This window comes from Miniopterus natalensis, chromosome 2 (assembly GCF_054644295.1).
Source record: "Miniopterus natalensis isolate mMinNat1 chromosome 2, mMinNat1.hap1, whole genome shotgun sequence".
NCBI lineage: Eukaryota > Metazoa > Chordata > Mammalia > Chiroptera > Miniopteridae > Miniopterus > Miniopterus natalensis.
The window spans coordinates 159858625-159930713 of record NC_142082.1 but is presented as its reverse complement, the minus strand read 5'-3'; the positions used below and the strand labels follow the sequence as shown (position 1 = coordinate 159930713).

General features: G+C 36.9%; 1 protein-coding gene and 1 non-coding gene across 4 annotated transcripts; both read left to right on the top strand.

The window, feature by feature from the left end:
• Positions 1-1474: 1474 nt before the first annotated feature.
• On the top strand, positions 1475-1614 carry LOC148093898 (small nucleolar RNA SNORA42/SNORA80 family). Its single transcript, XR_015714136.1, has one exon. It is a non-coding gene; the product is annotated as a small nucleolar RNA SNORA42/SNORA80 family (small nucleolar RNA).
• Positions 1615-14581: 12967 nt separating this feature from the next.
• AEBP2 (AE binding protein 2) lies at positions 14582-69601 on the top strand. Of its 3 annotated transcripts, none has more exons than XM_016197414.2 (9): positions 14587-15302; positions 32899-33106; positions 42432-42539; positions 55909-56095; positions 58459-58583; positions 63388-63455; positions 64946-65059; positions 67489-67515; positions 68031-69601. In XM_016197414.2, the coding sequence occupies exons 1-9, from the start codon at positions 14632-14634 to the stop codon at positions 68074-68076; spliced, it is 1554 nt and encodes a 517-aa protein (XP_016052900.2). In that variant the 5' UTR covers positions 14587-14631; the 3' UTR covers positions 68077-69601. The 3 variants fall into 3 exon arrangements, with proteins under 3 accessions (XP_016052902.2, XP_016052900.2, XP_016052901.1); XM_016197415.2 differs by lacking the exon at positions 14587-15302 and adding an exon at positions 15340-15643; XM_016197416.2 differs by lacking the exon at positions 67489-67515 and having other exon boundaries at positions 14582-15302.
• Positions 69602-72089: the final 2488 nt, after the last annotated feature.

The following is a 72089-nucleotide window of genomic DNA, read 5'->3' as shown; positions in this document are numbered from 1 at the left end:
GAACCAGGAGATCAAGGTTTAATTCCTGGTCAGGGCACATGACCTGGTTCCAGGCTCAGTCCCCAGTAGGGGGCGTGCAGGAGGCAGCTGGTTGATGTTTCCCTCTCATGGTGGTTTCTATCTCTATCCCTCTCCCTTCCTTTCTCTGAAATCAATTTTAAAAAAATACTAAAAAAATAACTACTGTATATAGCTGCCTGGCCTGGTGTTAGAGCGTCATCCCAATACACCAAGGTTGTGGGTTCAATCCTAGGTGAGGGCACATACAAGAATCAACCAATGAATGCATAAATAAATGGAACAACAAAAATCGATATTTCTCCCTCCCTCGCTCTCTAAAATCAATCAATAAAAATTATATATATATATATATGTGTGTGTGTGTATATATATATATATACACAGTTTATTTGAGAATGCACAATGTTAGAAATTGGTCAAGGGCAAGGATATAGCTCACCATCAGCATGGAAATCTCCTGGGCAGGCAGTGTGTGTGCCTGACTGATGGACCCCACCTTAAGCAGACTCAGGCTGCCCAGATATCCACATTTTTTTTCTCCCAATATCATGGCATTATTTTATTTTATTTTTGAATTACAGTTGACATTCAATATTTATTTTATATTAGTTTCAGGTATACAGCTGTGGATGAAAAGGGGCCACATGCTAACCTGACAAGCTCAGGGAAGGCCTGTGTGGTGGCCTTGCAAACTCAGAGACCTAAAGTAACCATAAAGGATGGTCTGAAATTAAAACTTTTTAACTAAAAGCAGTTTATGGCAGGTAGTCATGTCCTAGGCTAGAATCTTCTTCGACAAAAGTCAATCTCTACCTTAACTGTCAATTGTTTTCTGCATCTATGCTAACATACCTTTGGAATGTCAGAGCAACTTCCCATTTTCCAGACCTCTCAGGGCACAACCAGTGCATCGGGGCAGAGACTACACATCCCCTAGTGTTAATTTATCATGATAATTGTTGACTGTTAACTATCCCGTACCCATCTATGTAAAAGATGAATCATTTTACTTTTTCTCCAATCCCAGAGCTCCCCATCCTCTTGCTTTCTCTCACCTCTGTCACCAATGAATTTCATGTAACCCACTTACATCTTCTCTTTTGATTGTAATGTATAAAATAAGGTGCAAAACTGCCATTCTCTGGAGCCTTATCTCAATGTGTTGAGATTTTGCTTGCCAGCAATTGTCTACAGTTTGGCTCAAATAAACTCACAAAAATTCTTTACAGGTTTGAATGTTTCTTACATTCACACAGTATAGTGGTTAGACAATTATATAATTTACAAAGTGATCTCCCCCAGTAATTCTAGTACCCACCTGGCACCATTCAGAGTTATTACAATATTATTGATTATATTTCCTATGCTGTAATTTACATCGCTGAGGAAGGTTAACACACCTTTTGTCTTTTTGTCTCCTTCTTCATTTCAAATACATAATAGAAACCGCAGCGCACAGTAATGGATTTTAGTGGGCTCTTCTCTGTGGGCCTCTCAGGGTGCACCTATGCCAGAGTAAATACATTACAGCCTCGAACCATTGCCCAGCCTCCTTACCTGTAGTTTGTGAGCACTGGAGGAGGTTGTACAGTGTGGGGAAAACAAAAACACAAAGAAACTGTAAAACTCATATTCTGGGGAGTATTTGAGATCTTGCTCCCTGGCATATGTTGTCATTTTTGGCTCAAATAAACTCATAAAAATTTCCTACAGGTTTGGATGTTTCTTACCTTGACAAGTCCCCCGGGACTCTGCATAGGGCCTTTTTGCATCTCTAAATGGGGATTTTACAAATTTCAACCTCATAGGTTTGGGAAGATTGAATTAATTATACATGTAAAGCTCTTAGGATAATGCCTGGCAGAAGTAAAAACTGAATAAATACTTGTTATTATTATTAATCATCATCATCTCAGGTCCTGACAGATCTGAGACTTCCACCACTACTGGAATATCTCCTGAAGAAAACATATTTATTAAATTTCTGTTAAGCTCTTCTAGGGAAAATAGCATTTAATGAGCACTGACTATGTTACAGGCAGAAAGCACTTTTTATTTTCATTGTTATTATTTTTAATTGATTTTAGAGCAAGAGAGGAAGGGAGAGAAACATTGACTTGTTGTTCCACTTATTTATGCATTCATTGGTTGCTTCTTGTATGTGCCCTGCTCTGCAGGCAGTGTATGTTCTGCACATCCTCAGGCCACTGCCTGCTGAGCATGCTCTCTCCACAAGGCTGTGTCTGTCCTCAAGTAGCACCTTTTTAAAAAAAAAAAAAAAAGTTTTTATTGATTTTAGAGAGAGGAACAGAGAGGGAGAGAGAGAGAGAGAAAGAAACATCAACGATGAGAGAGTCATTGATCAGCTGTGTCCTGAACGCCCCCTACTACTGGGGATAGAGCCCGCAACCTGGGCATGTCCCCTGACCGGGAATCAAACCAGTGTACTCTTGGTTCGTGGGTCGATGCTCAACCACTGAGCCACACCTGCTGGGCAAGCAGTGCCTTTTTGGTCACACGCAAGTTTTCTATGGACTCTCCACAAACCTGGGAATCTTACATGTTGTGCCAAAATTCAAGTCACCTATGGACACTGTTATTAAGATTGCATGTTTTGCCCAGCCGGGCGTGGCTCAGCCGTTGAGCGTCGACCTAGGATCCAGGCGATCGGGGTTCGATCCCTGGTCAGGGCACATGCCCGGGTTGTGGGCTGCAGCCAATCAATGACTCTCTCATCATTGATGTTTCTGTCTCTCTCTCTCCCTCTCCTTTCCTCTCTCTGAAATCAATAAAGATATATTTAAAAAAAAAAAAAAAAAAGATTGCAGGTTTTGATTTCCAAAATTTTTATAGGAGGGAATCTCAAATTGAGTGGATTTCCAGGATGTGCTGAAATGGAGCACATGAAGTGCCTGAGATTTTCAGGGAACAGGGCAGAGACTAGGGTGAGGTGAGAGAGGTGCCTAGGACCAAAATTTAAGGAGCTGTTGCTCTCCAGCTCAAGCAAGAGCAGGCATGGCATTGAGAGTGTTGCCTCCTTCCATTTCTGTCCCAGGCTTCTCGCCTCACCTTGGTCCTGGCCCTGCCAGTAAACATTGAATCGCTCAGGACATGTGTGTGGGTACAAAAGACGGCAGAAAAGTCAGAAGGCCAACTCATAAAGAAACTTCAAGGTCATACCCAAGAGTTTGCACGTGATATCATGGGTGTTTCTCAAAGTGCGGTGTTGGAATCATCTTTTTATTTTTTTCACTTCAGAGTCCCCAGGTTAATTAGAGAGGTCTTTTCTATAGAGATACATGTTAGCCTGGCGGAGTTCTTTGGAAATCTTCCTCTTCAGGAAAGCCATAAATGAGATGATGGTGAAATTTTCTAGGAAAGTCTTTGTGGGGTTTGTACTTCTCTTGAATATATTTTAGCATGTATGTTGTGATGTTGTATGTGTACCATTTGGATTAATCTGTCACCTAGGTGCTGCCAGCATGCACTCAGGAGGTACAACCAGTAACAACCAAGTGCAAGGCAAAATTCTTGTTGGGTCTGGTTTTTAAAAATTAACTGTAAAATATACTTTGGGGACAAATGTGGAAATTTGAGTACATACTGAGAATTAGAGGATATTAGGGGATTACTATTAATTTTATTAAGTGTGTAATGGTATTGCAATCATGGGGAAATGTATTTAGGCCTTGAGTAGTGCATACTAAAGTATTTAAGGGTGAAATGTCGTGATGTCTCTAACTATATAATATATGAGCAAATGTGATAAGATGTTAAGACATAAAACTTTTAAAATTTATCTTTATTGTTGAAAATATTACAGATGTCCCCCTCTTTCCTCATTAACCCCTTCCACCCCGCACTCACTCCCAGCCCCAGGCCTTCATCGAACTACTGTCTGTGTCCGTGGGTTATGCGTATATGCATATAAGTTCTTTGGTTAATCTCTCCCCACCCACCCCCACTTCCCTCTGAAATTTGTCAGTCTGTTCCATGCTTCTATGTCACTGAATCTATTTTGTTCATCACTTTATTATGTTCTTTAGATTCCACATATAAGTGAAATCGTTTGACATTTGTCTTTCTCTGCCTGGCTTATTTCGCTTAGCTTAAATGAGTATGTGGGTGTTCATTACACTATTCCCTCTACCTTCTGTATGTTTAAAATTGTTCATAATGAAAAGATAAAGGAAAAAAAGAGTGCACAGTCCAGAGGTGGTGGCTTTCTGACATCAGAGACAGCTTTTACAAATGCTTCTGTTACCAGTATCTTGATCAACAATGACACATTTTAATTTGCTTACTAAATGTGAGAACTGTGTTTCACTGGTAAAATCTGTGGCCTGTTCACTAACATGATGAATGTTCGGAATAAAACTTTTTCTTCACAAAATGAAACGTACACAAGATATGTGATTATCTAAAAATATCCCAGAAACTCTCCCTGCCTTTGCATAAGTAGAGTGTAGGAATCCCCAGAGGACCTTAGCCTGTGCCCTTAGCAATGATGCCCTAGACTAAATCCTTCAAGGGACCTCTGCCCAAGGACACTGGAAGCTCCTGGATGCCTGACCCAATTTTCCCTCTAGATAGAATCTTGGCTTTTACTTAAAAGAGAAATTATGTTGGCTACTTGTACCTACCAAAAAGAACCTTAAAGTTGTGCATACCCAAATTGACTCAGGTTAGTTTACAAGATAGGACTTGTACATGCTAAGTTCTCAATATTTAAGTATTGCTTCCATTCCCCAGTTTTGAACTTTCTGCTGCTGTAAATAATCTGACATATATGGTGTCTTTTTAGCTATGTTTTCAAAGCAGCAATGTCCCACTACTCTTTTTCTTACCATACACTCCAGCTAAACTGATTATTTGCTAGATCATCTAAATACCCACCCCCTATAATTTTCCTTTATTTGAAACGAAATGTTGGACGTAACATAAACACCAGTGAACACCGTGATGTTATTGAAGACCCATTCTGCCCAAATTGCTCAGAAGTTGATGTCAGGGATGCATGTTTCTTTTTCCTTGTTATTATATGTGTCTACGAAAATCACATTGTTTTCCTTAAATCTCACACTCACAGTACTTCTGACACCAGATGTGTGAATCAATTCTCCAACGCCAGCTGGGTGTCTTACAATTCAGTTCAGTTCTGACTCTGTGTATCTGGAATTAGAGTCAGATCCCACAAGTTAAAGGCTCCGTCCCGCAAGACTGTCCCCCCACTTCATATGTCAGTCATACGTCCCAGGTTGTCATCTATACTTCTGATCCATGGGCTATAAATCAGAGTTCCAAAAACTCTTGTCAGGTTCAACATTTTACTAGAATAGCTCACAGAAAACAGAGAAACACAACATATACTGGTTTATTTTTATTTTAAAAAGTTATTTTTATTGATTTTCAAGAGAGAGAGAGAAACATTAATTTCTTGTTCCACTTATTTATGCATTCCTTGGATGCTGCCTGTATGTGCCCTGACCCAAGATCGAACCCGAAACCTTGGTTTATCAGGACAACACTCTGACCAACTGATCTACCTGGCCAGGGCTTATACTGCTTTATTATATACTAATATATAATAAAGAAATGAACATTCAGATGAAGAGATACATATGGTAAGGTCCCGAAGAGGTCGTGTTCAGAAGCTTCTGTCTCTGAGTTGGGGGTGTGTCACCTTCCTTACAGCACATGGAGGTGTTTACCAACCTAGAAGCTCTCTAAACTCCATAATTTTGGGGCATTGATGGAGGCTGCATCACACAGGCCTGATGAATTATTTACTCAGTCTCCTGGCCCCTTCCCCTCCCTCTCCCTGGAGGATGGGGTAGGGCTGAAAATTCCAAGCTTTTAGTCATGGCTTGGCCTTTCTGGTAACCAGCCCACATCCTGAAGCTATCCAGGCGCTAACCCAGAGGGTCCCTTCATTAAACAAAAGATGCTCCTACCACCTAGGAAATTCCAAGTGATTTAGAAACTCTAAGTCAGGAACTGGGGTTGGAGACCAAATATTAGAGCAAAAGATGCTTCTGAGCACCTTTTTTTCTTAGGAAATTACAAAGGTTTTAGGAGCCAGGGGTGATAGACCAATATTTATATTTCTTATTATATCACAATATCACAATAAGACATGGAAAATGTCATTGTGTTAAAGTAGCAATTATTGCCCTGACCAGTGTGCTCAGTGGTTAGAGTGTTGGCTCACACACAAAAGTGTCGTGGGTTCGATTCCTGGTCAAGGGCTTGTGGCTGGGTTGTGGGTTCAATTCCTGACCCTGGTTGGGGGCATGTGCTGGAGGCAGCTGATCAATGTGTCCCTCTCTCTCCCTCCCTTCTACTCTCTCGAAATCAATGGAAAAAATATCCTCGAGTGAGGGTTAAAAAAAAAAAAAGCCATTAACACTGTCATCAGGTCACCTATGGGACTATATATGTATACATATATATGTATATTTACGTAAATGAACCAGAATCTATAGCATTTCAAATGTGCACTCATAGTTCTTTTAGATACAAATAAAATTCTCTACTGCAAATAATTCAATCAAGTCCTGTTTTTATTTCCCTTTCTATCCAATTCACATTCCATTGTCACTCTCACTTACATCTTCAACTCTTTTGGTTCTTTGCCCTTTTGACTTACCCTCCTGGAAACACCGAGTGTGCCTGTCACGGACTCCTACAGGAGGTCTGCAAGCATCTCAATCATCCCACAGAACGAGAGTGTAAAGGTCCCGCAGCCTGGGCAATGCCAATCAATCTTGGCATGACTCCCAGGCTAAGCTGGGACAGTTAAAATTTCTTCCCCAAGTTATTTGGGGTTAAGATTCAGACTTTAGTTAGCTTCTTCATGGCTAAAGATTTGAGCAAGAATAGTATTCAAAATATTCAATAACGGGAATGATACTAGCTCTGGCCATTCAGAATGGTTGCAAACCACTTCAGAGTACAAGGGGCCTGGAGGCACCTGATGTGCCTTTTGTTATTCTAGCAGCTGCTGGATCATGGGGAGAACCTGGGGGTCCAAAGGGAGGTGTAACTTCCAGTATTTTATTTTAAAATCTGTGTGAAACTTGAAAGTTCTGGGCAACCATGCTCCCCGCCATGTTGTTATAGTGCATCTGTTATAATTTACTTTAAAATGCTTCCTTATAAACAGTGTAATGTACTTGTGTGTAAATTAACTTTAATCTACACTCTAAGGGAGGTTAGTTATCATTAGAGTTACCTATTAGGAATTCACATTCTAGGGGTGGTTAGTTATAATCTGAAGTGCCCTAATCAGAAACCCATACTCCCTAGGTGGCTCCTTAGGCATTTCAAAGATCTTTATTGAAATTTATACAAGGAGGTTCATTAATTAGCATAAGGGATGTTAGAAATAAATTTTCATTAATGAAATAAATGGTGTCCCAGATACCTGGCTAGCTAAAAAAATTTCACAGCCCCATCACTCCTGTGAAATGAGGTTCAAGGACACGTGACCAGAGTGTAAATTCCACGAGAGCAGGGATTTTATTGGCCTTACTCAGAGCTATAGACCCAGTGCTGAGAACAGGGCCTGACACATAATAGATACTAAATATCTCCCATATATGACAAGTAAGTTGATGAAAAGGCCGGCAACTTACTATCTTCTCGGCCTGTTTGATTTTGCGTTGTCCACGTCTCCCCATTACCTTCTGGAGGCATCTACTGACAGGCAGGTGCTCGCTGGAAAGTGCAGCAGCCATCTCAGAGTGAACCCCTCATACAACATACTCGTAGGCATGTTCGAGGGTGGAGAGCGAGAATTTCCTTAAACTAACATGGTAGGTTATATGACTTTTTCTGCCCAGTTGCTAAAAAAAAGTTTATATAGTTGGAAGAATTTGGACTCAGTCTTGTTTTCCTTGTAATCTACCACCTGATACTGATGTTGGGGGGAGGGCACGATTAGCTTCCACCTAGTCCAATCAATGGATACTGTTGATATTTCCTAAAAGAATCTATCAGTTGCTAAAGGGACAATTTGCAATACGTAGGGAAAATTGTGAGACAGAAACACATAAAATTTTGCATATTGGTGCCAGTATGAATTGAGGGTCCTTTATATCAAGGAGGCTCAGTTTTCTCTGGCAGTGTGGAGTGTGAACCTGAGAGCCTCTCAGCGGAAATCAGAATCAGAATGGATGCTATTTACCAGAAAGACCTTGTAGAGCAAAAAGACAGTTGGCTAAGGATATAGATTTGAAAATCAACATTTAAAAAACAGGGAGATCAAGCAGAAACGATGAGCAATCTACATGAGTGTGGCATCATAGAAAAAGGAGAGGAGAAAATGCAGCCAAGCATGCAATACAGAATTCGGTCTGAGAGATATTTTCATTGTAATGGGATAGCAAGGTTGTAAGGTCACAACTGAGTATCTTTTAGATTTGGCAATTAATGGTTTTACTGAGAGTAATTTTAAGAAGTGTAGGAGGGCTGGATATAATTTTGTAGTAGAGAGACAGCGTATGGGAAGTAAAAAAGTGGAAAAAACAAGTACAGTTCATATTCTTAGTAGTTTGTAGGAGTATGGAATCAATGTTTATTTTATAAGATGGAAAAACTTAAAAAAACTGTTTTTATTGATTTTAGAGAGAGAAAGGGAGAGGGAAAAACATCAATGAGAGAGGGCCATCAATCTGCTGCCCCCTACTGGGGACTGAGCTCACAACCAGGAGTTCATCCAATGACCTCTTGGCACATGGGACAGTGGTCAGCCAACTGAGCCACACCAGCCAGGGCTGGAAAGACTTGACCATGTTTATGAACTGAAAAGGAGCCATTATATAGGGTGGGATTGAAGACACAGAAGAGGAACAGAAAGTTGATGGGTCAAGATGTAAAATTTTGTTAATTTGAGTAAAGGCTAAGTTGTCCTTAAAAAAATAGTGTCTTAAATAAAATAGAAGTTTATTTCTGTGCCATGTAACAGTCTGGCCAATCAACTCTGCACCATGAACTCATATTCCTCAGGGGCCCATATTCCTTCCATATTGTTGATTCACCATAACTATATGTTGAAGGTGGGTGAATGGCATACCTTGTTCCAGTACATGGGAAAGTAAGTCATGGACAAATTAAGTGGGAGTTGTACACATTTCTTCTGCTCACATTCTTTTGGTGAGAATTTAGTCATGTAACTACGATTAAGTGTTAAAATTTCTGTAATTCAGTTTAAAATACTGTATTTCAGTATTGTTAGTATGTTATTATGTATGTACCAACAATGTGAGCTTTAAGGGCAAACTAACATACTAAAGAAAGAAAAAAGCCCAGTTCAACAGTCTTTAGCTATCGTTGATCAGAAACGGACATATTCCTGAAGTTGCTGCTAACATAATCTTCTATTACCAATATCTCCCTAAAGCCTTGCTAATTGGTGTGATGGTTGTAAAAATGGGTTTTGTATTGTAGAAGCTAATGATTTGTTAAATAGTATGATGAATGTTAGAAACAGTGAAGCTAAAATTATTTAAGGTATGAGGATTGTCTATAATATTAGGAGACTCCCCTTCTGTTTGCATAAACAGCAACTTTTGTTAGCTATACCTTGGGGATGCCTCCTGATGCTTGATTCCTAAGCTGTCCTTTAATGAGCCATTGGGATTTCTGATTCCACCATGTTGACTAAAGCGCACATAATTCTGCCTTTGAAATGTATTTTTATCTGTCCTGATGCATCTTTTAGCCATCAGAGAACCTGAAAGGACAGGCAAAGAAAGCTGGAATTTCACCCAGCTTTTACAGAACTTTTTAAAAAAAATATGTTTTTATTGATTTCAGGGAGAGGAAGGGAGAGGGAAAGAGAGAGGGAAATAGTGATGAGAAACATTAATCAGCTGTCTCCTGCACGCCCCCTACTGGGGAGGGATGGAGCCCCCAACCTGGGCATGTGCCCTGACGGGGAATCAAACCTGAGATCTCCTGGTGCATGGTACAACGCTCAACCACTGAGCCACACTGGCTGGACTGTAATTGAAAGTTTTAGACACTGAAAAAAGTTACTTGGTTAGCAAGTCAGATATAAAACACATGAAAGGATAAAAAATGTGGTGTGTTGTTCACCTTTCATATTTTGCCTACCTTTTCATTGATAGTTTATAGAAAAAGCATTTACTAAATTCAAACTGAGAAACTACCCAAAATAACAGATATGCCTATGATCTACTTATCGTGGGAAGTTGCCAGCCAAAGCAGTTATGTCTCAAAATAGTTGTACTGACAGGAATATTATAACTCAAAACCTAGAATCATTACTCGGTTGTGTTTTGGTTGAATTGCAATCTACTAACTGGGGAAGCTTTTATTGGACTTCTAGATCTTTCCAGCTTTAAGATCGGATCATTCCATCTTTGAGTAAGATGCTCTGTGTTTAAATGCGTACTTTCTTTAGACTCCAGGTCAATCAGAGAAGGAGGTCATTGTGCCGCTATTGATCCTGCTCAGTATGACAATACCAAAATGCGGAAGGGGGAACCTGAAATAAAGGTGCAAAATGTGCAATAGCTGCATATTTTAGAGAATTTTTCAGAAGTGTCTCATGTGTGGTAAGATGTCTCACATGTGGCACTAATCTCAGCTTGAATCTAAACTGGGTCTGCTGCTGGGATTCAACCATGTCTGGGCATGTCTGGCAGCCTGGTGAGTCAGGACTGAAGGAAACCTGCTGACATGAGGGCTGAGACCGCTTCCTAGAATAGAACTCATTTTAGTGGTAGAGAGAATTAGACAGAGAAGCCCTATAAGAAAGACTTAGTCATTGGATGGGGAGTAATAAATACAGCTTGGGGTAGCTGTTACTCAAATCTGTCGCCAATCTAGGCCCATGAAAGCATGTCTGGGTCCCTAAGAGAAACAGAGCTCTGAGTAAAAGCATAAAGAGCTGTTTCATTGAAAACTGTATATGATATTAGGCACATGCTTTCTGCTTTGGGGTTCCCCTATAAAAGGTCAACACAATGATCTCCATTTCTTCAAGCTACACCATGGCTTTGGCTGTTTTGTTTGTGTCACAAGATCCTGGTAGGAGCCTGCAATACCAAGAAGAGCAGAGCAGGAGAAGGGGGCACTGGGAGAGAGGGGAGTGTGAGCTTAAGAGAGACCCCCGCCCCAGGGGCTCCCAGAAAGCTGGAGATGTCCTCACCATCTTAGTAGGGTTGGTAGGTAGAAGAATCATTGGCATTCAAGTTATTGTTGCTATATCTGACTCATTAGTGCTATAGTCAATGAGTCTGAATGCCAAAGAGCTCTTATGCAATGGTGTGTTATTGGGTAACTTATAATTATTAATTACCAAGCAAGGAGAGGACTATAAAACATTGGTTCTCAATCTATGAAGGACCAGTTGTGTTTGTTTCTTTTTAAGCTTCTAGTGGACTGATATTTTTGCAAAATATGTAAAAGAGAGTTACCAGAATAATAAACTGATGAAATAAAAAAAATAGGCCCTGATTTTTTATTAGATTCAACAGACATAAAATTACTCTGCAGTTGTGATAAAAGTTTTCAGTACTTATCTAACTGCAGACTGGTAATGAACAGTTCATGGATGGGCGCTGGGCTGTTGACCTTGCTTCCTGCAGTTTTATGAACTTCTCACCTGATGCCTCCTGAAGGAACTCCATTACCTGGAGGTCCTGCCTCTAGTCACACACATTAGTGAGTGGGATAATGACACTGTGACACTGTGGTCATGTAGAAGAGTGCCTTTGTTCTATTTACTGTGTGCAGAGTAAAGGGAAAGAGGGGGTCAAGGGGGGTAAGTAAGGGGAAAGGCAGGGAGGGGGAGACCTCAGAGAAAGAGAGGGAGACAGAGGGACACATACAGCCTCACAAATGTGGCAAAATGTTAGTAACTGATGAATCTACACAGGTATACAGGTGTTTATTATCCAATTCTTTCAAATTATCAGAAGATTTGTAGTTAAAAATCCCCAAAACTTTCCAGTGATGGAAAACACCTATTTCTCCAAAAAGCCAGCTCCAAGATAGCTCATTTTACTCTTCAGTATATATATTGCAGCTGGAGCATTCATTTGTGGCTTTGATACCTGCCATTACCACATATCTAATCTCCATTTTTCACTCTTTTCACCATATCTCCTATGTATTAGATACCCTTACAACATAACTTTAATCATATTACACCTTTAAAAAAAATCTCAGTATATACAATACAGGATGATAATACATCGTCTATCTCAAAGACTAGCTTTGAAATTAAAATGTTTGAGGCTAGTATTTTGCATTGTAATGCCCCATACTATTGTTTTTTATTTTTATTTTTGATTTCCCTTGAGGCAACATGGGACATATAATAGCTGACCAAGGCCTAAGGCAGTGGACATAATACTGCGATACTCATGCTATCTGAAGACTTTCCAAGGTGTGCATGAGCATGGAGAATTTGTTTTAAAGCAGTCAGTTCTCTGATCGTCGCTTCCCTTAGCTAGCCATCCCTAGAACTGATCTGCCTGAAGATGTGCCCCCAGTCAGAGTGACAGTACCTTCTTTTCCAGCCTCCCTTTTCCCAGTTACCCCTACCCTACTTTACAAAAGAATGGCATAAGTCTTCCCCAGACCAAATCTTACTTAAGTGTAATACCCGTGGGGATGCAAAACCTTCAGGAGAACAAAAGAGAAACAATGGACTGGGGAAAGAGAATGGGTTAACACATCCTTTTATAAGTCAGGTGGTTTTCAGTTACTTAAAGTTGAAAGAACACCTAGTCAGAGTTGTTGTCAGCTGATAAAGATCATTAAGAGTATTTTTTCTTTTAGATCTTCATTTGATTTTTTGGGGCATATAATTTGGAAGGAGTTTCAAAGAATGGCATTACTGTAACAAAGTCCATTCTCATCTACTATTCTCTACTACTATTTATATGGACAAGTTTTCTCAATGCTTATGTCCACGGAATTGAAAATTTGGAACAGAATTGATGTTGAATTCATTCTCATTTTAGTAATAGTCATCCACTGATAAAACTGGTTGGAAAAAAGTGCATCTAACTCCATCTCTCCAACAAAATTTTACTTTTATGCTTAATATTTATTTATAAATATTTGCAATACATTTATTAGTTGAAATAAGACTTAGAGTTTTATGACCATAGGAAATTTAAAAACTACCCTTAAATTTCAATTTATATACACATTTTTATTAAAAGGAAATATAAGATGGTCAATAAAAGAGTTCAAATATAAAATATTAGGATAAAACTCTGGAGAGGATGTGGAATGTAAAGATCAGTTTCAGAAGATAAAGGATGAAACCAGCCCAAGTATAAAGTAGTGTATTTTAAAAAGTAGATAACCCAGTGGGTGTGGCTCAGTGGTTGAGCATCCACCTATAGATCCAGATTAGGTTTCAATTCCTGGTTAAGGCACATGCCCTGGTTGCCGGGCTCCATCCCCAGTAGGGGGTGTGCAGGAGGTAGCCAATCAATGACTCTCATTAATGTTTTTATCTCTCTCTCTCCCTGAAATCAATGAAGACACTTAAAAAATAAAAAAAATTAAAAAAAAAAGATATTAGGCCAGGTGGTGTGGCTCTGTGGTTGAGCCCCCACCCACGCACCAAGAGGTCCACTGTTTGACTCCGGGTCAGGGCACAGGCCTGGGTTGCCTGCTGGGTTCCCAGCAGGGGGCGTGCCGGAGGCAGCCCATCAAGGTTGATATCTCCCTCTCCCTTCCTCTCTCTCTCTCAAATAATCAATTAAAAAAATTAAAAATAGATATTAGTAGTTAATCTCTATAGTACTTAAGAGTTCATTGGCTGCATGTTAAAAAGTGTGGGCTATAAAATATCCGTAAACTAGCTGGGAGAAATGTAGATGCCCCTTCAAACTGTGTAAGGAGGGGCACACTCGTTTTAACCGGCTCAGGAGCCAGGAAGTTTTGAAGATCTTGGACGTAAGGATGTGCTCGCTCCGAGGCTGGTTCAGCGTCGTTCCCTGAGGGACTCAAACGCAGGTCAGAGTAAAACCTGTGGCTCCACGTCGCGCACCAGGGCTTAGCACCTTGCACTGTATTATTTGTTACTCATTTCAGTCGCCTCTCTGCGCGGATCGGGAGCTCTCAGAAGACCAGGGACTTGTTCCATTTCTGGCTCAGCGCCTTACGCCGGGGACACTCCCCCGACAGCCCTGGAATGAATGACTCGATCGTGAGAACTCGGAGGGCTGTTAAAATCCCCGGTTAGCACTCAGGTTTCTGTTCCGCGCGTCCCGCCCGCTGCCAGGCCGGGGAAGGCGTGGGAAGGCCCGCAGGAAACTCTGAGCCCTGGGCCGGCCCGGGGGGCGGGGCGGGGACCGGGCGGGGACCCTGGCGGGGGCGTGGGCGCCCAGCCCGCGGCCGGGGGAGGCGCCGCGCAGGCGCGCAGCCGTCTCCGCGTGAGCGCTGTCCCCGCGCGGGCGCCGTAGCGCGTGTGCCGGCTGACGCAGCTCGCGGGCCCTCCTCTGGCTCTGCAACGGCGTCGGTGGAGTTTTGGGCGTTTGGGAGGGGGCGAGGGAGCGAGAGTCGAGAGGGAGGCGGCGGCGGCGGCGAAGAGGAGGAGGAGGAGCAGGCGCCGCCATGGCCGCCGCTATCACCGACATGGCCGACCTGGAGGAGCTCTCCCGCCTGAGCCCTCTGCCCCCCGGCAGCCCCGGCTCGGCTGCGCGGGGCCGGGCTGAGCCCCCTGAGGAGGACGAGGAGGAGGAGGAGGAGGAAGAGGAGGCGGAGGCCGAGGCGGTGGCAGCGCTGCTGCTGAACGGCGGCGGTGGGGGCGGCGGGGGCGGCGGCGGAGTGGGGGGCGGCGAGGCGGAGACGATGTCGGAGCCCAGCCCCGAGAGCGCCAGCCAGGCCGGCGAGGACGAGGACGAGGACGAGGAGGACGAGGAGGAGGAGGAGGAGGACGAGAGCAGCAGCAGCGGCGGCGGCGAGGAGGAGAGCAGCGCCGAGAGCCTGGTGGGCAGCAGCGGCGGGAGCAGCAGCGACGAGACGCGCTCGCTCAGCCCCGGCGCCGCCAGCAGCAGCAGCGGGGATGGGGACGGCAAGGAGGGCCTGGAGGAGCCCAAGGGACCGCGGGGCAGCCAGGGCGGCGGCGGGGGCGGCAGCAGCAGCAGCAGCGTCGTCTCCAGCGGCGGCGACGAGGGCTACGGGACCGGGGGAGGCGGAAGCAGCGCGACCTCCGGGGGCCGGCGGGGCAGTTTGGAGATGTCGTCGGATGGGGAACCCCTGAGCCGCATGGACTCGGAGGACAGGTAAGTGCCCTGAAGCTTCCTCCTTGCCTTCCTTCCTCTTGAACTCCTGGGCCGGGGGACTTTTCGCCGAGATCCCCCCTGCTCCCCGAATCCCCGGCCCCTCCCCCAGGCTCTCAACTCGGAAATCTCTCCCGGCCGCCCCGCCCCTCTCGCTGCGGATAGCGGCTTCAAACTCTCAAACCCTTTTCCCCCCAACTCTGCTCTCCGCGCCCTCTTTCCCCTTGGCTCTGCGCTCCGTACCGCCCTAAGGACAGCTCTGACTCGGGAACAGCCCCCAGAGTAGGCCCAGACCCTCGGTCGGAGCCGAAGAGGCCCTTGATGTACACACCTCGGTACACAAGGTTAGCTTCCACCGTGTTCGCGAACACTTGTCAGAACTGTAATTGACAAGTGTTTTCCAACATGGCTGGTCTCGCCTGGATTTAACAGAACTTCCTTGTTCGGGGAGGAGACCCCAACTATCACTCCGCTCTCCTTAAAAAAGACAGGGCTGTTCTTTTGTATTTAATCGGTGCTTCCAAAATTTGCTCATGTGTAGTCGTTGAGTGTGGTCTCCGAAGTGATTTAAATAGCTTCTGTTTGTTTTGTGATCAAATCTGGGAGAAAGTTGAAAACGAATAAGTCATTGTAGAAAGGAAAGATGAATTCGTGGCTTTTAAAATAACTGCGGAATCAAAGAGAGTTGGAATCGGAACAAAATACACTCTCGAAGGTACAACATAATGGTATGCGGTTTAATATCTTTATATAGTAATGCCTCAACGTGAGAGATGATTTTAGATAATAGTTCTTAAAGGCATGTATTGGAGAGATCTCTGAAGGGATTAGCATTTTCTGAAGTTCGTTGGAAGTAACATGGAGACTGACAGAAATGCGCTTCTTTTTTTTCGGGACATTAAAAAAGTTACTGCAATAGTGTGTTTTGATTGTTAGTACTATTTTTGACCTCTTTGGAAAGCATAATATTTTAACTAATTGGTTCTTGATGTACTTTTTAAAAACAAAACTACCTTATTCATATTATACTGCTTCTAAAGTATATCGGCATTTATTTTGACCATCTGCTAATGTTTGGCTGAGCAGTCTTTTTTTTTAGTAATCTGTATTGACTTGGATTTAAAAGTTTTAAGTATTCTAAAGATCTAGGGATTCTGATTGCTAATGGATAAAAATGAACACTTTGGCTTCTATTGAATGTGATAAGGAATACAAGGCCCTAAATATTTTGGAAATACAGTATTAGAATCTGTTTGACACTTTAATATCTAGTGAAAACATCTTGGATGGGGTAAAATAGACCGTAAAAACCTTAGAAAAATTGTGCTGAACTATATATGCGTGGCAGGAAGGAGAATGTCTTTAAGAAAATTAAAAATTGATGTGATCTGCACAATGAAGCATGTGTTATTTATCATTTTATGATATCCTTCTTCATTGGTACCCGTAGATAATTGAAAGTTGATGTAGTTTCCACAGTTCTTCTGTTTAGTTACGTACACACACACTTGTTTAGCACTGCACAGTTCAAGTGTTGCAGTCATTTCATTCGCAGTGTGGTGCAAGATAGGCATTATTTTGACTTCCATTTAACAGATGAAGAAGCAAGTTGAGTGTCTTCCTAAAAACAGTAAGTATAGAATGGTAGTGGTGGAGCTGAACAAAGGTTAAAAGTCCCCTGCTATTTCCACTTCACGAGAGTAAGAATAATTCACCTTAAATAACAAGCTGTATGTGTCAGTTTTTATTGTTTGTTTTAGTTAATATCTGTCCACTGCATCCTTTTATTAGGAGACAATGAATTATGAGTTAAGTAATATTTCAGGAAGTAGAGTGTTGGCTTCATATTTGTTGGATATTTACTTGAGTGTCTACTTTTTACAGAGTAAGAAGTAAGAAAGATATTGGTTCCACAAGTCCAAATAAGGTTAAAAGTTGATAACTAAGTATACTTGCTTTTCTTAATGCTTAAGCATTTAGAGACTACAAAATATTGTAGTCATTTTACCATTTCAAGATAGATTTATCACTTGTTAAGAAAAAGCCTTACATTACTAGTGAAACTGGTTGTGGTCTTGATAATCTTAATTCTGAAATTCCCCGTGTTGCCAATGAGCTTTTTTTTAGTTATTTTAAATTTGGAAAAGATTCATAATTCTTCTAAACTGTCCTGCAGATTACACTAAACTGTGTGGATTTTATAGATTGATACCATGGTAGGAAGTCTTTATTTTTGTAACTGATGAAAGGATATTGTGGTTTTAAAGTGCTTTTTAAAAACTTGAGGCAATCCTATTGCAACGATTTTATCATTAGAATTTACTCTTGTTTCTATTAGGATGCTTGTTCAGTTTTTTTTCCTATCACTTTGAAATTAGATTGTTTCTTTGAGTTTAACATATGTTAGAATTTGTTGAAATATCTTAAATATTTTTAACTGTAAGAGCTTCTTCTTAAGAAAGAGTTAAATATAAAAACTTAGATCTTAAAGCTTGTGTTCCAAGGTGTCACTTTATAATGTGTTGGAAGTGACTAATTTATAAAAGGATTAAGTGACACTTGGTACAAAAAACATTGATTCTTTTCCCCAAGAGACAGTTATTCAAAACCAGTATAAATGTATTAGTGTGTTTATTTTAGTGAAGTTAGGAAACCTTAAAGTTGATAGGTAATTTACTTTTACTTTGGTTATAGAGATAATGGAATTTTCTTTGGGGGAATATATAGCTGTTCAGGAACACTAAAAGCTACTTTTTCTTTTACTTTGAATCTAAGCTTAAGTATTTTTTAAAAAGTTACCACCTTTTAAGTAAATTTCAGAGGCTAACAAATACACTTTTAGAATTTAAAATGCCTTAAATTATTTTTTAATTTACAAATTATTTCTAGCTATTAAATAAGATTATACTTATATGAAAGTACTCTTAGCTACTTATCCTACATAAGTGAATCAATAATAACAACTTCTGTTTTGTGGTTGGTTGTCTCTTTTGTATATACTGTTGCTTCCCCCCCCCCCCCAACTAGAATTTAAGCCATGACTTATTTAGAAAAAGTCAGGACCTCTTTCAGCCACTTTTATCAGTCTTTCAGGATAAATCTAGGTGTCAAGTGAAAAGTGCATGTGTGAGGATGGGATAAAAGGGAAGGGCATATAGTATGAAACTTAGTTTAAATGCTCAGCAAAGGCCACAGGCCCTTACCGTTTTGTGGATCAAACTTTGTGAACTTTTTAGGTTACAAACTTTGAGGTATAATTAAGATTGCTTTGAAACTGGGAAGCAGACATACTGTGTTCAGTTTCTCTATAGTATGAATGGGAAAATCTTTTTCTACTATAGAGGCTAAACTTTTAAATCTAATTAATGCTAGAAGGCTGCCTGTTGTGGTTATTGTCAAGATTTATTAAGGATCTGTATGTTTGAAGCAACAAAATACTTTTATATAAAGTAATATTTTGCCCATACTGCATAATAAAACTCCTTTTCACTATTTACCCCTTTTATTTCTGAAGCAGTCAACTCTTCATAGTCTCTAGAATTTCTTTTTTAACTTCCTTTTTATTTTGGTTAAATTTAGGGAAAAGCTTCTAATGCGTCTCAGTTTTTATTGATAACATTGTAGTGCTCTGTAAAGGAAGGTATGGCAACAATACAAAAACTACAGATTTTAGGATTCAATTTATATAGGGAGATTCTAAGGGATCATTTTACTTTTAAAAAACATTAAGACTACTTTTTTTGGTCAATTAGGGAATCCTATGTGTAAACTAGTTTGCTACCAAACATAGATATTTACTGTGTGCAGGACTCTCTGCTGGATATTGTGGGAGATGGGAAGACAAAATGACTCCCTCTTCATCTTTTTTGATTGCTGTGAGTCTTAGTTCCAAGGTGTAGGATTTGCCATAGCTCCTAGCAGAAAACTTCATTGATCTAATGTGAACAGAGAGTTCACACCTTGCCTATAGTATTAGTTATTTATTGTTGTATAACATTTCCTAAAATTTAGCAAATTAAAAGAACAAATATTTGTTACCACGTAGTTCCTGAGAGTCAAGAATGGAGAGGCTTAGCTAGCTGGTTCTGCACTAGTGTCTCATGAGGTTGCAGTAAGAATGTCGGCCAGCACTGCAGTCATCTGAAGGCTTGACTGGGGCTAGGAAACCTTTTCCAAGATGGCTTACTTATGTAGCTCTTGGCTGGACATCTCGGTTAACTCACCAAATCAGTATCTTCTTAGGACTGTTTGTGTGTCCTCATGACATAATAGCTAGTTTCCTCCAGAGCAAGTGACCTGAGAGAGAGCGAGCAAGGGAGAAGTCACAATGCCTTTTTATGACCTGAATATACCGGCTCACGTTTTCTTCATACATCTTCATTTAGCACATACGTTTTCCCTAAAACTTTCATCAGAGTTTTGATGGCTGAGACAACCTTTCAAAACCCATCAAAATGCCACAACAAATTCTTTCCTGGTCTTTTAAAACTTCTCTTTAATTTCTTTTTCTATTTTTTCCTCTCCTCGTATGGCTCTATTCTATTGGTGGAGGGATGTAGAATGTTACAATATAAAGAGCCTGTAATCTTGAGTCAGAGGGCACAGTTCACATTTTAGTCTTGCCTATGTGATGATTTTAAGTAATATCTTTGAGCCTTAGTTCCTCGGCTGCAAAATAGGGTCAGGTTTTACCATAAAGATGTTCTAAGGTCCAAAAAAATTTCTGTTAACTACTCCTGTGAACTGTTATAAAGAATCCATGTTATTTGGATGCTTGCTTAACATTTGATCAAAGTTAAATGGAAATTTTGAAGTAAAGGAGGGAGAAAGTATGGGGAGAGTAGTGGTTAAGTGTGGTATGAGTCAGAATGTTTGGATTTTGAATTCACTTAAGCTGGTGACCATGGGACATTTATTTATTTAATGTCTTACTGCTATTTCAGGTTTCTCATCTGCAAAAGGGGAGCAATAATAGTTACTCTCCTATAAGATTGTTGTGGGGATTACATGTAGAGTATTTAGTACACAATTTATTAAGTGTTTACTATGCGGTAGACATTTATTTCACAAATGTGCATAGAGCCGCCATTATGTGCCAGGTACTATTATTGGTGCTGGGTATACAGCAATAAATAAAGTATCTGGCCCTAGCTGGTGTGGCTCAGTGGTTAGAGTGTTCGCCTGTGCACCAAAAAGGGTTGGGGGTTCGATTCTGTGTCAAGGGCTCTTACCTGGGTTGCAGATTCCATCCCTGGCCCTGATCTGAGTGTGTGTGGTAGGCAAACAATCTGTGTCTTTCACATCAATGCTTCTCTCTCCCTCCCCCACCCCCTCCTACTTTCTCTAAAAATCAGTGGAAAAAATATCCTCTGGTGAGGATTAACAACAAAAAATAGTATCTGACCTCCTGAGTGGGGGAGACAGAATGCACAAATGAACTGATAATAGCTAGTAATGATCTACTGTTGTTAGGATACAGTATACGATCTGAAATGCCAAAAAGTACTATACCAACTGTTAAATGTGTGACAAGTGTCTGTGAATGAGTGCTGGGGAAACTTGCAAAAGGATATGCTTGACCAAAATATTTCATACAAAATCTATATTTTAATCAATTATCTTTCACATATACAGAGTGGGGCAAGAGTAGGTTTACATTTGTGAGTATGCAAAACAGTTTATTCTTGTATTATTACTTATTAAATGTATTATTTTCCATGAACAACTGTAAACCTACTTTTGCCCCACCCTGTATATCTGTTCTGTAGTTAATCTAAAAGGCCTTATAATACCTTTTATTTTTAAAAGTTTTTAATATGTAAGTTAATCTACTGATCTGTTAGTAAAAAGCTTTGAGGTATGTTTTCTTAATAATGGTAATGGATTTGCAGTGATCGAACCAAATGTCGAGTTCATTTTTATGACTAATGGTTTGCATGTGAAAATAATAGTTATTGACCTTAGAACTAAATGGACAGTTCTGGGCATAGATAGGAAATCAGCTGGATATTTGGATGTTTAAAAGTCATTTTAAATCATGGTTACCATTGTACCCTGTTCAGTGATAAGAAAGAAATGTGATGGTACCTCTCCAGATGTTGTTTTTAAAAAGACTAAAAAGGTAATTCCATTATTTTCTAGTTTATCTGTAAATTGTTTGTGATACTGTACATTAAAGTTAAAATTGGAGAGTATTGTAATTAATGACTAAAGTTTTGGTGGGAGTGTGGGACTGGATTTTATGGATAGGTTAGTGAAGAAAAATTTCTAGGAATCCTAAATGAAACATATGAAGGAAAGAACATATTCTGGAGACTATGCCTAGATGAGAGAATGCATATTGGAACTGGGAAGTGAGAATTAATGGCTAACGTGGGACTTTTCACACCCACACATGCACATCTTTCTCAGTGTAGGTTTGTGGATCAGATTCTTTTGTCTCTGCTGCTTCTATCTTTGCAGTTATGTTCAGGTGTGACCTTGAACGTTTTCTCAGGTAAACTTTTCCTGATACTTTTTCTTCCTTTTTTTCTTTTTGAGAGAAGGGAAGAGAGAAACATCAATTGGTTGCCTCTCCAAGTTCATTGTAAGTTCATTGTGCTTATCACAATTTGAATAATTATTTACAGTCTATCCTGCTAGAATGTGCTCTCCCTGAGAATAGGAACCATGCCTGTTTTGATCATTGCCCTATCTGAAGCACCTGGCACAGTGCACACTTATTTTAGGTATTCTTAAATATATTTTGGATGAATGATGAAACTGGTGAAACAGGAAAATTAATTATATGTGACAAAGGTAGAGAAGGAAGGTTTGGAGCAGAGAGACCAATTAGGAGGTTAGAGGAATGGTACAGGTGTGAAATGAAGAGACTTGAGCTAGGGTAGAAGTTGGGGGAAGAGTCAAGCCTGGGAAACTGAATCAAAGGAAAGAAAAGGTAATTTGCTGAGTTGTCTCTAAGACAAATACTACGTTATTATTTCTGAGTAAAACTTTTTTTCCTTGGGGAAATAATTATAACTAGCTTACCCTCTTTTTTCCAAACATATCTATTACTGAAATAACTAAAGGAACATTGGGTAGTAAAAGAACACAAACCTTGAGTCAGAAAGGTTTGGTTTATTTTAATTTAACCATCTCAGAAGTTGTTTCCTTACCTGCAAAATAGGAGAATTATCTTAGTGTTATGAATAAGTGAGATGGAATATGTAAAATGGCTTAGGGCTCTATTTAATACACAGTCATTTACCCTCCCATTTCTCATGCATAGAGATGTGGAAAGAATACTCTAGTGGGAATAAGTAATCAATATTGTAGTACTGGTTTTACTAGATACTGCCTGCAGAAGATTTGGCAAATCATTTCATTTCTCTGGACTTCAGATTCTCTTTCTTAAAAGTGAGGGTTATTGACTAAAATAATTTGGAGCTATCCTTTAGACAAGCCCAGAAAATTGCAGGTGTGGCTTTGCTGTATCCAGGATCTCAAAGATACTTTAGATAGGTTCTTCTTGGTTCAAACATCACCAGAGTTCTAGTTTATTGTTATGGTGGTGTATTGAAATACCATTTCTGTTTGTCTCCTCTGGGCTCTAACACTTGTAAGATTAAAATCAGGTCCTATTTATCTTTATACTTCCAGCACATACCTACTTAACACTCATCTATTACACTGCCTATATTCAGTAATTCAGTAGTTGGTTGAATTCAACTGAATATGAGTGTATCTGATACGTATTTATTCTTTCTCACTGCAATTCGTGTGGCTGCATGAAACACAGAGAGCTGTTCTATGCTTTATGTCTTCCCCCCATTTTTTTTTTAATCCTCACCCAAGGATATGTTTATTGATTTTTAGAGAGAGAGGAAAGGAGAGGAAGGGGGTGGGGGTTGAAGGGAGAGAAACATCAGTTGCTCCCGCATGCATCCTGACGGGACGCAGTCCTATGCCCTGGCCAAGAATCGAGCCTGCAACCTTTTTTGGTGTATGGTGTGACACTCCAACCGAATGAGCCACCCTTCCAGGGCCCCAATGTTTTTTAAATAGCATATGTGAAAACACTATTTGAAAAAAGTTGTGATTATTTGAATAATTTTAAAGAGTAGACTTTCCCAACAAAAAAATAAATTTGCATATTATTTCAGGAGAAAACTATCTAGATTGCTTAAGACTCTGACTCTTGAGTTTATTGAAAGGATTTTAAGAAGTGCAGTTCATGGTATCCTCACAAACAACCAATGAGGTGAGGAAGCCCACAGAGATTATGACTTGCCCAAGTCACACAGCTCCTTGAGAATGAGCAGTCCTGGCTCTAGACATGTGGTCTTAGCTACTATACTGCCTATATAATTGTTTTAACAATCTTGACCAGGGAAGTTTAATTAAAATCGTATAATTAAGTGGCTATTTAAGTTTTCAACCTTTCTCCTTTGCAAAGAATTCATATACATTTCTGAGCCTTATTTTCATTTGTAATATTTATATATACATAGATTATGTAGCCTAGATCCCTCTTTAGACTGAAATGTAGAAGTTAATTTTTAAGTGTTTAGTTATTCATTCTTAAGGGGAATAGAGGCTCTTTATTGACATTTTATTTCTGTAACACTTTTTGAAGTCCCTGACTTGCTTTCTGGCTTTCATTTTTATTTTTAGTTTCTAGAAAGATGAAGTGTTACCAGCTTGAGAAAACACATTTTAGAAGGGTATTAGTATTTCTCAGTAAATACATTTGCTAGTTAATTTCTAAATTATAAAATTTTTGCCATGACTTTTTATAAATATTTGTTAAAGTACTGGGAGTGAATGAGTCAGGAGTAGACTTTTTAGTGCTTTCAATTCATGTTGGCAGTCATTTGGACATGTCTTTTGAGGTGTTGAGCACTACTGTAGTCATTTTTGTCAGAAACATTTTATCATTTAACACTAAGTTTAAAAAACCACTAAATAAACATGTGATTATTTCTGTATATTGCTTTTTTTTTTTTTAAAAGAGATTTTATTTTTATTTATTTATTTAAGTATATCTTTATTGATTTCAGAGAGAGGAAGGGGAGAGAGAGAGATAGATAGATAGAAACACCAGTGATGAAAGAGTCATTGATTGGCTGCAGCCTGCAACCCGGACATGTGTCCTGACTGGGAATCGAACCTGATCTCCTGGATCCTAGGTCGATGCTCAACCGCTGAGCCACGCCCGGCTGGGCTGAAAATTTCTTAAAGAAGGTAAAGGATAACTCATAGCATTTTTTTTTTTTTTTTTTTTTTTTTAGCATACCTTCTATATAACCATTCTTCTGAAAATTTCTTAAAGAAGGTAAAGGATAACTCCTTATTGTAATCATGTTGAAGTAAAATGTTTCTAGTATTACCATCTTTTTGAAGATAGTTGCTTGCTGATCTCTTAAGATGGATGATGAAAAATGTGGGTGGAGTAATCTTAAAAGGCAATAGGCTAGAGATGAGAAACAAATTTAAAATGTGCACAGTGCATAGTGGCGATAGAAGAGTGCAACCTGCTTGTTTTCCAAAGGCTGTATTTCATCATTGTTGCATAAAGTCCCTTTTGGCCAATTTAGTTGAGTGCTCTGGGTCTTCGGGAAAAATCTTTTGTCTTTATTCACAGAAATAATTGTGGGGACAGAGAGTAGTCTTTTTGTTGATTAGAAAAATCTATTTTATCTTTTTAAATTATAGTGATAATAGATTGTAATTATAGTAATAATAGTAATAATATCTTGGTTTGGCCTAATGATTTGCAGTGTACCTCCAGTTAATTTTGATGATTATCTCATGTGACAAATCCACATATTATACTTGCCCTAAAAATCATACTTAAAAAAAAAATCACCCTTAAATTTGTCACTAAAAACTATTTGAACGTCTCTTATGTGCAAGACAGTAGCTAGGTTTAGGAGTTTACTCTAAATGAGATGTTTGTGGGTGAATCATAGTACAGATAAATCAGATCATAAGGAAGCAGAATTCCTTCTACCTTGGGGAGGGTGAGTAGGAAGGGCCTCGAGAAAATTTGACTTGGGAATATATAACGTAATAAAATAGGCACGTCTCTTTTTAAAAAAATTATTTTCCAATTTAAACACCTAAAAGCCTGCAGCACCACAGCAGTTTGGAAGGCAAAATGAGTCAGCCTTACAGAAATTGGATGTGGTCTAAATTCCTTAATCCCATTTAAGACCAATTTCATAAATTACTTTTGTTTTTTGTAAACAAAAACTAAAGTGACTGTCCCTTTGTCTCTGGAATGAATATTTGGAGTTGGATTTTGTGTTGACATTGTTGGGTTGAGATCTGTTTTAGTTCTAAATTTGGGACAAGCTCTACCTCAAGGTAGTGTTCCTTTCTTATTTATTTATTTAATTGAATTTATTGGGAGTGACATTGGTTAATAAAATTATATAGGTTTCAGGTGTACAATTCTGTAATACATCATCTATATATTGTATTGTGTGTTCACCCTAAGTCAGATAGTGTTGCTTTCTATGACTGACCTTGAATTAATTTTTTATGAAGCTAATTGACTTATAGGAAACCTATTTAATAGTTTATCTTAGTAAAACTATATATGCCCAGATAAATCAAATTATATGTAAATGCTAAATATCTTTGTGTGTGTGTGTCATAGATACACAAAAGCAAAGAAACAACTTCTTGTGTGTGTACGTACCAGATGAAACTGAGTTATTTTGATGTATAATAATGGCTCTATTTCATTATTTCTTTGAAATCAGTAATTTACCCAAGTTTGTAAATCTGACAATTACATATTTTGACATTAGTGAGCTGTTCTTGTGTGACTTTGGGCAAGTCACATATTTCTGTATCTCAGTCTCCATACAAATAGTACTTACCTGATGGTTATTGTAAGCATTAAATGAGTTAATACATGTCAATCATTATTCCAGTTACTATGGCTGCATGACAATCAACTCTTAACATTTAATCTCTTAAAACAATTATTTTGCTTACAAATCTATCTGAGCAGGGTTTGGCCTGGTTAGGTCATTCCTGCTCCACTTGGTGTCAGCTTAGAGCAGCGTAAAGGCTGGAGACTGCAATCTCCAGAAAACTCACTCATGTGTCTGTCATATATGTGGTGCCTGGGCTGAGAAGACTCAAACAGCGGGGCGATAAACAGTTGGGGCCCCCTTGCCTCTCTGTAGCTCTGTGTACTTTCTTCACAGGATCTCTTCTGCATGGTGGCTTCAGAGGGGTTATTTCTTTATGGGTAGTTCAGGGCTCCCAAGTTGTGTGTTCTGAGATAGAGCCAGGCTGAAGCTGTATTGCCTTTATGACTTAAGATGTCTGGTAGTGTCATAACTTCTGCAGTAGTCTCTGACCTCCTATGATTCAAGGGGAGGTAATATAGACCCCCCCCCCCCGCACCTCTTAATGCCACATTGTAAGAAGAGGATGTGGGGGATGAATATTGGTGTGATCAACTTTGGAAAATACAGTCTGACACAAGCACATAGAACAGTGCAGGACATATAACAAGCTGTAAGCTGTTATGATAAAGAATGGGAAGTCAGATTTAATTTGTGTCTTACTTTTGTGATATACTTTTGTAAGTTACTTATCCCTCTTTTTCCTTAAGAGAAAGTCATAAAATATAACAGATAGGCAGTTTATAGTTTTCTTGAAGTACCTGTTTCTTTTAATAGTTCAGTTTTAGCTTTTAATCCCTTTGTCAACGCATAGATTGAGGAGGCGGGCACAAAATAATGGTCCATTCCAACAAATGGTGAGGAATGGTATAGATAACTCACGTAAAGAGTTTTCACCCTTAAAGTTGTATAATATCTGGTATACAACTTCACAATTACCAAAAAAATAAAATCCTCTTAAATCCTTTGAATTTTAACCTTTAATAATTTTGATTACAAGTGTGGGAGAGACATTTTTCGAGTAGTGAGCTCTAATTTTTTGTAATAGATGAAAGGAACATTGTCTGTTAGCTGCAAAATAGCTTACCCTGTTAAATGATTAGGTTAGGACTCCCCTGTGTGTGGTTATGTTTACCTACAATTTGGCAAGATACTTTGAAAACTATACATAGTATATTTGTTTCTAGTCAAAGTATGTTACCAATTACAAAGATAAACTTAAGTTTATAACACTTGCTCTGACCCTGTTAAATATTCCTTGGACCAGTAGAATTACTGTCCTCTCTTCTCATGCCACTTTTCTTCATTCTGTATGGAACCATGTCCATTCTTAAAACATTAGAATTGTAGAATATTTGTTTAATAATAATTAAGATACAAATTATGTACTAAAAACTTCCTAAAGGTTATGTTTTTCATTGATTAAATAAAAATAAAACAGCCTGATCCATTAGAGATGAGGGAGGTTCTTTCATGGAAACTTGTTTAATAACTTCCAGATCCTGAAGAAAGGGGTTTAGATGCCTTGCTTGTTCTGTTTTCCTACTACATTCTTTGTTTATGGTACATTTTATCCTTTCAGTCGCTGTGCATGTAAGGTAGCTCCAGTGGTTTCTAACCTTTTAGTGTGAGAGTACTATCTAGTTCATAATTAGTAGTTTGGCAATTTTGAGGTCTGTGGTTTAGAAAATAAACAATCTAAATATTAACAGACTTTGAGGAGTGAATGAAACTTTTTCCCTAATGAATTTTTATATGGAACCCCAATGCATAAGACATATTAAAGTAGTATTTTATTAGTGTTTATTTATTTAAATACGTTTTTATTGATTTTAGAGAGAGACAGGGAGGTGGGAGAGAGAGGAAAAAAAAGAGGGAGGGAGAGCGAGAGAGACATGGATATGAGAGAGAAACATCGATTGGCTTCCTCCTACATTCCCCTACTGGGGATGGAGCTGCCAACCTGGGCATGTGCCTTGACCCGAATCCAACTGAGACCTTTTGGTGCACCAGCCAGGGCAGTATTTATTTTTAGAAGTTAAAAAATTTAACGTTAATTTATAAAGTCAATCAAAACAGTAAAGCTTTTAGATGAATTTAAATTTGAAGTAGGGTTTGTGGATGATACAAGTTTATGCGAGTTTTAGCATTCTGTTCTTCTTTGGCTGCTTAGTTGTGAAAATTTGACTTGCAGATAAGGACAGCTTGTCATTCAGACTCCATATATACTTTAGTTGTACTGATAGAGGGCTATAAAAGGATTTTTAATATGGAAATTTTGTTTGAAAGACACCATTATTTAATTATCTTTACTTCATATCACAAATGCAAAAATGGTCAGTTCCTCAAACTTAAGCAATAAAACTTCATATTGTTTCATGTTAGCTCTTTAATTTGGAAACAGCCACCTGGCTGTTCCTCTAGGAGAGGAGAGCATGCAGCAAGTAACTGAGCCTTCTTGGATGGTGTTTAATTGGGAAAGGCATAAGGTGTGTGATTTACAGACCTAATTTTATGTGACTGGACCTGTGGATGCTAAATTAGGGTTGGGAAACACAAGTGCAGAGCTGCAACTTTGCTAATCAATGTCATCTTCGTAGGAAATTGGACATTCTTGTATTTTAATTTTTTTTGAGTGACAAGAGTAAATTATATTTGATTTCATGTTATGCACCCATATCTTCTTCAGGTCCCTGTTCTCAACTGTTCTTTAAAGTTAGACTTTTCAGTAGCCTAGACATCATTTCAGAGCAGGGGGAAGAAGAGAAATACCCAAAGTTGCCCAGAAAAACCCACAACACAAATGAACTTCCTAACAGGTAACTGAAAAGAAGGTTGCAGATAAAGCTGTCCTCCCATTTGACCTCAGAATGAATTTCAAATTCAGCAATTAACCTCAGAATAATATAAAAATATTCCAGGTCACAAACATACTATTTACATTCGAGAGACATTTAAGCTTTCCTCCATATATACTCTACATCAGTGGTTCTTAAACATTTTGCTCTAAAGGGCACTTTGGCTTTCTTAAATATTGAGGAATATGAATTATATATCAATAAAACTGTTAAAAAAGTTATTGAAGAATTCATAGCTTTTGTTTTGTCGGTTATATTTATCACTATTACAGGATTAGAAATTAAAACTAAGAACTTTTTAAAACATTAATTTAAAAATAGACCAACTATATGTAATCCAAACAGTATTTTTTTTTTAATGTAAAATATCTTTTTCAGCTAAAGAAATAGAAGTGACGTCGTTTTATATTTAATGTCTTTAATGTCTGGCTTAACAGCTAGTTTCTCATGTGCTTCTCCTCTTAGTCTGTTGCAATGAATAGGTTTGTTTGAACTCTGTGAAGAAAATCTGGCTTTCCTCAGATATTTAGTGGGGGAAGGGGTATTTTAATAGCCATTTAGGTATTTTGTGGCTATTTGTTGATATGCTAAAACTCGACAAGTGACACTTTGACAAGATTTTTTGCGATGTGGAATCTGGAAACCATATCAGTGACTTTTTTTTTTTTTTTTTTTTTTTTAAATCAATCCCTATACCATTTTAAAATTGATTTTCGAGAGAGAGGAAAGGAGAGAGATAAAAGTACGCACTCCGGCCGGGGATCTAACCCACAGCCGAGGTATATTCCCGGGCTTAAATCGAACCTACGACCTTCCGTTGCATGGGACTGGTCAACCAACTGAGCCATAATTGGCCAGGGCATCAGTGAACTTTTCTTACACTATTATACTGAGACCATGGTCTTGTCTTTCTCCATTATGATAGCATAGCATCCATGTATTGTTTCCTCTGCTCCTGTATCTTGTGAGTTAGCAAGTGGGTCTTCTCAGTGTTGGCATCCCTTTTGCCTATGGTCAAGTCCATCAACTAGATGTTTTGCTTGGAAGTAACTTAAGAAGGGGCTTGTATATATGAGTGAGTTGGCCCTTAGTTGGTTTCCCAGAGGAAACCAGTTTTGTAAAAATCCCTGTAGTTACTCTAGATGTTGGGGTAGAAAACTCTGGTCTGCCAGATAGTTTCTTAACAAGATCCATGGAAAAGAGGAAAAAGGGGATGTTAGGTTAAAAATATATCATGCCCTTTCCTAAATATTTCATTGGATTCTCAATGTGTGTGTATTAAACTTACAGATTTTTTGTTATGGTGTGTTGTGTGTGGGTGTAGGTGAATGCTTTAGTTTATCATATGAGACATTTTTAGTTTGGTTAGTCTCAGTTGGATAATAATGGTGGAAGGGATCTTTTAGAGTTTGCTATTTATAATGTAGCAGCAGCATCAAGTAGATGCCTGTTAAAAATATAGTGTCTGAACCCTGGCCAGTGTGGCTCAGTTGGTTGAATGTTGTCCCATGCACAGAAAGGTCACTGGTTCGATCCCTGGTCAGGGCACATGTCCAGGTTGGGGGCTTGATCTCCGGTTGGGGTGTGTGTGGGGGAGGCAGCCAATCAATGTTTCTCACATTGATGTTTCTCTAAAATGAAAAAAGAAATGATACAAAAGGTACACACACACACACTGAAAATTTCCTGTGCACTCCCCCACCCCCATACAGTGTTTTGTGTATCCTTTAAAAGAGATTTTACCTTTAGGGGATAGTTGTATCTAAATTTATCCCCCTCCTCCACTTTGGAATCATACTATACTGTACTTGTGTGTGTACTATACACACACACACACATACATACATACACACACACTTAACTGTGCCTTTGAGATTATACCATAGTAGGTCACTGAGATTTCGCTTTTTTTTTTTTTAATATATCTTTATTGACTTCAGAGAGAGGAAGGGAGAGGGAGAGACAGAGATAGAAACATCTATGATGAGAGAGTCGTTGATTGAGCCCACAACCCGGGCATGTGCCCTGACTGGGAATCGAACCCCGATCGCCTGGATCCTAGGTTGATACTCAACCGCTGAGCCACTCCTAGCCAGGCGAGATTTCGCTCTTTTCCTGAGATTGTTCTCTATAAATTGAGCGTGATTGGTTAACTTAAAGCTGTTAATATATTATTTGCCGTTGGGGTTAATTAGTATGGCTTACGAAAGTATGAGCTTAACAGTTAAAATGTTTTAAAATATATGAAGCAAGTGATAAGGAAAATAGGTAACCATATTACAGTCAAGGGCCTCATGAAACTTGAAATTTCAGGGCTTAATAAAAATTTGTATTTTAGTATAGGAAAAACTACCATAATCGCAGTTTATTTCTGCAGAAACAATTTATGAATACATATTCAGATATTCAAGAGTTGATTTGTATGTGAGAATTTTATAGAGATTACAATGTTTTAGAGTTGAAATTTAGAATCTATATATGTGTTGGCTAATAGATATGTAGATGAACTTAAATATGTGAATATCCTTTAAAGGAAAATCTGAGACATTTTTTGTATCTGAAGCATCAAGAACATTTTTGCTAGCTGTTGGGGTGCATTTGATGTTAGACACAAATCATTAAGCTTACTTAAGTAAGTTCAAATTAAGTTTAATTCTCAGGTGTGAGCAAAAAGGTTGAAATGGTATAAGTGAATGTTCTTATTTTTAGAAGGCATGTGCTAAAATATGTTTTCAACTTTTGCAGATGATTGAGAAAAACAAATTACATATAGTCAATAGGATAGAATGTTCATTGTTGATTTCAGATTTAGATACACTTTTCTGTGTCTTTGAAATTTTCTGTAATAAAAATTTGGGATAGGGAAGCATACCTGTTAATACAACTGTTATAGTTTACTGGTACTGAGCAAGGTGCTATAGATAGCTTTTGATGGATTTAGTTTGAAAACATTTTTGCTGTTGACTGTTCTGTAATTGAAGCTACTTCCATGTAGTTTCTCTGTTGGGAAGATTTAAAAAAATTGCCTTTAAAATAAAGGCAAAATTGTGTTACATTTTCTTAAGATGTGAAATTTTGAGTATTTAAAATTATTCAATAACTTTTATTACTAATGCAATTTTTGGTAAATAAAAAGGTTACTAATATGTAATACTTTGTTTAGTAGATAAAAAGTGAAAGGGATTGACTGCATTTTCAATCTTTTGGTAAAAATTAGTTAAAGACATTTTATTTGGACTTTGGTAAAATCAGAGAAACTTTTATTGCACCCAGTTTTCTCTCTTCCTCCTTTATTTGGAAGGGAAAATACAGCAAAATTTTCCAGATTATTTGAGATGGAAAGAGGTAGGATGTGAGACGGCAGTTGATTAGTGAATAGACTAAAGAATGTCAGATCAACTAGTGATTTGCAAATGTGTAAAGATAATCTTTTCATTCTAAATTACTTATAGCTGGAAACTTTATTTTGCTTAGAAACATGAAAGGGATGAAATATGATGACCTGCGTGTATGTGTATGTGTGTCTTTGTGTTTAGTTTGCTTTCTGTAGGGTATAGTATTGGGGAGTTTGTGACTGCCAAAAGTTGCTTAAATTATCCCATACATATCTGGTTTTGAAGTACTAGCTTTTTTTTTTTTTTCCCCCCCTCCTTGATTTGCACTTTATTGTCAACTATATAATTTCAAAGCAGTGTTATTTTCTAATGGAAAATATGGGTAGTATGCTTTGTATGGAGCAGAATATCAAGTGGTAATCTTAATTAAATATTTATAAGATCATATTCATGTTAGTGAATTTCTAGGAATAACACAGCCTTTTTTCTTCTTTTGTAGCATAAGCAGTACTATAATGGATGTAGACAGCACAATTTCCAGTGGGCGTTCAACTCCAGCAATGATGAATGGACAAGGAAGCACTACTTCTTCAAGCAAAAATATTGCCTATAATTGTTGTTGGGACCAGTGCCAGGCTTGCTTCAACTCTAGTCCAGATCTGGCAGATCACATCCGTTCCATACATGTAGATGGTCAGCGAGGAGGGGTTTGTTTTGTCATTTCTTTTTTTTACTCCCTGTTTCATTAATTTTATTAATTTATAATTGCTAGTTAGGCTTTTTTTTCTCTCTCAAAGTAATTTGGGATTGTTTTTATATAGGCTTTATTTTTTCCAAATGTTTTTCCCCCCTTTTATTTACAAATTCCCACGTACTTGATGGAATCAAATTAAATAGAACAGATGATGTGTTGGACTTTAATTTTCTTTTAGGTACATTACTTTGAGGATCTTAGACTTTCTAAAGTGTAGTGGGAATATTATAAATGAATACAGTGTATTCCAAAGTTCTGATGTTTTAAGTTGAGGACATTTAGGAATTGGCACTGTTTAGGATCTCTGTTAGGGTGGTTCTAAATTATCCATGATGCAGAAATTAACTGGAGAGACTATTTGACACCAGGATTAGTGTATATAATCCTTTTAAAAAATTTAAAAAATATATGTTTGTATTGATTTCAGAGAGAGGAAGGAAGAGGGGGGAGAGAGAGAGAGAGAGAAACATCAATGGTGAGAGAGAATCATCAATCGGCTGCTTCCTGCATGCCCCCCTCCCCACTGGGGTACAAGCCTGCAACCCTGGAATCCAACGATGACCTCCAGGTTCATGGTCGATGCTCAACCACAGAGCCACACCGGCCAGGCTACAATCCTGTTAAATGACAATCTGCACTCATTATTTGTGAGTGAAAATTGATCGTCTTTCCCAGGTCTTGCCAGAGCTGGCTTAGAGAGAAAGTTCTGATTAGTCAGTATTGACCTATACCCTTTCAGGAATGCATTTAATTGTGTTAGCTCATATAATTATTGGGTAGTGAATAAAGAGCTGAGCAAATTAGGTGAGTCAAAGTGTACTGTACAAAAATATTTATAATATTTCTACTATTCATAATGTTTTTCAGCTTTATCTAGGTTTGTCTTGAATAGTTACCAAGTTTAGTGTGTTTTTCAGGAATTAATGTCATATTGTAAATACAGATAATTTATTAGGCCATACATTTTCCGTCATCTTACCATCACTATTGAGATATACTGATACAGAAATGGTTAAAATCATCAGGGTTTAAGTAAGTACACAACTGTTTCCAAGGCTGTTTTGTTTGTTTGTTTGTTTGTTTTTAATCCTCACCTGAGGATACTTTTTCCATTGCTTTTTCAGAGAGTGAAAGGGAGAGAGAGGGGGAGAAAGAAAAACATCGATGTGAGAGAGATACATTGATTGGTTGCCTACCACATGGACCCCAACTGGGCCAGGGATCAAGTCTGCAACCAAGGTACATGGTACCTGCCCTTGGCTGGAATCGAACCCGGGACCCTTTAGTACATGGGCCGGCGCTCCAACCACTGAGCAAAACCGGCCAGGGCTCCAAAGTTGTTTGAATAGTTACGTTATATTATTGCTCTTTTACAAAAAAAAAACAAAAAAAAAAAACAATCTTATAAGCATCTCTAACATATTTACCTATGGTATTGCATTTAAGATTTCTCTTTTAATCCTCACCCAAGGATATTTTTTCCACTGATTTTTTTAGAGAGAGTGGGAGGGAGGGAGTCAGGGTGGGGGGAGAGAAACATCGATGTGAGAGAGACACATCAATTGGTTGTCTCCTGTGCCCCAATGGGGGCTGGGGAAGGAACCTGCAACCATCGTATATGCCTTTGACCGGGAATTGAATCACACACCCTTAGGTGGCAGGCTATCTCTCTAACCACCGAGTCATACCGGCCAGAGCACATTTAACTTTTTTTTTTTAAGAAGTATTTGCTGTTGCCCGGCCAGTGTGGCTTAGTGGTTGAGCACTGATCTATGATCCAGGAGATGGTGGTTCGATTCCAGGTCAGGGCACATGCCCAGGTTGTGGGCTCGATGCCCAGGTTGTGGGCTCGATCCCCAGTGGCGGACGTGCAGGAGGCAGCAGATCGGTGGCTCTCTCATCATTGATGTTTTTATCTCTCCTCCTCTCCCTTTCTCTCCCTGAAATCAATAAAGATACATTAAAAAAAAAAAGGTATTTGCTCTTGTCACAATATGTTGTAATGTGTCAGCAGTCTTTTGAATACTCAAGCTTTAAGTAAACATTTGTCTTAATAGATTTAATATATATGGTGTCTAGGTAGACACCAGATGCTATATTAATGAACTGTGCTCATCCTATGGTTTTTCACTGTTTAACCATCTCAGTGGTTAGGCAACTTTGGCAGTGGGTTTCCCCCATCTTATCCCCCCCCCCCATCAGGTTTTTGGTGTGAATTTTCTGAAGTTGGTTTCCTGGTCATTACTGAATTGCCTTTTGTGAGCCAGTGCTTGGTGTCATTTGGTCTATATCACTATGGTAGTCTTTTGAGCCATGGCACTTTGCTTTTTTAGGCACTTGACTTAGCAGCTATACATAGGATCAGGAGCTATGTAGAAGATCCCTGGGTTTTTCTTAGTAAGCGTGGAAGAATTTAACATTTTTAAGTCTTGGATTCTATAAGTTGAGTTGGCACAGTCTTTATGAGACTGCTTTCAACTCTTTTACAGATTTGTAGAAAAAATGGAGTTTCACACTAAATGTGTCATGTAACCACTGCAACTACATGTACGTTACTGATATTACAAAGCTATACATGAGTCTTGTTAATTTCTACAATAAGTATAAACATGTTGAAATGAAAACTCCCATGTCATTTCTTGAACCCTTACTCATAAAATTGCTTTATTACAAATAATAAGATTCTCTGGCTAATTGAAGAGTAGTGCTATTTTGACCAAAGAAAGGAGTCCTCATTTTTGAAGGACATTAATTGCTAAACTACAAATGTATTGGAGAACAGTAGAAAATCCACCCCAATTATTTCTACACACCAGTCATTGGTATATATAAACTAAACTTTCAGAATGAAAGAAGGAATGAGAATTTGAAAACCTGATACTATACAAGATAGGAAATCTTGATCTGGTTTTGTGCTTTAAAATAGAGTAGCTGTTGGTTGGAACATCTGTGTTTTATAAATAGCCTCTTCGAAATTTGGAACTTAAAAAATTCATTTCACTGTTTTTAAGTGTATATTTCAATGGCATTAGTACATTTACATTGTTGAGCAACCATAACGACTATCCATCTCCAGGACCTTTTCATTATCCAAAACTGAAGTCTGTACCCATTAAACAATAACTTCCTTACCTTTCCTTCCCTTAGCCCCTGGTAACTGCTCTTCTACTTTCTGCATTATAAAATGGACTATTCTAGATACCTCATATAAATGGAAAACAGCAGATTTTGATGACATAATTATTTTTCTAGATTTTTAATTTCTGTTTTCTACCCTAAGTATTAAACTATTATAATGGAATAGAAACAAATGAGGGAAACATTGGTAACTCTAGAGGACTTTGTGCTTCTAATTATTGAAAGATAACAATTCTACTGGAGCAGTAAGGTAGTAAGATTTAAATACTATATTAATTCCTATTTTTTGCCTCACCCCACTTTAATCACCCTGGAAAAAAACAAACCATCATGTAATAGCTTAAAAACAACTTTTCCCCTTTTAAACTATGTTGCGGTGTCACGTGGACTTCCTACTTTTATGCGGAAGCTAAGTGGAGTTAGGTTTTCCTGACCTTTTCATGTATCAAAGTGGTTGGATACTTAATTCTACATTAAAAGTTATACTAGCCTGGCTGGCATGGCTCAGTGGTTGTGATCCAGGAGATGGAGATTCAATTCCCTGTTGGTGCACATGCCTGGACTCGATCCCCAGCGGGGGTGTGCAGGAGGCAGCTGATCAGTGACTCTCATCATTGATGTTTCTCTCTCTCTCTCCCTCTCCTTTCCTCTCTCTCTGAAATCAGTAACGAAAAAATGTTTTTTTAAAGAAATGCCCTAGCTGGTTTTTCTCAGTGGTTAGAGCGTTGGCCTGAGGACTGAAGGGTCTCAGGTTTGATTCTGGTCAAGGGCACATACTTAGGTTGCAGGCTTGCTCACATTGGTGTGGCCCCCACACCCCCTGTCCACTATCTCTGAAAAGCAATGGAAAAAATATCCTCAAGTGAGGATATTAAAAAAAAAAAGTTAGACTAACCATTTAAATACCAAATTATGAATACACCCTACCCTATTAAAAAGAATCATAGGATGATTTTCTGCTATTTAAAAAATGAAAACAGGCAAAAAATTAAACTTTTTTGTTAAGTGTAATAGAATTGTGTTCTTGTGTCCATACTTTCTTGTGGTACTGGATTTCCAAAACTAGACTGAGCTGTTTTACTAACCAAATTTCAAACCCCAGTATCCCTCTTAATATACACCTAAGTTTTGGTAGGTAGGGAACTTCATCTTGTAGGAGGATTTCAGTGGTCCAGTAAGATCCATTAGTCTTCTGTTCTTTCTGTTTTAACTATTTCTTTCTTTAAATACAATTGCCAGAAAGAAATATGTTCATGTTTCTTGATGCAGGAGTTATTTTACATGTTCCATTTTATTAAGTTTACTTTTGAAGGGGAGCGGGCCAGAGTAAGATTGGGGGGTAGGGGGAGGGATAGCATATTTATTCAAAGGTTTGAATGAGGGGAGTTACCTTGATGTTATATAGAATGACATTCGTAGACTCTCAGTGTTAAATCAGATTGCTTCTGGGAAGTGAAATCAATCTTAGGAAGTCCCTTTGCATTGTTGTTGTTTTTAATCCTCATCTGAGGATATGTTTTTGATTTTTAGAGAGAGGAGAAGGGAGAGAGAGGGAGAAACATTGATATGAGAGGGAAACATCGATCGGCTGCCCCTTGACCAGGGACTGAACCTGCAACCCGTGTATGTGCCCTGACTGGGAATTGTACATGCAGCCTTTTGGTGTATGGGATAACACTCCAACCAACTGAGCCACCCAGCCAGGGCTCACTTTGTGTTTTGATTGCCAGTCTGGTATCTCCTGAAGACAACATGAAATTTGTTGTATCTTTTGCAATACATGAAAACTATATTAGGTTTTTAATTAAATATTTTTATCCTCTGTTTTATTACATATCTTTTAACAGAGAAAATTGGAAATGTTAATACATTTACTGTGGCTAAAAATAATGATACAAAATTATAGCTATCATTTTAGACTGATTGGAGACAAAATAATTAGATATAAAAATATGCTTCTCTTTTGTATGTTCACATTTTGTAATAAAATGAATTTTTTCTTCCGAGAAATACTAGAACTTAAAGGAACCATAAAATCATCCATCTAATCCCTTCCTGATTTTAGATAGTATGTCTCTTTGTATGTGTGAAATCTTTTTTAGCATGTTTTACTGACAGAGGACTCTAATTCCTTAGTAAAACTAGCCCCCTGCCCCTTTGGACATGTAAAATATTCTGCTTGCTGGCTCTGTATTTAGAATATATTTGCCTGGTTTTAATTTACTTTACTACTAATAATCACTGAAGTTTTCCTTATGCATACTTAGACTCTGTCAGGTTGCATTGTCCTCTTAGGTAAAGCTCGCCTGTTCTGACAGTAGTGAGTCAAGTTTTCTAGAGGAGTTATCAACAGGAAACCTCCCTGTAACACTGAAATTGTTGACCTGTACATCTTATAGGTTAGGTCATTGTAAATTTGAAGATTTTTTGGTAGTCCAAAAATATATATATGTGTGTGTGTGTGTGTGTGTATGTATTTAAATATATCTTTAGTGACTTCAGAGAGAGGAAGGGAGAGGGGGAGAGAGAGAAACATCAATGATGGGAGAGTCATTGATTGGCTGCCTCCTTCACGCCCCCAGCCGGGGATCAAGCCCGCAACCCAGGCATGTGCCCTGACTGCCATCTCTTGGATCCTAGGTCGATGCTCAACCGCTAAGCCATGCCTGGCTGGGCTATATGTATATTTTTAAGTAATGTTTTTATTAATTTCAGAGAGGAAGGGAGAGGGAGAGGGAGATTGAAACATTAGTGATGAAACAGAGTCATTGATCGGCTGCCTCCTACTGGGGATTGAGCCTGCATCCTGGGCATGGGCCACGACCAGGTTTCGAACCTCCATCTTGTGGATCCATAGGTTGATGCTCACCCACTGAGCCAAACTGGCTGGGCTGAAAATATTCTTTTAATGGGTATGTACCTTTTTTTCTTGGACAGTGGCAGAAAAATCTGGCGGCAGCTATTTTGAGAAGGGACCCCCAGTGTCTAATATAAACAATTTTTTTGTTAACCAGTCTTTCTTAGAGAATATACATTATCTTAGATTTTTACTGTGTTTTGGAGTTATCAAATGTGTGTTCATAGTGTCTATTTGATGAAGAAGGAAATAAGAGACTTAGATAAGTGATTCTCCCAAGATTACGTAGCTGTGAAGTGTGAAAGCTGGGTAGAATTTAGTCATTTACTTTTGTTCTTTCTATTTCTGTTACATCTAATACAACCTAATATAATATAAATCTGTCTATTGTGACAGCCTGGAGTATGAATTTCTGTGCCTCAGTGTTCTGATTAATATAGCTAAATCTTAATTCATTTTATGATAGTACAGAGGAACCATAAGAGAGTTTAGTTTTGAAATTTATTTAATATTTGGGTTTAATTTCTATGGTGTTTGGTTTTCAGAGTTAATTTATGCAAGGAGAAAGTTTCCAAAAATAGGGTATAAAAATGTTTTTCACATACTGGCATCAGAAAAGGACTGAGGTTTGAATAAAGATCCTTTTGTCAGATTTTAGACTACCTGTTTTATCAAAGGGTTTTTCTAATATAAATTAGGAAAGGAAATTTAGCTTTTAAAAATTCTGGGGTTTCTGTGGATCCTTGATGTGGATTTTTAATGCCATTTTGTGTATCAAGACTATCCTTGTCCAAGCTTATTGCTTCCTCCTCCTTGCCCCCTAATTATTTTTCGAATATTTCACAAGTGTTTCGTCCAAATATGGCTAAACATAGTTAGCTTTGGTCTCTCTACACTTATTTCATTTCCTAAAATATTCACTAGGTTGAAGGTTATGGTTTTTCTTTGAACCTGAAGGTGTTGCCTTAACAGTGTTACTAGACGTTATTCCATCTAGAGTCTAGACCATACCTACTCACAGTTAAGGCTATTATCTGATGGAATTACAGGATCTGCCATTGCCTCCATACATATGTTTATTCATAGGAAAAAAAATTAGAAGTTAGAGATTTGTGGTTTCCCTCAAATGCGGTGGTTGGGTAATATTAGGTTAGGGCAGTGTTTGAGTATTTCTCTGATTTTTTTTTTTTTGAGACTAATTTAGCACAGGGGTCACTTAAGAGTTACATCAACAGAATTCTTCACTGTTAAACATAAATTATGTTAATTTTGTACTCAAGTACTTTTTTTTAATACATTTCTGTTTTGGGGGAGCATGATTTGTGAGAATTTTAAACCAAACTTTGATTCCTGTTTATTACTTGGATTAAAAATTTAAGACTCTGAGAGTCTAGTAAGTCAAGTTAGGAAATTGATAAATGGCACTGATTATCTGCATGTCATTATCAAATCTTATTGAACTAGTTTCCATAACATATAGGTGTAGCTTTACAATTTTTTTCTTTTTTCTGAATTCATTTAAAAAGTAGCTTTTAATTTTAGGAACTTCAGGAATCATTTTATAAATGTATACTAGGTCAGGAATTTTAACTATGAAGGAGGAAATGTTAATGACTTTTATATCTGCTTAACTTAAAGAAATTAGCAAATCTTTTGTGGAATCAGGATATACCATATCTCTACCTAAACAGTCACATCAGACAGCATTAGCAGTGTTGCCTGGTTAGATCTATATGATGTAAAATGATTTTAGTTTTGAGTAAAAATGGATCTCAGTTATTTTAGATTGTTGATTTTTCTAGGCTTTAATAAAACAATTTATTTTAAATTGAGTTTAATGATTGTTTCCTCAGTTCTGTGTGTCTCTTCTTTCTGTTCTATATGAAGTACATTCTAGTCTTCAAAGTGTGGCTCTCTTTATAATTGTTCTTACCTCAGAAAAGAACGGATCCTAGAAATGGTACTTTGAAGGTGGTGATGACAGTAGATTCATATTCTTTTGCTGATGTTAGGGACCCGTTTTAAGTCATTTGATGGAAATATAGTCAAGTAGAAGATTGGTATCTCACTAGTAGGAAAATGATAAAGATTAGATGGTTAGTTGACAGATTTGTGTTTTTCCAAACCCAGTCAAGAATGTAGGTTACTATGATGATGGAGAAGCTCATGCCCATTGCTTTTGCAACTATATTAGTTTGACATTCTGCGCTAGATTTTGCTTCCTCTTCAAGATAATTGAAAATCATTTTTAATGAATAGAACAATGTAAGAATAAGTAGTGTGCATGTGAGAAGAGGAATTGGGGAGCAGGGAATTTGTAATTTGATAGTTTAATTGTATTACTCATTCTTTGAAGATGAAACTATCAGCCACTAATTAACATTTGACTTTTGATTTATTTTCATTGTTTATACCTTTATGTTTTCTTTTTTTGTTTTGTTTTGTTAATTCTCACCCAAGGATATTTTTTCCTTTGATTTTTAGAGAGAGTGGAAGGAAGGCAGGGAAGGGGGGAGAAAGAGACAGAGAAAAACAGAGAAACATTGATGTGAGAGAGAGGCGTCGATTGGTTGCTTCCTGCCGCCCCCCCCCCCCCCCCAGGAGCCTGGGATGGAACCTGCAAACCAGATATGTGCCTTTGAATGGGAATCAAGCCCGGGCCCCTTAGGTGTGTGGGCCAGTGCTCTAACCATTGAGCAACAGTGTCCAGGGCTATGTTCTCTCTTTTTTTAAAAATTTATCTTTATTGTTAAAAGTATTATAGATGTCCCCTTCCCCGCCCCATTGATCCCCTCCACCCTGCATTTTCCTCACCCCAGGCCTTTGCCATACTATTGTCTGTGTCCTTGGGTTGTGCATACATGCATATAAGTTCTTTGATTAATCTCTTCCTACCCACTCTCCCACCCTGGCCTTCCCACTGAGATTCCTCAGTCTGTTCCATGGTAATTACAATTAATACATGCTTGTTTCCTCATACAGTAAATACAGAATGGTTCATAGACCTAGTTCCTAGGGATGTGTTGTTAATAATTTGTATGTTTCCTTCTGAAGGGTACTTTGGCATTGGTGTATTAGTTCCTTATTGAGGGAACAGACAGCAGCCCTAAGGGGGAAGGAAGGGTTAAAACTGCTTCTCATGTGCAAGTTCAGAAAGTTTAACATTAAGCATTTAATTGGCTCTTTTAGTTAATTGATGGTTTGCAGCATGCTCATTTGAGCTTAGAAGGAATAAAACTGTTGAAATAAGTACTGAAAATTATTATGGCTCTTCTTTTAATAGGTATTTGTTTGCTTATGGAAAGGCTGTAAAGTATATAACACTCCGTCAACCAGTCAGAGTTGGTTACAGAGGCATATGCTGACACACAGTGGAGACAAACCTTTCAAGGTAAGTAAATGTGAGTTTTATTTTTTTTTAATTTCACCTTAAATTGACAAGATTTTTTTCTTTTTAATATATCTTTATTGATTTCGGGGAGGAAGGGAGAGGGACAGAGAGAGAGAGAAACATTGATGATTAGAGAGTCATTGATTGACTGCCTCCTGCACATCCCCCCTACTAGGGGTCAAGTCCGCAACCAGTATGTGCCCTGACCGGAAATCAAACTGCCATCTCCTGGAGCATAGGTCGATGCTCAACTGCTGAGCCACGCTGGCTGAGTGACAAGATTCTTAATGGGCATACTTTTGCTCTTAAAAATTTGAAAAGAACTACTTGTTTTAACATGCTAGTAGATGCATGGAATTTTAAAAAATAATGGAGGAAAGATGATTTATTCCAATTTTTAAAATTTGGAGAACAGAAAAAACAGGGTAGGGTCTTGAAAATAGTGGACAGATGAATGACTTGAATGCGTATCTTTAAAGTTGGTTGGTTGGTATTAATATCTTGTGCTCTATTTTCTCACTGTCATAGTTTTCAGCCTTTTTATTTTTATTTTTTATAAAGTTGAATTTATTTTTTTAATATATCTTTATTGATTTCAGAAAGAGGAAGGGAGAGGTAGAGAGAGAGAGAGAAACATCAATGATGAGAGAGTCATTGATCGGCTGCAGCCAGCAACCCGGCCATGTGCCCTGACCGGGAATCGAACCCCGATCTCCTGGATCCTAGGTCAATGCTCAACCACTGAGCCATGCTCGGCTGGGCTATTTTTATTTTTTTTAATGCGTGTATTTTTCAAGAGATAACATGAAACCAGTGCATTTTATTTTTTTGATTTATAAAAATATTACAGATGTCCCTTTTTCTCCATGTTGAGCCAGTCCACCCTGCCCCACCCCCCTCAGCCTTTTTATTAGCAAACAGTGATTATTGTATGAAAACTGTAATTGTAGAACATTAAGATACTTGATTCCTTTCACTCAATTTTGAGGTCTTGTGCAGAGCTTAGTTGTAAATTACTGTGTCCAATAGGTGTATTTTCTGAAATCTGTATAAAGAGCAAATTTTTAATAAAAACCATTTTTCCGTTTATCTTAATTAAAAATTAAAACATTTTGGTTTGTAATTATGGAAAGCATATACCATAGAGACTGAAAGTTTGTGTTTGAAGAAGTTTAATAGTTATTAAACCCATAATATCTCTTGGTATATAAATACTGTGCCAGAAACTTCCCTTGGGTTTCATTAGGTAGAAGATAATTCTTGTGGAGTTGCCTTTTTTTTTTTTTTAAATATATCTTGATTGATTTCAGATTGAGGAAAGGAGAAGGCGAGAGAGAGAGAGAGAGAGAAACATCAATGATGAGTCATTGATCGGCTGCCTGCTGCACGCCCCCACTGGGGATCGAGCCCACAACCCGGGCATGTGCACTGAATGGGAATCCAGCTTGTGACCTTTTGGTTCATGGGATCACTGCTCAACCACCGAGCCACTTAATTTTTTTTTTTTAAAAGACAATCTTTAACAAGTTTTAAGAGTGTATATAAAAATAATTTACATTGCAAATCTTGTTCCCTTTCTTGTTCCCTTATTCCTTCTCCCCCAGAATAACTCCCATTTGTTTCTAGTGAATTCTTCGAGCATTAATATATGAAACTAACGCAGATAAATATGTAATCTCATTCTTCTTTCTTTCTTACACAGCCTAGTAAACTATACTATCTATATTTTTTTAAATAAGCTTTTTATTTTAAAGCAGTTTTAAATTTACAGAAATACTACAAAGATTATAGAGTTTTTATATATATCCTACACCAAGTTTCCCTCACTATTAACATCTTTATTGTCTGTATGTGTACCTTGCTTTTTTTAAAAACATACTTTATACTAGAGCTCTTTCCATATTTGTTCATAGAGAATATCCTCTTTTTATTTTTTTAACAGTTTCATAGTATTTCATTGTGTGGCTGTAGCAGTTTATTTAACCAAACTTGTATAGACATATGGGTTGTTTCTAATCTTTGCTATTACAAATAGTGCTACAGTGATGAATCTTTGAACATATGTCATTTTGTACCTGTATGCTTATATGTGTAGGAAAAATTTCCCAAAACGATATGAGTGGGTGTATCAAAAGCTATATAAGCATTGGTTATTTTGATCAGTATTGCCAAATTGCCTTCCTTGGGAGTTATGCCCTCATCAGCAATGTTAGAGCGGCTGCCTTCTACACAGCCTTCCTAATAGGGTGCTGTCAAACTTTTGGATTTTTGCCAATGTAGTAAATGAAAAATTGCATCCTAATGTAGTTTAATATGCTTTTCTTTGTTTATGAGTGATGTTGGGCATCTTTTCATATGTTTAACCCTTTTGATTTCTTTTCCTTTATTTTTTAAAGAATAAATGGTCTAATTGAGCTTTTTGTTGGCCTGTGGGTCCTATACCTTTGATATCCTAGTCTTTCCTGTAGTCATACTACAGTTCCTGGCCCTGGCATTTACTAGAAATGTGTAACCTGGGACAGGTTTTTAAACTTGTTGTCTAATGTGTAGCTGGTAATAATATTGACCTCAGAGTTGTACAGTATGGATCCAGTAAATGGAAGAGGTTATCATTGAAATAAAAGAATAATTTACTTTCTCATCGTGTGTATTTTCATGTATTTTTATTTAAGGCAGCAATTCTGTTGCTGGTTGATTATGATGTGCAGGTTATTTTCAAAGCTTGTACAAATGGTGTTTTCCCTCAGATCTTTTTTTAAAAAAATAAGTCTGTATTAATTTCAGAGAGAGGAAGGGAAAGGGACAGAGAGAGATAGAAACACCAATGATGAGAGAGTCATTGATCAGCTGCCTCCTGCATGCCCCCTACTGGGGATCAAGCCTGAAACCCGGGCATGTGCCCTGACCTGGAATCGAACCTCGATCTTCCGGATCATAGGTCAATGCTCAACCTCTGAGCCACGCCCGGCCCGGCTTTCCCCAAATCTTTTAGAAACTGTAAATGATTCCCATTGGAGAGGGGGAAAGAAATTATCTTTAAAAGACAAAAATTAAGGGGTATGATGTAGCAAGGCATTGTTCTGTAAGTTATAGAAATCATTTAAATCAAGAAAACATTTATTGATGTCTTCGGTACATGCCAATATGGTAGGCATTTTGGAAGCAAGGTACATAAGAAAAGCAGTCCTCTGCTCTTCAGGGAACTTACATTCTATAGGTTTATACAAATCTAAATAGATTAAAGTAATGAAATGTGTTAAGTGTTTTAATGGTGACCTGTGATAGGATCTCCGGAAACATCGATTAGAGGTCAGTTAAATGTGCAACTGAAAATCCGAGCATTACTGTTGACTCCCCCAAAACCTAACTGCAGTCAGCCTTCAGTTTCCAGGAGGGATTGGTTCTAGAACCCCCAAGGATACCAAAGTCCGAGGATGCTCCAGTCCCTTATAAACTGGTGTAGAGCAGTGCTTACAGTCAGCCCCACCCTACACATTTACATTTCGTGGATTTCCAACCGTGGATCAAAAACACTACTTTCAGTTTGCAGTTTGGTTGAATTGCAGTTGCAAAACCCACGGATATGGAGGGCCAACTGTATTTATTGAAAAAAATCTGTGTATAAGTGGACCCACACAGTTCATACCCCATTTTTCAAGGGTCATTCTTTTGCATAATAGGAGCTGGGAGGGAGTAATAGAAGTTGAGTTAGGTAGTTGACTCAAGATAGAAAAAGTGATGTGGTTTTTGAGGCAAATCTCTTATTTTTTGAAAAATTTTTTAGTTACATAGTATATAACAGTGTCTAATTGCTATGTAGTATTAGATTTACAAATAAATCATATTTTATCCATTCTAATGCTGATGGGCATTTGGGTTGTCTCCAATCTTTGGGGACTATTAATCAGCTGCATATTTTCCTACGTGTCTTTTGATTGCACACATGGATTCATTTCTCTGGGCTGAATACTTATAAGTGGAATTGCTGAGTCCTAGAATAGGGCATTTTTAGCTTTTAAAAACTGCCAGACTCATCTTCAAATTGGTCATATTATTTTAATTCCCACCAGCAGCAAGTGAGAGTATTAGTTGCTCTATATCTTGGTATTATCAGATTTTTTAATTTTAGCCATTCTAGTTATTGTGTAATGTTGCCTCATCCTGTTTTTTTAAATTTTTTTAATTTTTTTATTTCTCTGGTGAATAATAATTCTGAGCACATTTTCATGTATTTATGGCTATATGGATTTCCTATTTTGGTGAAGTATCTAAGCTTGTATTTTATTAAATGGTTTGTCTTATGATTATTTAAAATATTTTATGTATTTTGGAAATAAGTCCCTTGTCAATTATACGTATTGCAAATACATTTTTAAAAATTTATTTTGAGAGTACATTTATTAGAACTGGGGACAGTGAAATAAGGAAGGGCCTAGGATAGGAGGATAGTAGAAGCAACAGGAGAGAGACTGGATGGGGCTGCTATCAGCTCACTGGAGAGTCAGAGAAAAGGGGGCCTTGGGGATAGGTTCAGGGGGTTACTAGCCTGTAACAAGCTGCCACTGCCCATTGCTCCCCTGGAGGCAAGTCTCGTGGGGTCCCTTAGGGTTTAGGAGATGCATGCCTGTAGGAGAAGGGGAAGGGAATGGCATGGGCAGGCGTGTTTCCTGCAGGGAGTGTGTGCTAGGACCTTTGTTTTAAGGGGTTTTAAAGGTTTCAGCAAATGTTTTTTATAATATTTATCCCTGATAATTAAAATGCAAAGATTATTCCTAGATAAGCCCCTTCACCGCACCCTGTGTTCATGTATATACACCTCTGTTTTGTATGTATATTTAGAGTTTGTGGGAAAGGAAATTGCTGTCATTTTGTTAAACATAGTAAGACATAATAATTAAAGGTTTGGACACATTACATGTGTTTATAGTACTAGGATTTTGGGATTCTTTATTCTCTTGGCCCTTTCTTTTTGTAACTGTGATTTTGATTTTTTTATTTTAAAAAAGAATATGGATATTTTTTCCATTGCTTTCAGAGAGAGTTGAAGGGGGGAGAGAGAGAGAGAGACAAACACACATTGATGTGAGAGAGACACATCAATTGGTTGCCTCCTGCACACGCCCCGTCCCAGGGCGGGGATCAAACCCAAAACTGAGGTACATGCCCTTGGCCAGAATCGAATCCAGGACCCTTCAGTCCTCAGTTCGATGCTCCAACCACTCAGCCAAACCGGGTAGGGCTGATTTTGATTCTTGTTAGTCATCTAATATTAAGCTTCATCATGGCTAAGTTGTTTCAGCCCAACGTTTCTTACACATCTTTTACTCAACTGAAAAAAAAAAAAAAATTAGTTATATACAGCATGTTTGGTGATTGTTTTGATTTCCTTTTTCTTTATTGCCAATATGGCAGTGGTTTGTCTGGGTAAATCTGTATGTGTATGTTGAAATTGTGTAGCTGGACTTTTCAAGTAAGCTCATTTTCTTCCCACACACTTTTCTCTTCTAGTCTGATATATCTGTTTACTTTGAACACAATATTTATAGTTTCTTAGTTGTCTTGGATTAATTTATTGTAATTTTCCTCAGCAACTACTCTTATGTAGCTCAACATGATAGATTCCTTTCATGATGTTGACATACTTGAATAACTTCTCATTGTGATAGAGTGGTGCTTGAAAAACTGAGCCTTTCTTTTTCTGAAATAGTCAATCTTTAGGTACTTGGGGACTAAGAACATAGCTTAAAAGGTTGATAAAGAGAAAAGAAACCAGACTTAAACTGTTATATCCTTACTCTGAGGTGGCTTATAGCTGTGCACACAGACAAATTCTGGTAATTTGTTACAGGACACAGTGAGTGATGATACTAGCATTACATTATTCACTATGATGAGTGATGAAATAATTTCTTCAGTTCCTTTGTGATCTATTCTATAATGGTAGTTGATACTGCTAACTTAAAAGTCTTTTGCTTTTTAGCTTTATTGAGGTAGAATTGACAAATAAAATTGTAAGATACTTAAAGTACATTGTGATTTGATATGCATATACAATTGTGAAAGGATTCCTTTCATTTACTTAACACATCCATCACCTTACACACAACACACACACTTTAGTGATAATCTTTTTTTCTTTTTTTTTTTTAATCTTCATTGATTTCTGAGAGAGGAGAGGAGAGAGAAAGGGAGATAGAAACATCAATGACGAGAGAGTCATTGATCGGCTGCCTTCTGCACGCCCCCTACTGGGGATGGAGCCCACAACCTGGGCACGTGCCCGGACTGGGAATCGAACCAAGATCTCCTGGATCCTAGGTCAGTCCTCAACTGCTGAGCCACAGCGACCGGGCGATAATCTTTTGCTTTTCAACAGAAATTTCTAATAATACAAAACTTCAAACACCCTGTTTTGCTATCTTTCATTAATTCTTCTTTGCCATTTTGTATGTTTGTGTGTGTCTGTATTTGAAGCTCCCATCTTGCCTAGCTTTGACAGCCACGTTTTAGGAGGCTCCTCCCCCTCACCAAAGATGGTACAGTTTGAGTATAAATAGGGACAATAGTTGAAATGAACATCATGATACTAAAAAACAAAAAACGAATTGGTCACTGTTGGAGAATGGTAGGGATCTTATTTGGAAAGTCAGTAAAAATCAGGAGTTTCTTCCTTTACTATATGAACTGTGCCACTGGGCACCCAGATTCTGGTACCTAAGCTGCACCCATGACCAATTAAATGAGAGTCTCTGGGGCATGTGTTGCCAGGCATTGCTTGATTTAAAAAGGTCTTTCAGGTGACTCTGTTGTGCACCAAGGCTTAAGAAACTCTGGCCTATGAGATATTTGTCTTATGGGGTCCTTATAAGAGAAATATCACCTATTATATCACTAGGTGAGCTGTGTTAGTTCACCTAGTGATATAATAGCTGCTACTAAGCATTTCTCTGGTAAATGTGGTTACCAATTCAGTGCTCTTTGAGAGGGGAAAAAAGCATAGATAAAGAAATGTCTGTGCTGTATATACTGTGTTTATTAACTTACTCTTCTCTAGGCCTACTTGATGTCTCACTTCCCTGTTTTTCATTCCCTTCCCAGCCCCCCCTTCCAGACTTATTGGCTCCTCCTTCTAGTCTGCTTTGCTCTCCTCTGCTCTACCTGACTTCTAAATGTAGAGAAAATGCTCTTAAAAGTTCTCACCCTAGGTGTTCTCATTTAGTCCTTTGGTTTTATTTATATTTATTTATTTACTTATGTATGTATGTATGTATGTATGTATGTCCGTCCGTCCCTTTGGAGATTTTTATTAGCCGACAACTGCAAGTGGACTCCTGTCCTAAACAAATTCACAGCCAGTTCTTTGGTTTTAAGTACTATTTGTATTCTGTTTACTCTTAGATGCTTATGTCTGGCCCTAACTTTCCTTTTTGGCTTCCAGAATAGTGTATTCACCTTGCATGTCTAATAGAGATTTTGAACTTAATTAACATGTACGAAATCTTTAGGTTTTCAATTTCAAACATGATTCTACTCAAGCTTCAGTAAATAGTAAGTACTCCGTCCAGTTACTTTGGCTTTAAGAGCCCTTTGTTGTTCTTGATTCCTTTCTAGACTTCTGTACTCCCCTGAAATAAATAACAGTAGCAAGTCCTGTCAGTTTGACTCACAGTATATTTTTAATATTACTGCTGCTTTTCACCCTACTATTTTATCCTAGTTCATCTTCTGTGGTTATTAACAATATCTGAAATTCTTGGTAATTCCTCATTCTCTCCAAATTGAAACTCACCTTTCTTGGCATGAAGCATAGTAAGGTCTTCATACCTGGTATTTACCTGTGTCTCTATTCTTATTCGTTCCCTTACTATACCTTCATAGGAAATTGTGTTCCAGCCACACTATGCCACTAGTAGTTCTGAAATAGATCACACTTTACCCTCATTATGGTTTTGTATAGGCTGTGCTTTCTACCTGAAATTTTCTTTCTTTATTGATTTGAGAGAAAGATTGTCTTGTTGTTCCACTTGTTTATGCATTCACGGCCAGGTCTCTACCTGGAATTTTAAAAAGCTTTTTATTTTGGAAAATTTTTGGATTAAGGGACAAGATGCAGAGATAGTGCAGAGAGTCTTCCTGTACCTTCACCCAGTTTGTTTCCCCCGATGTTGTCATCTCATGTTACTGTGCTACATTTGTCAAAAATTAGAAACCAACATTTCTACTTGAAATTTTTGTTTTCCTTTAGGTTACCCGTTAATAAATACTACTGTATCTTCTGTGAAACTGATGTTTTCTATTTTGTTTCAGTAGCCCCTTATAGATTTTCATAGTACTTCATAGTCTTAATACTAGCAAAGACAGTGTTATTATTGTTTCATTTGAATAAATCTGTTTAGGGGGAATACCCAGTAATTCCATGTTTCAGATTTTAGAACAGCTACCTCACCACAGTGGTAGACAACATAGTGTTTCAGTGGATTTGGGAAATAGAACACTTAAAATATTCAATCTCTAAAAACCAGTTGTTTTTTTAATTGTTGAAACAGGTAGCTTATTCATCAGAACATCGTGTGAGGTAGCTTAAGTTCAGAGGTTGTTGTATATGTGGGTGAAAACGTGAATATTTGAACACTAAAATTGCACTCAGTATCATGAAATGCTCATGTGAATAGGAATGAAGGTGCTACAGGCCATTTGAGGTGACAGCAGATTGTCTCTCACCTGTTCTCTGATGCACACTAATGAGTGGAATATTGATTAGATGACCCTTAAATTATTTTCTCCTTTTGAGTAAAAGATTTGTATTGAAGTGAAATATGTGTGGTTGTGATTCTATTATATTTCTTTTTAAAATATGTTTTTTATTGATTTTAGAGGGAGGAAGGGAAAGGGAGAGAGAGAGAAACATCGATGATGAGAGGCATTGATCAGCTCCCTCCTGCATGCCCCCTACTGGGGATCTGCCTGCAACCTGGTATGTGCCCTGACCAGGAATCGAACTGTGACCTCCTGGTTCATGGATTGATGCTCAACCACTGGGCCACGTCTCCCAGGCTATATTTCTCTTTAATAAAAGTAGTCTTTCTTTGAATTTTTATTGTACATTTATGTTTTCTGTTTTAGATTTGTTTATGATTCTTAATGAATGATCAAAATCAAAGAACACAATTTTCTCTTAGAATTCTCATTATTGATTTTATTTTCAGAGCATTGAATCATTGATTTAATTGTTAATTAAAATAAACTGTGATATTTACTCTTAGTTTTAGATGCTAACAAGACCTATTCTTTGCAGTCTTGAAGGATCCCAGGAGAAAATGAATCTGCCAAATCTACTGGGACCCTTATAATTAAGGAAAATCCTGGTTTTCTGAATTGAAAACCAAGGGCTTGGATGTACACTGTTACTGTCGTCTCTGCCTTTTAATTATAGTCAAGTAGCTGTTCTAAAATTTGAATTGTGGAGTTTTTTCCAACAAATTTGTTTGACTAGTATTACACTGGGAACCCAAGGGAAAAGCCTGTCTTATTTATATTATAGTCTTTGAACTTCTAACACATTGGCCACAAAAAATGCTTACTGTAATGTATGTTTTTAGAATAGGTGTTAGGGAATATAGGGATGGTATCTTCTTGGAAAGTAAAAAAAAATAAGTTTTATATGGTGTGTTCTATGGCAGTACTGTGTAATATGTTTAAACCAAATAGATCATTTTTAGAAAATATGTTTTTATTTATTTTAGAGAGAGAGGGGGAGAGGGAGAGAGAGAGAGAGAAATATTGATGAGAGAGAGACATCTGTCAGCTGCCACCTGCAGGTCCCCTACTGAGGAATTAGCCCACAACCTGGGCATGTGCCCTGACAGGGAATTGAACTGAAGACCTCTTGGTGCATAGGTCAGTGCTCAACTACTGAGCCACACTGGCCGGGCCAGGTGGATCATTTAACATTTTCTAGTGATACATTAAAATAATTGAAACAGGTGAAATTTACTTATTTTATTTTTAAAATATATCTTTATTGATTTCGGAGACAGGAAGGGAGAGGGAGAGAGATAGAAACATCGGTGATGAGAGAATCATTGACCAGCTACCTCCTGCACGCCCCCGACTGGGGATGGAGCCTGCAACTCGGGCATGTGCCCTGACCGGGAATCGAACCTTGATCTCCTGGATTCTAGGTTGATGCTCAACCGCTGAGCCACGCCCAGCCGGGCCAGGCGAAAATAATTTAAATAATATCTTTGAAATAACTTATTTTTATAAGTATACAAAATTGATTAAATGTTTTGCTTTTTGGGGTATTAAATCTTCTAATTTCGGTGTGTATTTTATAGCCACATTTCAAGTGCTCAGTAGCTATATGTATCTAATAGCTAAAATGTATTGGGTAGTGCAGAACTGTCCCATTAGTGTAATTCTTCTTAAAACACTCTCAATTCAGATGCTAAACAGTTGTTTTATGTTTACATTTTACAAAATTTGTAGTTTCAGAGGTAGATTCGTGTACCCAAGTTGTGCCAAACATACTTTAAAGTTTTTCAGTAGGTAAGGATTGTGTTTAAATTGAAAATTAAAATAGTTATTAAGAAAATACAAATAAAAACCTAAAGGCACTACTTCTTACTAGGATGGTTTTAATAAAATAAATGTTGGCAAGGATGTAGAGCTGATGGTTATATACAACATTGTGAATACATAAACACCACTGAATTGTGCACTTTTAACATAGTATGAAATGTTAATTTCACCTCAGTAAATAATAATTTAAATAAAATTTAAAAATTTGGTTTCTTAGTTATAGTAGCTTTGCCTTATGTGGCAAGTAGCAATACTTGTCTCTTGGCTCCTGTGGTGGACAGGGTCATTATGTGGCAATATGGTAATCTACAGAGGAAGGGAATTTTAAAAAGCAGCCTTCTTTCTTGGTACTCAGAGTATGTGTAGTAAAATTTTAAGTTCTAAGAATTCGGTAACCGTTAGATACTGTTCTCATGGTAAGAGTCTATAACAACTTTTTTTTTTTAATCCTCACCAGAGGTTATTTTTTCCATTGCTTTTCAGAGAGAGTAGAAGGGAGAGGGAGAGAGAGAGACAGAAACATCGATGTGGGACAGACACATCGATTAGTTGCCTCCTGCACGGGGCCCTGGGGCTGAAGCCTGCAATTGAGGTACGTGCCCTTGGCTGGAATTGAATCCGGGACCCTTCAGTCCTTGGGCCAACACTAACCACTGAGCCAAACCAGCTAGGGCTATAACTGAACTTTTTTTTTTTTTTCTTTTTAATGTATCTTTATTGATTTCAGATAGAGGAAGGGAAAAGAGGAGAGAGAGAGTTGAAACATCAATGATGAGAGAGTCATTGATTGACTGCCTCCTGTACACCCTCTGCTGGGGATTGAACCCGCAACCCGGGCATGTGCCCTGTCGGGGAATTGAACCTCCATCTCCTGGATCTTATGTCGATGCTCAACTGCTGAGCCATGCTCGGCTGGGCTATAACTGAACTTTTGTGGGGTTTTTTTTGTTTGTTTGTTTGTTTTAATAACTGAACATTCTTGATGCAGGCTATCTAAGGACCACACTATTGATAGGGTCCTTGTAAGAAGTAAATGAAATATTATTTTAAAGTACTGGATATAGTCAGTTGCTTCTTTTCAGGGTTGTCTCTTTATGTGTTTGTCTTGCTGAGCATATGTAAGCAGTTACAGGATGAGAACTGTATGTCAGTCATCCTTATACTTACAGAATCTCGTATAGTACTGGACATAAAGTAGACAATTATTTGAACGAAAATCTTGACTCATTCCTCTGCCTCTTAGTGTGCACCTGAGAGTAGACAAAGATTTTTATTAGTAATGCTGAGTGCTATTAGAGTCCATAAAATTGTCTCTTGTATATCAAAGTAAAAATAATAATTATTAATGACACTATATAAGGAGCTTGCTATGAAGTGTTTTAGCCAGCATTGGTTTTATCAGACTCTGTAAGCAGTTCAGTTCTGCTGATATCTAGAAATATATCTATGATTTACAAGATGCTTCTGGAAATATATACGTATGTGTGTATATATGTATGTATATGTATATTCATATTCTTACCTTCAAAATGCATGGAAAGGATGAGTTGGGATAAGTATCTAGATATGCAGTGAAGGACCCCCTCAAGAGAGGGTGAGCTCCTTTCACTTAGGCAGCTTTAGAGAGACTTTGTGAATAAAGTTAGGATCTCTTACTAATTGAGGATTGTATTGTGCGGTACTTTTGAAATGAATTAGCCAATCTATTATATATTTAGGTGGTTTTTTTAATGTATTGTGTTTTTAGAGGTTTAAAATGGTAGCTGTGCCTGTTGAAAGAAAGACCCTGGAAATGCATGTAGATTTTTTTGTGATGTTATCTTGTTAAAGTGTAATATAAATTGAACCACCTAGGAATAATCTGATGGATGTAATTGATGTTAAACATTACAGATTTACATGGTTGGAGTTTGGTTGTCATGTCAGTAAAGTAAACTAAGTAAAGTGAATAAATTACTAATAGAAAAGACACCAGCAATCTAGCTGTGGATTTTGCTGTTCGGGGTTCATTTTGGAAAATGGTGTTTGTTTTAATTAACATTCATTTGTTAGAACACTTGTAAATGTTATTTCCTAAGGCCGAAGTAGAAATCATACACTTAAACTGTAGCTAATTTGTATATTGTAATTTTAGTGATATCCAAGCATTCTGCATTCATTATTGGAATTGCAGATTGACCAGGTTGACCTAAGTAGTTGACCTTTTGTTTTCTCAATTTTGCAAGTACAGAAAGTTCAAGAAGCAGTATTTATTGGAACTTATAGAGAGGTTGCAAAAGTCCATCTCTGAACAAAAGTCTTCTCTGAGAGGCTAGGTCTAATAGTTTAAAAATCGGTATTTCTTTCCTAGCTGTTAGAATAGTAGGGAGGCTGCTGGAGCTTTTGAAATATATGTTGTAAGATAAAAATAATTTTAAAAAATCCAGGAATGCAAGTAGTTGTCAGAATATTTAATTTTTTGATGTAAAATAACTTATTGCTCCTCTTAAAAAAGTGGTTAATTCAAAACAGATTTTTCTGGGAAGAAGAATCCACTATTTTTGTCTTGCTTATAGTGGGAAGAGCAGTAAATTGCCGAGTCATGAAACTTGAGTTTTATTTTCCAGCTCTGCCACTGCCTATTGTCTATTACTGTGGGCAACTCATAAAATGAAAGGGTTCTTAGTTTCTTTCTGGCATTAGTTCTATAGCGTTGCTGATTTACTTCTGAAAATGTGAACTATTCACTCATTCATATTATACTTGTTCCCTACACAGCATCCCTGATACCCTTTTTATTTTTATTTAGTGTGTCGTCGGTGGCTGCAATGCCAGCTTTGCTTCTCAGGGAGGGCTTGCTCGCCATGTACCCACACACTTTAGTCAGCAGAACTCCTCAAAAGTTTCTAGCCAGCCAAAGGCCAAAGAAGAATCTCCTTCTAAAGCTGGAATAAACAAAAGGAGGAAATTAAAGAACAAAAGACGACGCTCATTACGTAAGTGTTTCACTGAAAATCTGTATTATAATGCTTTTGTTTATATCTTGGACATATTCAGTTTTTACTGTTCTTCTCTGTTTATTTTTGTTAAGAATAATAAACAGATAGGATACCTGTAGTGATGTAGTTTTATCTGTAGTAGCTAAGGAAGTGTGAATGTATATGGCCTTAGAATACAAACTGTATAGAAATAGATTTTGAGGACTACTTTGATTCTGTTCTAAATTAAGAAAATTTAAAACATGGCAGTGTTGGTGTTTCTAACAATATTTTAGAAAAATTAACATGTTAAAGGTAAAAATCAAGTAAAAGTTAAGATAGTTTATATCTGCTCCAAAGTGATGTGTGTGTGAATAGCCAAACTATTTGTATGTGTTTTCAGCACCTCAGAGTCTGTTGTGGCACACACATACAGTTGTTGTGTGCTTAATGACTAGATGATGAGATGTATCCTGGATATTTAGGGTAGAACACAATTAGATGATAAGACTTGTAAATGTTGGGAGCAAGAATTGACAACTGAATTTAGGTTATGGACCCATTTACCTTTTGATTATGCAACTCACCAGTTTAAAAAAAAAAAGTGTGGGCACCTAATTCTAACATATGTATATAGTATAAACAGGTAACACTGTTAATGCACATTATAAAAGTTACCAAGAAGGACTATTGAAAAACGTCAAGATGAAAAGAGGTATTTTCTTTCCTTACTCTAATGGATCATGACACTCACCTGCTTTGGAGACTATTTTAATAATGGACATAGCATCATTAAGGTCTGACTAGAATAGAATCTGAAGTTTGAGGGCTCCTTTATTATTGTAAAGATTTAGAGAGGTTAGTTATTTTTATTTTCTCTAAGTGCTTATCTTTCCCAGGAAAAAGCATATTTGGAGAGGATGGGGAAGGTATACTAGTTAGTCACAGATCTAATAGGAAGGGGATTTGTTTCTCGGCATTAGGTAAAATCATGACTCTTCTCTTGTAAATGTTAATATCTTTTTCTTACTGATTTGCCAGCATCATTGCATTCTTAGTCTTATGGTTTCTGCTAGTTTGTTACTAGTTGGTGTTTTGCTTATTTCCTTCTGAGAAAAAAAATCCCACGATAACAGAGGTATCTAGGTGGTTTTGTGTATGCCAGTTTGTTGAAATCATCCCTCACAAAAGCTCTGGTGGATTTGTGTAGATGTTCAGACAACTCTATGAATGGTGGAGTTAAATCCACTCCACATGGTAGTAAATCAGAATAGTGTGGTAGATCAGCTACATGTAATTCAGAATATGCTGTACCAGGAAATCAAGCCATTTCTTTTGTTGTCTGCAAAATTTAATTTTTAATTACAGATGATCTTATAAAATTACATGTATTAATAAACTCCATAGTTGTAAAACAAATAAATTCATTTTCCTTATTTTGAGCTATGTTCTAATTAAGAATAAAAATTAACACAATTTGTAATAATAGTAGGAGGAAAGTTAAAATTTTAAAAATGTTCTTACCGAATTAAATCTTCAATGTATAACTTTGTTTTAATCACATTAAAAGACTGTTTACCCTGGGTTTATGCATTTATTATTCTTTATAAAGTGGTATAAGCTTATTAATGTAAACTGCTTTATGATTTAACAAAACATTTTTCGTAGGTATTTATTTTACTTAATCATCTGTAGATGTTTTATCTCCATTTCACAAATAATGAATTGGCTAAGATTTAAGGAATTTACTCAAAATCACACAGCTGATAACTGGAGGAGTTGAGAGTTAGAAAGAATTTTGATGGACTCCTTGGCATTCAAAAATGTATTTATAATTTTCTTAGATTTTTTTTTTTTAGAAGAGTTATTTATAATCAAAAATACTTCTAAAAACCCCCCAAATAATATTACCGCTGTTAAATTTGGAAAAAGTTTTGATTACATATTAATATAGAATGTTAATGAAGTGGATTCTGTATATTTGGTTGTGGTGAGTGAGATCTCAGTGTAGTACACAGATGGAAGTGGTCATCGATTGTTGAAAATGCAGAGTGGTGCTCAGGAGAGATACTGGAATAAAATACAAAAGTATATGAAAGAGATAGTAGCTGAAATGTGAAATTGTAAGGTCTGAAGTCAACACCAAGGGGTTGAATTAACCCGCATTCACTCATTAGTTGGAATTTTGCTTTTGTATACCCTTTTCAGCTAGACTCTGTTTTGAAAGCAAAGAAAATTTAGGATTTAAACACTAGATTGATACTTGTTAATTGTTTCCATTTTACTTATTACATATTTTTGTGGAAAACGGACTACATGGCTGCTTGGCAGACTGTTTTATTTATGTAAATATTCTTTATCTCTTTTGTATTGACTTTTAGCACGACCACATGATTTCTTCGATGCACAGACACTGGATGCGATAAGACATCGAGCCATATGCTTTAACCTCTCAGCTCATATAGAAAGTTTAGGAAAGGGACACAGTGTTGTTTTTCATAGTACTGTAAGTATTGCTTTTGTTTGTTTTTTTGAAGTATTTGTATAGGTTTGCGAGAACATGTATTTTGACTTTCATAATAATATTTCTAAATAGCTCAAAATCTAAGAAAACACATTTTAAAAAAAATCACAAAACCTTTTGCTTTGTAAACATTAAAAAAATTACTTGTATTATTGGTTATAAAGCAAGTATCTTCCACAATTTGACATTTTTATGATTAGATTGACTATTTTAGCCTTTAATTTGAGCTCTTTGGGAATATTGGGTTGGCATTTGGGCCACTAGGCATAGTTGGTGTCTTTTTCTGACCTGGTTTCGTCATTTGTAAAATTAGAACATTAGATTCCTTTTAGCTCAAATCCTCGCATACTGCATGTCGCCCCCTCCCCCAACACACATTTTAAAGTTTGTGTTAAACAGAAAAGATAATGGCTATCAAATTAAAGTTTTGTGAAGGAGAGGGATTTTGTTCAGTGTTGTTCCACTGATGTATCCTAGGTTTTTACAGTTGTCTCTGATATACCATACTAGGCACTGATTATATTTGCTGAATGATTATGTTGCTTAACACAAATACAAAACTATCAAATTTGTAAAAGCAATACATAGTATATATTTTGTTAACTAGAAGTTAATAGAGTATTCTTTCTTCCCATGCTCCTGGCCGTTTTATTATCCAGTCATATTTAAATTGCTATAGTTTGGTGATAGATAGTAGAAGTAAAAATTTTAGACCAGGCTCTTAGTCATTTGAATCCCTGGAAAAAGAGACTGTTTAATTTTGGCTGTTGAAATATGAAATACACTAAATTAAGGTTGTATTTTTATAGTTCAATTAAAATGCATGAGAATTTAAATACAAAAAAATCAGTACTATCTCCTATAATAACAAGGTTTTCTTGGCATATTTACTTTTTCTTCTATGTATACTTCCAGTTCAAAATTTCTAGTTTTGATTTTGATTTCCAAAATTAAAGGCAAGAAATTAAAAGATTAGACACAAAAGAAAGGGAACCTTTTCTGACATTGAAACACATGAGAGATGTGAGTGTGGGTTTAAGGAAAGGTATAGCAGACCTATGTTCTTTTATTTTTATTTATTTATTCATCTATTTATTTATTGTTGTTAATCCTCACCAGAGCATATTTTTTCCATTACTTTTTCAGAGAGAGTGTAAGGAAGGGAGGGAGTGGGGCGGGGGGGAGAAACATCCATGTGAGAGAGCCACATTGACCAGTTACCTCCCACATGAGCCCCTTCCAGGGAGTGAACCACAACCCAGGTATGTGCCCTTGACCAAGAATCGAACCCATGACCCTTTGGTTCATGGGCCCACGCTCTAACCACTGAGCAACACAGGCCAGGGCCTTATGTTATTTTAAAGAACATTAGAAATGTAGTTATCTAATGTTGGAAGGAAAATTAGAGGGTTTGAAGACAAAGTTAAAGTGGTTACATTGGGAATTTTATTAGGATTCAGCAAGATCAGTAGCTTGCTTGCCAGGGATGATTGGTTGTCCTCCTTTGAAGTTTGATAACGTAGGTTTATGATTTTGGTAGGCCTATAAATTGTTCAGTAAGATGTGGTTCCCAGACCCAGAGTGTAGCAATGGGGCTAATTTGTTTATTCACTTAAATAATGAGCACCTACTGTGTGCCATGTATTACTGATGTAGTCGTGAACAAACCAGGTTAAAACAAAACAGTAAACCATGTCTACACTCTAGTGGAAGAGACATGATAAACAAATAAATTAGTAAAAATGCAAGAACTTAAAGAAAGAGAGGGTATGAGCCATTCAGTTATTAGGGGATGAGCATCATAGCTGGTGGGAAAATCAAGTACAAAATCCTGAAATGGGAATATGCCAGCTATTTTGAAAAACAGTGATGAGGCCAGTGTGGCTGGAGGAAATGAATGAGGCGGAGAGAGTAGGAGTTAAGTCAGAGAAGTACTAGGTAGATCTTCATTGAACTAAGACCTTGGTTTTTATTCTGTGTGTAGTGGGAAGCCATTGAAGGAGTTTGAGCAGTCATGGTCTGATGTGATTTTTAAAATAATTTTTATTGAGGCATAGCGATATAAACTGCACCCGCTTAAAAGTATACAATTCTATGACTTTTGACAGTTCTACTTAACTATGGAACTACTGCTACCACACTAAAAGTGCAGAACAGTCCCATCACTCAAAATCTTGTCTGTTGTAACTTCAGTTCATCTCTGCCTCCATCCCTCGCCTTAGAGAACTTACTGATCTCTTTCCTTTCCTGTAAGTTTTAATGTGCTCACTTTTGTTTTCTCTGTTGTAAGAACAGACTGTAGGTCAGAGTGCAGAGATAAGGGGATCAGTCTTTTCAGTATCTCATGTGAAAGAGTACCGGAATGGTGCTGCTAGTGGAGATGCCAAAGAGGTTAGATTCTGGATATCTTTTGAAAATAGTACTGACACTAATTATGGATGGATCACACACATGTCAGGTTTGATAAGAAGAGGCAAGGATGACTTCAGTTTTTTTCGCCTGGGCAACTGGCCAAAGGATTGAATTGCCATTTAAAATAGAGGCTGTTGTGGTGAGCAGTTTGGGGGTTAGGGATGTATTAAGAGCTATAATTTCAGCACTTTCTGTAGAGCCATATAGTGCCTGTGTCATGTAGGGAGATGGACACAAGAGTTTGAGCTCAGAGAATAGGTGTGGCTACAGATTCAAATATGGAAGTTTTTAGCGTATTAGTGCTGTTTAAAGGTATCAGACTGAATAAGGTCACCTAGGAACTAAGTATAAATAGAAAAGAGAAGAAATTTAAGGACTAAGGTTTGGGGCTCATTAAGATTTAATAAGCGATAAATCTGATGAAGTAATGGTCTAGTATTGAGCAGGTATCTCTACACATTAGGGAATAGGGGAGGGGTGACGGTGATAAAGAAGATTGTATTTTAAAAAGCAAAGCCCCACTTCCACATGCTTTCATTAGAGTAGTTCCTGTGATAAAATCCTTAGGTTTATTATGGAAGGAATTGAGATGATAAAAAAAGAAAAAAAGGGAAAGAATTGAAAATAGTGGTGGTGATGTAAGGAGTCCGGAAGAAAATTTAAAAGTTTATTGAGAGTCAAAAGAGTCTGTGGCAATAAAAATAAGCTTTCTAGCTGTATAAAACATCCGAGAGGTTTTAAGAACATGAAACGTATGTTTGTCATAAATTTAAAAACAGGAATAAAAGTGACTTATACACACAAGTGACACTGGGGAAGCAGAGGTAACCTTGACTGAGGGAAAATCACAAAAGGTGGAGTGTGATCTGGAGAATGTTTTTTCCTGGGGAAAGTGGAAGGCAGAGACATCCATAATGGGAAAAGGTCTTTTTTGGACACAATAGAAAGGAAAGGAGCTAGGTGAGCAAAATTCTCCGAAGTCCTGTGGCTGGGAAGGTTTTGATGAAGGCAGTATGTATTAAGCAGAATCATTTATGTTAGCAGTCAAAATGTTCAATACCAACTGCAGATTTAAGTTTCCTAGTTACCAAATTAACCTTTATAGGAAATAATCATACTGATAATGAAACAATTTGCAGAAAAATGTATCTGTGAGGTTCTATGCTGTGCAGTATGTCTAATTTGTCTTCTTTAATTGAAACATTTTCTTTCGAGCCTTCTCCAGAAGAGGTCACCAGATTCCTAGTTACCAGTCAATTGGCTTGCTGTGCTTGCTTGGTTTACATTGTTGTCATATCTTATTTTTTTGTAGAGGTATTTTGTTTTAGCATCTTCAGGTCTGTCTTTGGGCTTTTCAGTTAATCTCATTGTCAAGTCTAGAATTAGGGTACTTGACTATAGGTTTTTCAATAATGGAGGTAGAAAATGTTTTATTTTTGCATAGAGTGTTGCTGTTACTTAGTTCTAATGTTTTGAGGATGCCATATAATTTAGTGTGGCTGTTTGGAACTTAAACTTGGTAAAAATACTGAGATTTATATTATTAAACACTAAAGTGCTAGTTTTGTTAATATGGAAGTTGTAAGTTATAAAATACCATCTTGATCTGTTTTTATTTAAGCTTTGCCTTAATTTTCAGAATCTAGTAATGAATGACAAGTATATTGTTTTACTTACACTTCTATAGGTCTTTTTGTTCAGGTTGATGATCCACCCTTAAAGTTAGGTGGATTCCTTAAGATTGAGCCTAAACACTCATTGGCTAATGTTTCATTTAAAATAAAACCAACCAACCAACCAAGAAACCCCAAGCAAACAAAAAATACCTCAGCTGTAAATTACAGACATTTCCCTCCCAGAAGTATTTTTCCTTTACTACTTGTTCTTTAAAAATATTCCAGTCAGTGTGGATTCTTGGTTAGCATTCTAGCTAAGCCATGGACTTAGGAGATAGTAAAGTAAATAGCATTTTCAGTCCCTTAATAAAGATAATATGGTTTTTCTATTTGGCTATACAAACCTTATCTTCAGGTTTCTCTCTCTCTCTCTCTCTCTCTCTTTAGTGAAAATACATAACCAAAGGTAAAATTGCTACAAAACAGGGCAGAACAAGATGTGGTGGTGGTAATATCTGGTCCAGGATATGACACTTGTCAAAAAGTTCCTAATCAAAAAGTTCTTTTTTATTTTCTTAATTTATTGGGGTGATAATGGTTAATATGAACATACAGGTTTTGAGATGTGGGTTTCTTTGTTACAAGATCTATATATTGCTGTGTGCCCCAAAAAGTTCTTAATTAGGATTAAAAGTGCCCTTTAATGATATATTAGAATAATGTTTTACAAATCATTTTTATGATTTTTTATTACTTAGGTAATAGCTAAGAGAAAAGAGGATTCTGGAAAGATAAAACTTTTGCTTCATTGGATGCCTGAAGACATGTAAGTATTTGGAATATTATGTGTAATTAATAGACTAATGTCTTTTATTAAAATCTTATACTCAAAAATTGTTATTGGATTCAAATATAAAAGACAAAAATTAAACTACAAAATATTTTGAGGTTGTCAGGATTAAAGAGATAATCTGTGAAAGCGCTTACAGTCCTAGCTCAAGGTATAAGCTTTAAAACTAGCCTTTTTTGTTTTTTTGTTTTTTTCCCCCCAGTAAGTAGGCATTTATTTTATTTTTATTTTTTTAAATATATCTTTATTGATTTCAGAGAGAGGAAAGGAGAGGGAGAGAGAGATAGTAACATCAATGATGAGAGTCATTGATCGGCTGCCTCCTGCAACCCCCCCGGCAGGGGATCGAGACCGCAACCTGGGCATGTGCCCTGACTGGGAATCGAACCCCGATCACCTGGATCCTAGGTCAGTGCTCAACGGCTGAGCCACGCCCAGCCGGGCTTATTGTTTTTAATAAAAGTTGTTTCAGCAGTTTTTAATAGGATGTGATTATTTTTAAGATTTTCAGTGTTTGAATTATTTATTTAAAAAAATTCTAAACATTGTCTAGCCCACAATTTTTTATAGAAAACAATGGATTGACCAGCTTTCCAGTAGTGTTACGTTTTTCTTTGCATTTTAGTATCCTTTTAGAGCACTACTCAGATGCTCCTTAATTCAGATATTTCAATTTTAAATTTTCTTTTTATCCTTTTACTAAAATTTTTTTCTTATTACAATAGGTAATATATATTGTAGAAATTTTGGATGAAATTGATGAGCACCAAGAATAGAATACTTTTTTTTTTTTTTTTTTAAAGAATAAAGGATTTTGGGGGTTTTTAAAAAATATATATTTATTGATTTCAGAGAGAGGAAGGAGGGGAGAGAGAGATAGAAACATCAATGATGAGAGAGTCATTGATTGGCTGCCTCCTGCACGCCCCAACTGGGGATGGAACCTGCAACCCAGGCATGTGTCCTGACGGGGAATCAAACAGAGATCTCCTGAATCCTAGGATGATGCTCAACCACTGAGCCCCACGCCCGGCCGGGCCATTTCTTTGATTTTAGAATTTTGATTATGCGTGCAGTTTTTTAAAAAAGTGGAACTTGATGGGGTTGGTTTACTTATTTCTTCCTAAAGAAACTGGGTGTTAGATTTCCATCAAGTCAAGCTCAAGTGTGAATTTCACTCAGCAAGCTGAAAAACAGACAATATGTTCTAATATGTTTTTCTAAGTTTCATACGGCTTTGCCACCAAAAATTCCTAATGAATCCCCAAATTTGTGCCTAAAATTTCACCCTGCTATTTCTCCTCATTCCACTACCTAGATTGCTGAGTTCCTTTGGCTTCTGAGAAGCTTATTAACCCTAGGTGGCTCTGTCAAACTAGCAGAAATGGCTGAGTAATGTGAAAGTGTATGAGGGGTAAATTTAAAATTAATGTTATTTTATGTATGACTTGTTTTTTAATTTATAGTTTGCCTGACGTGTGGGTGAATGAAAGTGAGCGACATCAGTTAAAAACTAAAGTAGTTCATTTATCAAAGCTACCCAAAGATACTGCCTTGCTTTTGGACCCAAACATATACAGGTGATTTAATTCTTGATTTGATGTTTTACTTTCTGAATTGTAATCTTTAAATCTCTCTAAATATTGATTGTAAGATAAGGATTTATTTTTTAAGTACCAAATTCAATACCAAGCATAATCTTATTTTCTGGAGCATTCTATATGGCGGTTACATTACAAAGACTTATAAATTATAGAATTGAGAAAGATAACATTTTCATAAAATTTGTGTGCCACTTTAATTCCAGACTTATCTTAAGTAGTATAATTGTAACTTACAATTATATAAGTTCCTTTTGTTTAAGTATGTAGTACTTTTTATAATATCCGACTTTTGTAGACCTTGGAATGTATTGCATGCACCCTAAATACCATAAATGATTATGGTTTTAAAACTTAGACTCTTCCCAAAGTTTTCAAAAGAGCAGTTTATATATTACTTCTTGTTCTTAAGAGGTAGCTCAGAGGTTTACATTGCTAACACTTTTCTAATCTGATCTTTGTTTTAGTGTGCTCTACTTATGAAGGTATTGGGGTGGGGAGGAGAAGAGACCAACATTTCTGACTATGTGCTGAGTCACTTTGCTAGGTGCTTTATGCACACTTTACTCATACAGCAGCCCTGTGAAGTAGGTGTCACTATCTCTGTTTTAGATTGGAAAACTGAGGCCAGTAGTTAAATAGTTCGCCCAAGGTTGCACAGATAGTGCGTGACAGAACTCCATACCCCCTCTATTTAAACAGCGTATACTAGGGTGATTTCAAAACTGGTGGAAATGCTATAAAGGCACTCTTAATGAACAAACTTGCTATATTTTTAAAAGAAATTTTAATTTAATATATATTTTACAATAGAAATAGGTTGGATAAGAATAAGAGGACATACAATAATTGATAATCCAAAATGTGAATTTTAGCTATCATGAGACTATATATCCTATGCCAAATTTTGAAGTAATTAACACTTCGAAGGTTCTTTTCATTCCATGACTCAACTTTCTTGTAATGTTATTCAATGTAATAGGATTTCTATAATTTGAGACATCTTCTGAGAACGAAACTCTAACATAATGGGCCTTGCCATGTGCAAACACTGAGACTCTTGAATTTTTCCTACTCCAAAAAGAAATTTTAAAAAAACACACCTTTTGTTGGAAGTGCTAAGTACAAAAAAACCTTGTTTTTTGTGTGGAATGAACTAAGTTATCAAGAAATTAACTGGTATAGAGAACAATGAAATGACTTTAAAGGACGGTTGAGGGAAATCCACTATCAAAATATGGAAAAGCCACTATTTAAGAAATAATTGAATATTGTTTATTTACTGGTACCTAATTTAGGGTTATTTCTGCTTACTCTTTGAAGGGAGTAATTAAAATTAGCATTCTAAAAGAGTGATATTTTGGGAGAGCCACCCTGCTATTACAACTGGTTGTAAACATCTCTTAGGCAAAGAGTTGACAGAGGGGCTTGAATCTTAATTATATGATTAAGACTAACTTCAGTATTTCTGCCCTGCATTCTATTTCCCCCTCTCTATGGGTCTGTTTTTCTCACAGAACCAGCTTTTTTTTTCTGTTCTTGTGCTATATAGGAAGCAATTGAGACATTTTAGTGAAAGTGACTTAAAAAAATCATTCAGTCTCAGAACTGATATCTGAGTGCGTAGGAATTGCATGTTCTCATAGTGTAACTAATTCTACAGTACTTCCTGATTCCATTCTTGGGTAATGAAGATGTTCTTAAGACGTGTAGGTACTGCTGTGGAGGTAATATTTTTTACCTGTACCTCCTTGTCCCCACAACCTTTACATTAATTTTGAGTCTAAACCTTCATGCTTCTGCTCTTACAGAGTTAGACTTTAGTCTACCCTAAAGTGGTATACAGAGTAATAGAACCCCCTACATAAAGAACCTATTTATTTGATTTTTTTGTTTTTTTAATCTTCATTGATTTTAGAGAGTGGGGGAGAGGGAGAGAGAGAGAGAGAAACATCAATGATGAGAGAGAGTCATTGATCAGCTTCCACCCCCACCCCCACCCCCGGGATCGGGCCCGCAACCCAGGCATGTGCCCTGACCCGGAATTGAACAGAGATCTCCTGGATCCTAGGTCAGTGCTCAACCTCTGAGCTACACCCAGCTGGGGTATTATTTGAGATTTTAAACATCAGTTTTCAAAATTCTAGTTGGTTAAAATGCATGTGTTAGACATGAGATCCCTTTTTAGAAATACGCTAGCAGGCAGCATAAAAAGAATTAATTATAAAGCTATACTATGTAACTAAATTTGCATTCATTATGTGTGAATGCTTTGGAAATAAATTTTAGTGATGATCAGTGACTATCACATTGCCTATATTTTATAAATATTTTTAATGTCTCTTGAAGTAGTTAATGTGTTTTTGATACAGTTGAATAAAAGAATATTCCTTTTTCTCTTTTTCTAGAACAATGCCACAGAAGAGGTTGAAGAGGTAAAAAATAAATACATAAAAAGCAAACAAGCGGGGACACCTGCAGTCTTAGTCACTGACAATGGGTTTAGTAAAAAGTTGCACATTAGAGTCAACCCCCTTCCTTTTTTTAATCCAATATTTAGAATAATATTTATGCTTAGTGTAAACATTCTGTGAATGAAGTAGGCTCTTCTGTGGAATATATTAATATATTACTGTATATCCACATTTTCATGGAATGGTACTGTGGGAGACTGAGCAAACACTCTTTTGGCAACTTAGTGGAACGGTTTCTTAAAGGCTTTGCATGCTTGCTGCTTTAAGCTGCTTTTTTTCCCCCTTTAGTGATTGCAGTTAGTTTATATTGGAAAGAAAAATAATTACAACATGTGTCCTTACAAATACCAAAAGCACTGTTAGGATATTTGTCTTGACAGTGGCTATTGATTGAAGTCATATTAGGACATATTTAGGCAATGAAAATTATCAATTATAAATAGATGTGATTGGTTGCCATTTGTGTTCTTTTGCAGAACTCTGATAAGAAAAGTGTTCAATTTGTATTTAAGCAAACAGTGAACGACATTTGCAATCAACTAAATACTCGTCTTTCGAATTAGGGCTGCAAATTTCTGTTAAAGAGTGTTGCCGTATGTCTGGTGGCTCCCTTTTCAGGACTAGGGTTTTCTCATGGAGTACAGTATGTTAATATTTGCCTATATAACTAATCTGTTAACGGTTTTTGAAAAACCTTTATTTCAGATATTTTAATAATACTCTATTTTCATTTTAACCTACATAAGCCTCTAATTCTTTTTTTTTTTTTTTCTGAGGAAAGCATTTGGTTTATTAGTTTTTTCTTAACGTAAGAAAAATTGTATTTTTTTTAAACGTATCTTCAAACTCAATCCTTTACGCACCAAAGTTGGTTTTGAAAAGGAAAATAAAATCACTTTCTTGCTTGGTTAAGCAAGAAGCCATATGGATTTTTTTTTAACTTACAGAAATGGAAATATGTGTAACTTGTTAGTATTGTATCAAACAAATGTTGCATAGAGATAATAGAACATTGCCTGTAAATAATTCAGCAGATTTGTAATATATTTTTATATTATGAAATGTACTGTAGATGTTTTTCTAGAGGCATGAAAGTTAAATGTATATATTATGGGTAGAAATAATATTGAAGGATATTGTAATTCACTAGTGCTGCCAGAGGAATTGTTAATAAAGCACCTTCTTTAACAATAAATGTCTTTTGCAGACTTAAGGGACTATGTACTACTGTTAATATCTTTAAGAACAAAATACATTGAACATCCTTCCAGAAAGTCTTTGAGGGAGGACCTATACCCATAATAGAATTATGGCACTCATTTCTGACAGTGACCGTGAAATCAATCATTTCCTTACTGTTGGAAGGACATATTGTAAAGTATGTGGTTATATGCAGTCAAACTGCAGAAAATACTCCAGATTGAGGAGTTTTCACTTTACTACAGTGATATAAAAACCAGCAATTTTTACACTAAATTTTTTAAAGAAAGAATAGACAAAAATATAGAAGACTTTGGTTCCAAAATGGGAAAGTTACATGATACATAAGTCATTTCTCGCTTACTTTTAAAAAAAATTTAAAAATAAATATTATGGGGGACTTTATTCGTTAACAATGGGGTAAAGAGCTATATACATGAAATGAGTCATATAAAATGAAATGAAGTGCAAATAAAAGCACTGCTACTATAAGACATTCTGGAACGGTTGTTTAATAAGGGTATTATCCATATGACCTGTAGCAAATGTGATTTTATTTTTAAAAAGAAAAGAAAAGCAGTGTGTTTTCTTACCGTTTTTTGTTTTCTTTTGCTTAAGCACTTCATTAATTGCTTTATTCTGTATCTGCGAAGTAATCTGCAATCTTCTTTGTTCTTTTTAAATTTTGATTTGTTAAAAAAATTGCCAAATAGAAGTGTTTCAGATATATAGTTTGTACCTGTATTTTATATTTTATTGCCTCATGTTCTTGTAAGTCATTCTTAATTGACCGATGATTGTAGACCTTGCTGAGTATTTTTTCTAATAAAACAAAAAGCAAATCACATTTAGTTTCAAAATTGTAACAATTCAATTAAATTTTAAAACAGCATCTGAGATATACATCTAATATTTTCTTTAGGGGTCCAGCAAATAAAATAGCTTTTTCATTGGGTAGAAATATTTAGATGTCAACACCAAATTTCATGGTTATTGATTAGCCTCTGAGTACTCAATCACTCATGGTACTTGGGCTACTTATCTGACTCTGGTCCTGTACTATTAACACACCAAAAAATATGGAATTAAAATGAATGAAAGAGTATTTAATTTGTTTATGTAAACATTATTACAAACCAGCAGTTATGATTGGCAAGTAAGTGTGAACATTTTTTTTAATCCTTAACCTGAGGATAGGTTTTTATTGATTTTTTAGAGAGAGGGGAAGAGAGAGAATAACATTGATGTGAGAGAGACACATCAGTAGGTTGCCTCCTGTGTGCCCCCGACCAGGAATTGAACCCGAAACCCTTTTGATGTATAGGATGACACTCCAACCAACTGAGCCATTTGGTCAGGGCTTAAATGTGAACATTTTAACTTAACGTTCATTGAGTGATGTCTATCCGTATATATTGTTCCTCCTAACTTCCATATATCACGTTTATAATATGGGACCTGAAATATAATTAGTCTCTTACTCAGAATCCATTGTTTAATTCAGCAGTGGTCAGACTGCAGTCCACCGGCATACCACTAATTGATGTGTTGTCCATGACTGCTTTCTTCCTGTAGCGACAGAGTTAAGTACTGAGACCTTTTGGCCTACAATCCTAAAATATTTACTCTCTCACCTTATAAAGAAAAATTTGCCAATCACTGATACAGTTGATAAAGTTTTTGGAAAAAAACTACATTTTAATATAATAGTATTAATCTTGGTAATGAAGCGGTACATTACATTCCAGTGAAAGCTGTTTACTATACTGGAAATTTTGCCATATAGGTATCTGTAACAAATGGTGTTTTTTTGGTGTGTTGTTTTTTTTTTTACGCTTTTACTTTGGATTTCTTAATAGTTATTAATATTTCACCATTTGTGTTTTTGTATTTTGTTTTACTAAATACGACTGAAGGAGAGTTTATAAATCAAGATCTTGTTTTAAGCCACAAAGCACATCTCTAAAAGAATCTTGGAAGTGGAAAATACTGTAAAATTTAAAGTTGTTTATTTTTTAAGTAAACTTTTCATTTATAAATCTTCCCTAAAGTGGATACACATTACGTCTGAGTTTCAGATGAAAGGAAATTAAGATGGGGAGTAATGAACTCTCAAGGCATATTTTAAGATTTGGTTTATTCTCATTGAAAGCAATGATGATCTTATCAGTAAACCTTTGCCTGTAAAATAATTTTTCTGTTCACACTTTAATGTTTTAAATATTCAAGTACTCTTTTTTTTTTTTTTTTTTTTTTTGATCCTCACCCAAGGATTTTTTTTCTGCATTGCTTTTCAGAGAGAGTGGAAGGGGGCGGCAGAGAGAGAGAGGGAGAGAGAAATATCGATGTGAGAGAGACATGTCAATTGGTTGCCTCCTACACGTGCCCCGACGGGGCCGGGGATCAAGCCTGCAGCTGAGGTAGTACCCTTGGACGGAATCGAACCCGGGATCCTTCAGTGTGTGGGCTGACACTGACTACTTATCCAAACCAGCCAGAGCTCGAGTACTCTTAAAAGGGTAGAATTTGCAATGATTATTTAAGTCATCTTTTATTGTTTGCTATTTGAAATTTTAATATATGGTTAACAGAAGTTAACCATTTTTATATTTGAATAAAATATAAAAGTGGGAAATGTGGTCGAAGTTTTTAAAACAGACAAATTCTTATATTGTAAAACTGATATATTTATCTGTATAACAAGGCCTAGGGTTATAAGTACATTTTGGGGGGATAACAATGAAACATATTTTTCTATTCTAAAAAAATGCAGAAAATAATTTCTTAAAAGGACAAAATTTTGTTAGAGAATATCTTATGTGTATATATATATGTTTTTAATTCTTAAAGAATCTTTGACCTGGTTGGGCATCTTTTGCAACTCCAGAACTACAGATTTAATCTAAATAAAGTCTGCAGAGTTACGTATTCATTTCTGTCATTTCTAGTGGTTATGAGCCTCAGGAGCTTTTAAAATGTAATGAAATGCTGTATTCTTATTTTTAATTTTCTAAAAATTAGAAAATATTTACATAATCCAATTTATTCCCTGAATCGGTTGCGTGGTATATAGCATTTGGGGGTGTGTGTGTGTGTGTGTATGTTATAGTAAGATTTTGGAGAGTTGTGGTCATATAAAACACTAGTAGGATTGAAGCACCCTGGCTTAAACCACACTGTGATAATGTTATGTAACTTTTAATGTGAACCTATACTTAAGTTTGTCTAAATAGTCCTGTTGTAAAGGATTATTGATGTTATATTTTTACATACTCAGTTTGTAATGAAACCATTTTTGGTTTAATTTTGTTAAAAATATTCTCAATCTTGTTTAT

Excerpts from the sequence above, each read along its gene's own strand:
- AEBP2 (XM_016197414.2), top strand. The coding sequence starts at position 14,632 with ATGGCCGCCGCTATCACCGACATGGCCGACCTGGAGGAGCTCTCCCGC. Across the intron at positions 65,060-67,488 it reads TTGGACCCAAACATATACAG|AACAATGCCACAGAAGAGGT; the intron begins GTGATTTAATTC and ends CTCTTTTTCTAG. Across the intron at positions 67,516-68,030 it reads CCACAGAAGAGGTTGAAGAG|AACTCTGATAAGAAAAGTGT; the intron begins GTAAAAAATAAA and ends GTTCTTTTGCAG.